Source organism: Oryx dammah, unplaced genomic scaffold (assembly GCF_014754425.2).
Source record: "Oryx dammah isolate SB20612 unplaced genomic scaffold, SCBI_Odam_1.1 HiC_scaffold_29, whole genome shotgun sequence".
In the NCBI taxonomy this organism is placed as follows: Eukaryota; Metazoa; Chordata; class Mammalia; order Artiodactyla; family Bovidae; genus Oryx; species Oryx dammah.
Window position 1 is genome coordinate 103,845,243 of NW_024070213.1, and position 72,089 is coordinate 103,917,331.

The following is a 72,089-nucleotide window of genomic DNA, read 5'->3' on the forward strand; positions in this document are numbered from 1 at the left end:
TTCAAGGAATAGCAAGATGATATAAGAAAGCTTTCCTCAGTGATCAATGTAAAGACATAGAGGAAAACAATAGAATGGGAAGGACGAGAGATCTCTTCAAAAAAAAATTAGAGATACCAAAGGAATATTTCATGTAAAGATGGGCACAATTAAGTACAGAAGTGGTATGGACTTAACAGAAGCAAAATATATTAAGAAGAGGTGGCAAGAATACACAAAAGAAATATACAAAAAAGTTCTTCATGACCCAAATAACCATGATGGTGTGAACCCTCACCTAGAGACAGACATCCTGGAACTTAAAGTCAAGTGGGCCTAAGAAAACATCACTATGAACAAAGCTAGTGGAAATGATGGAATTCCAGTTGAGTTATTTCAAATCCTAATCAGTTAATCCTGATGCTGTGAAAGTACTACACTCAATACACCTGCAAATTTGGAAAACTCAAGAGTGGCCACAGGCCTGGAAAATATCAATTTTCATTTCAATTCCAAAGAAAGGCAATGCCAAAGAACATTCACACTACCACACAATTGCACTCATGTCACATGCTAGCAAAGTAAAGCTGAAAATTCTCTAAGCGAAGTTTCAACAGTACATGAACTGAGAACTTCCAGATGTTCAAACTAGATTTAGAAAAGGCAGAGGAACCAGAGATCAAATTGCCAACATCCATTAGATCATCAAAAAAGCAAGAAAGTTCCAGAAAGATATCTGCTTCTGCTTTATAGACTATGAAAAAGCCTTTGACTATGTGGATCACAAAATAAAACTACAGAAAATTCTGAAAGAGATGGGAATTCAGACCACCTGACCTGTCTCCTGAGAAATCTGTATGCAGGTCAAGAAGCCACAGTTGGAACTGGACATGAAACAACAGGCTTTTTCCAAATCAGGAAAGGAATACTTCAAGGCTGTATACTGTCACCCTGCTTATTTAACTTATATGTAGAGTATATTATATAAAATGCTGGACTGGATGAAACACAAGATGGAATCAAGATTGCTGGAGAAATATCAATAACCTCAGATATGCAGATGATACCACCTTTATGGCACAAAGTGAAGAAGAACTAAAGAGTCTCTTGGTGAAAATGAAAGAGGAGAGTGAAAAAGTTGGCTTAAAATTCAACATTGAGAAAACGAAGATCATGGCATCTGGTCCCATCACTTCATGGGAAATGGATGGAGAAACAGTGGAAACAGTGACACACATTATTTTGGGGCCACCAGAATCACTGCAGATGGTGAGTGCAGCCATGAAATTAAAAGAAGCTTGCTCCTTGGAAGAAAAGCTATGACCAACCTAGACAGCACATTAAAAGGCAGAGACATTACTTTGCCAACAAAGGTTCGTCTAGTCAAAGCTATGGTTTCTCCAGTAGTGATATATGTATGTAACAGTTAGACTATAAGGAAAGCTGAGTGCCAAAGAATTGATGCATTTGAACTGTGGTGTTGGAGAAGACTCTTGAGAGTCCCTTGGACAGCAAGGAGATCCAACCAGTCAATCCTAGAGGAAATCAGTCTTGAATATTCATTGGAAGAACTGATGCTGAAGCTGAAACTCCAATACTTTGGTCACCTGATGCAAAGAACTGACTGCTTGGAAAAGACCCTGATCCTGGGAAAGACTGAAGGTGGGCGAAGGGGATGACAGAGGATGAGATGGTTGGATGTCATCATTGACTCGATGGACATGAGTCTGAGTAAGCTCCGTGAGTTGGTGATGGACTGGGAAGCCTGGTGTGCTGCAGTGCATGGGTTCGCAAAGAGTCAGACACTACTGAGCAACTGAACTGAAATGAACTGAATGAAATAACACCAGATCACCCAGTAAGATAAAATATTCATAATATTTACTTTCTGACTTGTCTTTGTAGAAAATTTCAAGGGAAAAATCTAACTAAATAAATCATTTATTAGAACAATCAAGAAAATTGATACTTTTTAAAACCTTAAAGTTCAAACAGGAGTTGAATGAATTTTTACATTTTCAACAGTTATTATGATGACACGAAGACATGGGCACAGTGTATGCTTCAAGATGTTCTTGTTCTCTAAGTCTGATTATGTAAGGTTGCTCTCAAATACAAAAAGAGGTCAGCAGAGGACATGGCTGACTAATAAATGTGGATGAGATTAAAGCAAGCGGTACAAACCAAATACTATTTTTGCAGCCTAATGATTTTTGAAAACTATTTGCTGGGTAATTATGATTAATCCAAAAGAAAATTTGGCATCCAGTGCTTTTAATTCAATTTATGAGTGATTAGGGCATGAGAAGGTAAGATAATAATTCTCTTAATGGGGTGGCTTTTAAGCACAAAATTACCTTTTGAATGCTTATAGAAAAACATTTCAAGATTTAAAGAACCTTGCTGTGATTATTAAAACCTATGACAAGCATTCTCAACGCTCTAATAATCAAACAAAATAAAAGTTCTTTGTCCTACTTAGCCTTACCCTTTCAATTTAGGTCAGCCAACCCATCCACACTGTTGCAACTTTGACCTCATCTTCATTGCAAGCTCTATAATATCAAACTTACTTTCTTCTTTTGAGCACAACTTCCTATCCTTTCCCTTTACCAATTCTTTAATATTACAGAATCTGATTATCAACCTCAGTATGACCTCTCCTCCCTCTACTTATTATTATTATCCTCAACTCTTTAATTCACTTAACTCTATTTCTTAAACCTCTCTACCATAGACATACATTTCCATCAAATTCTCACCATACTTTGCTTGAGGGCCTGCTAGAAGATGCAAAGAGAACATTCAGAGCCTTAATGGATAGAACCAAGCTAACTGGAAAAGGAGGTTATTATGATTATAAAACAAGGAATTCAGTTCAGTTCAGTTCAGTTGCCCAGTCATGTCCGACTCTTTGCAAACCCATGAACTGCAGCACGCCAGGCCTCCCTGTCCATTACCAACTCCCGGAGTTCACTCAAACTCACTTCCATTGAGTCAGTGATGCCATCCAACCATCTCATCCTCTGTCATCCCCTTCTTCTCCTGCTCCCAATCCCTGCCAGCATCAGAGTCTTTTCCAATGAGTGAACTCTTCGCATGAGGTGGCCAAATTACTGGAGCTTCAGCTTTAGCATCATTCCTTCTGAAGAACATCCAGAACTGATCTCCTTTAGAAGGGACTGGTTAGATCTCCTTGCAGTCCAAGGGACTCTCAAGAGTCTTCTCCAACACCACAGTTCAAAAGCATCAATTCTTCAGTGCTCAGCTTTCTTCAGTGTCCAACTCTCACATCCATACATGACCACTGGAATAACAATAGCCTCGACTAGACGGACCTTAGTCGAGAAAGTAATGTCTCTGCTTTTCAATATGCTATCTAGGTTGGTCATAACTTTCCTTCCAAGGAGTAAGCGTCTTTTAATTTCATGGCTGCAGTCACCATCTGCAGTGATTTTAGAGCCCCCCAAAATAAAGTCTGACACTGTTTCCACTATTTCCCCATCTATTTCCCATGAAGTGATGGGACCAGATGCCATGATCTTCGTTTTCTCAATGTTGAGCTCTAAGCCAACTTTTTCACTCTTCTCTTTCACTTTCATCAAGAGGCAGAGGATCCAGAGATAAAACTGCCAACATCCACTGGATCATCAAAAAAGCAAGAGAGTTCCAGAAAAACAACTATTTCTGCTTTATTGACTATGCCAAAACAAGGAGAAATGGACACAAATAAGAATAGCAAGGCAATGTGAAATACTGGGATAGAACTGCTCCAGGACAAAATGGGCAAAGAAAGAGCAGAAAAAGCAGTTCAATAAGATAGAGATCTGGGTGAATATAAGGTCCCTGCAGCATATGTGCAAAGATCAGTTCAGTTCAGTCGCTCAGTCGTGTCTGACTCTGCGATGCCATGAACTGCAGCATTCCAGGCTTCCCTGTCCATCCCAACTCCCAAAGCTTGCTCAAACTCATGTCCATCAAGTCCGTGATGCCATCCAACCATGTCATCCTCTGTCGACCCTTCTCCTACTGCTTTCAATCTCTCCCAGCATCAGAGTCTTTTCCAAGCAGTAGGTTCTTCACATCAGGTAGCCAAAGTATTGGAGCTTTAGCTTCAGCATCAGTCTTTCCAATGAATATTCTGGACTGATTTCCTTTAGGATTGGCTGCTTGGATCTCATTGTAGTTCACGAGACTCTCAAGAGTCTTCTCCAACAACACAGTTCAAAAGCATCAATTCTTTGGCACTCAGCTTTCTTCACAGTCCAACTCTCACATCTATACATGACTACTGGAAAAACCATAGCTTTGACTAGACAAACCTTTGTTGGCAAAGTAATGTCTCTGCCTTTTAATATGCTGTCTAGGTTGGTCATAGCTTTTCTTCCAAGGAGCAAGCTTCTTTTAATTTCATGGCTGCACTCACCATCTGCAGTGATTCTGGAGCCCCCCCAAAAATGTGTGTCACTATTTAGATTATTTCCCCATCTACTTGCCATGAAGTGATGGGACCAGACACCATGATCTTAGTTTTTTGAATGTTGAGTTTTAAGCCAACATTTCCATTCTCCTCTTTCACTTTCATCAAGAGGCTCTTTAGTTCTTCACTTTCTGCCATAAGGGTGGTGTCATCTGCATATCTGAGGTTATTGATATTTCTCCCAGCAATCTTGATTCCAGTTTGTGCTTCATCCAGCCCAGCATTTCTCATGATGTACTCTGCATAGAAGTTGAATAAGCAGGGTGACAATATACAGCCTTGACGTACTCCTTTCCCAATTTGGAACCAGTCTGTTGTTCCATGTCTCGTTCTAATTGTTGCTTCTTGACCTGCATACAGATTTCTCAGGAGACAGGTCAAGTATTCTAGCATTCCCATCCCTTTAAGAATTTTCCACAATTTGTTTTGACCCACGCAGTCAAAGGCTTTGGTGTAGTCAATAAAGCAAAAGTAGATGTTTTTCTGAACTCTTGCTTTTTTGATGATCCAATGGAAGTTGGCAATTTGATCTCTGGTTCCTCTGCCTTTTCTAAATCTAGCTTGAACGTCGGAAGTTTATGGTTCATGTACTGTTGAATCCTGGCTTGGAGAATTTTGAGCATTATTTTGCTAGCATATGAGATGTGCAAATCTGGCTGCATTCAAATAACCAAGGATGGAAAAGATTCTATTATACATATTGGGCCTCTTTCTATGCCTTTGAGTTTACCTGTTGAAAATTTTTGGCATAACTGGTACATATCTGGTGGGCTGTGGTCTCCTGTGATCATTATTCTGATTCTTATATCTTATCTAACAAGTATTAGAGTTATTTTTAACTCAAATAGCTATAAATAGTTATCAGATAGCATTAATGGTGTGCATGCATGCATGCTAAGTTTCTTCAGTCGTGTCCTACTCTTTGCAACCCTATGGACTGTAGCCTTCCAGGCTTTTCTGGCCATGGACTCCTCCAGGCAAGAATACTGGTGTGGATTGCTATGCCCTTCTCCAGGGGATCTTCCCAATCTAGGGATAAAAGCCATGTCTCTTACATCTCCCATACTGACAGGCAGGTTCTTTACCACTAGCACCACCTGAGAAGCCCACTAATGGTGTCAGATTGGATCTTATTATATGGCATATGTTTCAGGGAGCAACAACCCTGCAGCCATCTCTCCTCCTTAAAGATACACACAGTACAATGTTGAGAATATATGTATCACAATAACAATTAAGACAAGGTATGTCTGATATGGACTCAGACATGAACAGGGCCTCTCATTTCCCCTAAGTAGAAATAATATGCACAAGCAGTCAGGGCTAGCTTCATAGTGTGTGACTTGGGTAATCACAGAAGAGTCCCATGCCCTGAAGAGACCCAGCTTGCTTTAAAGTCATGTTGTTGCCTCTTCAAATTCCTAATAATTGTGTCTTGGAACTTGCGTTTTGCTAGTGAAGACTGATTGGACAATGGAGCACGAATGTTACTTGAAAATGTATCCACAATGTACATGTCCATCACTGTTCCTGGTCACGCCATTTGTAATACTCCATGACACACAGTTCTGGGGGACATACAATATGTGGAGTTCCATGAGACTCAAAGTTAGCGCAAGATACCTGTGTTATAGCCACAGTTGAATAAGGAGGGTAGGGCAGCCCTGAAAGTTCACACTTAACTATCAGAACCATAATTTGCTTCAAATGCAGACCGAAGGCAATGGCATTCTAAAATATGATCTAAGAACTCCTACGGTATCCTTTCATACTTGTGTTACTTCCTTGTATTAGCTAAACATTTGCAGTGAAAATGATGACATGAGGGAAAAAAACACAGAAAGGTAGAGCAACCTGTAGTTCCTTTTACTTCTTTACTCAGAGAGTTGAAGGTAGTACATTGATAAAATGTGTGCATATGAAAACCTAAAATAAGAACAAATTTTGTGCAGCATTTCCATATGTATGAAATATGAATTGTATACATTTGGCAGTTTGAAGAAGTTCAGTTCAGTTCAGTTCAGTCGCTCAGTCATGTCCAACTCTTTGCGACCCCATGAATCGCAGCACGCCAGTCCTCCCTGTCCATCACCAACTCCCGGAGTTCACTCAAACTCACATCCATCAAGTTGGTGATGCCATCCAGCCATCTCATCCTCCATCATCCCCTTTTCCTCCTGCCCCCAATCCCTTCCAACATCAGAGTCTTTTCCAATGAGTCAACTCTTCGCATGAGGTGGCCAAAGTACTGGAGTTTCAGCTTTAGTGTCATTCCTTCTGAAGAACACCCAGAACTGATCTCCTTTAGAATGGACTGGCTGGATCTCCTTGCAGTCCAAGGGACTCTCAAGAGTCTTTAACACCACAGTTCAAAAGCATCAATTCTTCAGTGCTCAGCTTTCTTCACAGTCCAACTCTCACATCCATACATGACCACTGGAAAAACCATAGCCTTGACTAGACGGACCTTTGTTGGCAAACTAATGTCTCTGCTTTTCAATATGCTATCTAGGTTGGTCATAACTTTCCCTCCTAGGAGTAAGTGTCTTTGAATTTCATGGCTGCAGTCACCAGTTAAATGTTGCTATATTTGCATTAAAACTGGTGTTGTTAAAAAAAAAAAAACAAAACTGGTGTTGTGTAATATAAAAATGAACAGTAAAATTCAAGCTCATAATTTAAAAAATTTTTTAACATAATGACATTAAATAACAAATACAAAATAAAATGGCAAGTCTAGAGACTGTGGAAGAAAAAGCTTCATGTTCTGTTCCTTTTAGAGATATTTTTCCTCCTTTTTGAATAGGTGGTCCTGCATTTTTACTTTGCACTGGATTCCACAAATTATATAGCCAACCCTACAACCAGTTTAGAAAAAAGAGAGGATTGAGCATGTTTAATTATATGTGAAAGAGAAAAAAGGAAAAGAATATGGCTATACTTATCCTTGGATTTAACCTTGCTTGATTATATATTTGGATATAGGAAGGTAGGATGCACACAATATGCTTATGTGGTCACAGAATTTTAATATACATGCTCAGAAAGTTTCCAATTTAGAGAGATGAAAGCCATGGGATGACACAAACGTTTTCCTCTGTTCCCTATCCAATTTCCCCTCCTCCCACTTTTGAGAGTAAAGTAAGTATTTCCCTGGTGGCTCAGATGATAAAGAAACTGCCTGCAATGCAGGAGACCTGGTTTCGATCCCTGGGTCAGAAAGATCTTCTGGAGAAGGAAATGCCAACCCATTCCAGTATTCTTACCTGGAGAATTCCATGGACAGAAGAGCCTGATGGGCTCCATAGGGTTGCAAAGTGTTGGGCACAACTGAACGACTAGCACTTCCACTTTCATTATAATTTGTAGAAATTTTAAGAGATTATTAATTATATTATTTAAAATAACATAATATAGGAAACCTAACCTTTTGTGAAATATCTGCTAGCTAACATTATACTCTAATCTATAGGAGAAACAGAGGGTTAGAGGGATTATGCAAAACAGCAGGTAATTCTCTTTATTTCATTCTGCTTCAATATTGGCTATTGGCTTTTTCAGGTTTTCCTAGGTATGAATACTTATTATAAATGATTGCTGTGCCACTTAATGGTTTTCTATGATGCACACTCTAGTCATAAAGAAACTTTCCAGAGTTTAATCAATTACATTGTCCTTCATTCATCCCATCACCATTGCTCAACATTTAAGCTAAACTTTATTCATTTGTTTTGACATCTCTTTCCTTTATTCAGCACAGATGAAAATAAGTGCTTTTAGAATTGAGAACAAACCTTAATTCCTATCAGCTAAGAAAAAAATGACACCACCCTTATGGCAGAAAGTGAAGAAGAACTAAAGAACCTCTTGATGAAAGTGAAAGAGGAGAGTGAAAAAGTTGGCTTAAAGCTCAACATTCAGAAAACAAAGATCATGGCATCTGGTCCCATCAATTCATAGGAAATAGATGGGGATACAGTGGAAACAGTGGCTGACTTTATTTTTGGAGGTTCCAAAATCACTGCAGATTGTGCTTGCAGCCATGAAATTAAAAGATGCTTATTCCTTGGAAGGAAAGTTATGAGCAACCTAAACAGCATATTAAAAAGCAGAGACATTACTTTGTCAATAAAAGTCCATCTAGTCAAGGCTATCTTTTTTCCAGTAGTCATGTATGGATGCTAGAGTTGGACTATAAAGAAACCTGAATACAAAAGTATTGATGCTTTTGAAGTGTGGTGTTGGAGAAGACTCTTAAGAGTCCCTTGGACTGCAAGGAGATCCAACCAGTCCATCCTAAAGGAGATCAGTCCTGCGTGTTTACTGGAAGGACTGATGTTGAAGCTGAAGCTCCAATATTTTAGCCACCTGATGCGAAGAGCTGACTCATTTGAAAAGACCCTGATGTTGGGAAAGTTGAACACAGGAGGAAAAGGGGACGACAGAGGATGAGATGGTTGGATGCCATCATCGACTCAATGGACATGAGTTTGGGTAAACTCCAGGAGCTGGTGATGGACAGGGAGGACTGGCATGGTGTGGTTCACGGGGTTGCAAAGAGTCGGACACGACTAAGTGACTGAACTGAAAGAAAAAATACAAAACACTGCCATGTCAACTACATTTAAAAATTGGCAAAAACTATTTTTTTCTTTTCATGTTTAGTTCCTTAATGCAAGTAGGCTGTATTTTTCTATTAAAATAAGGTAATTATTAGTGGAAATGATTAACATTTGCATGCAAACAAACTGTCCTTTCAAACCTCTCTTATTTTTTACTCACACATAGGTACTCAATAACTGTGCACCTATGGAATTCTTAAAATATTGTAGCATTTCCACACACTTCTCCTTGCTTTTGATTACATAGAAGCATTGGCTCATAGGTGCTCTGTTGAAGTGTGTTTGCTTCTGAAGTTGCAAATTATCTTTATAATCATGTCAAGGTATTTCAATTTCAAAAAAAAAAGTTCTTTGTTTATAGTTACATGTAATATTGTTACTTTTCTTTCCTTGGAGATCACCAGCATCACTAGTCAGTTTTGGACTCAGAATTAACTTTTTGAAGGTGACAAAGCAAATATTTTTAAAGAAACAATTTGGTGAGTTTTTCTTTGCCTTTTATTTCCTAAAAGATATTAGATAAATTTCTCATCTTTCTATGGTTCTATAAAACATTATTTGTAATATGTTTTTCATATTTATTTTAAATATTATTATAAAAAGTAATGTATCCTCTCTCAAAAGTCTTGAGTTTTTGGCAGGAGCCAGTAGGGTAGGATAAACAGAAATTATTCCTTGTTCATGAGGTATTCTTAGTACTTTGCAAGTTAATTTATATACTAAGCATTTAATAAATGTTTGTTGAATACACAAGATGGTTGAATTTTAACCTAGATTTCCCCAGGGAGATCACATTCAGCATTTTAATCCAATTGTCACTGGTCTGCTAAATTCACTCACCTAATGCTGGAATTTCAGCTTCTCCTTGTGGTGTGTGGTTTTACACGATGGTGACTAATGTGGGCTCATAAACAATGCTGCTGTTGCCTTCCTGTAAAAATTATTTGAGATGAAAGCTACCTGCTAGTGGGACTTTATGGATACCACTCACAGTGACAGTTTTCTTGTTTAGGGCAGTAATTTCCCAAAGCTAAACCTTGAAGCTGCCAAAGAAGCACCAGTTTCCCTTCAGTCAATGCTGGTCAGGTGCTCTACTGTTTTCCATGTAACAGTGAGGACTCTGTTGTCTCCAGTTGAATGACAGACACTCTCATCATTAACTCGATCAATAAATCTGTGGTGCATGTTTTCTATATGCTAAATACTACTCAAGGCACTGGAGATCAAACAACATAGGAGATGGTAAAGGTAAAATAATGAACAAGATAGCAAATGTACCTCTTATCATGGCATTTCAATATAAGTGAGACAAGAGATGATAAATACTTGACAAGTCTTATCATTTTAGTGTTGGAGCATAGTCTGTGTGCCATATCTCAAATGCCTCATTTCATACCGTCTGCGTCACAAGTTGCCTTCATAGTTAATGGCTCTGAAATCAGGATGTCTATTACATTGATATTAGATTTAATGTGGTGCATCCTTTTAAGTTGTTTTCTGTGACAATGTGTTATTAACAATGCTTGTGATGAAGAATGGCTTCTTAGAGTGAAAGAAATACCGCAATCCTTTCTGACACCACTTTTAAGTTCTGCCTGCTACACCTCCTATGGAGCATTGAAAACTAGTTCATTCAGCTGAGCTGAGAACTATACAGCACACTGATCACCGATCATTTTTCCCCTAAGGTTCTATATTCAAACATTCTCCATAAAGACCCACCCCATCCATCACAATCAGCTCATGAGATATATTCTTAATGGGCCTGCATGACCTCTTCACTAGATATATTCAGACATGCCTCAGACTTAACCACAGGCTCTACTTAATTTCCAGCTGTAAAATGTTACAGCTTGAGCCTATCTCATCCAATCATCTCCTTTTACAGCTAAGAAAAGCAAAGTCTCAGACGTTAGGGATGATGTTCAAAGTCTACTCCAGTTTCAGGATTGGAGCCTATGAACTCCCAACTTGGAATCCATTTATCTTTCCAAAAGACTATGCTACCACTGCTTTAAATACTTTAAAAATTCTTTCACCTTGCCTCTAGACATTATTCTTCCTAAGTAACATGTGAAACCTTCAAAATAAAAATAAAAGTATGCAAGACCTTGAAACAAGCTTAGAAAAAAATATCACCAGATGCCTCCTCTGTGGCGGGCCTATAGGATATACGAGAATGTGTAAGAAGCTGCTTACACCCTTGAGAATCATGGGCTCTTGCTCAATTGAATAGCAAGTATCATAATTTATGATCATCTTCAAACAATGCTTGCTCAAGAAGAATATCTGAGTGTCAGACCAATAATTTCTGTTTAATAACTTAAAATGGTTGTCAGTTGCTGGTCCTACCTAGGCTGGATCCTATTAAACACAAAGGACACTATAAATTCTGGGTGATCTATTAGTGTAGGCTCCATGTTTGATGGTAAAGAAGAGTTATATAAAATGCACTGCAGGGGACTTTATCCCACTCTTTCTCTAAAATTCATTTCCATTTAGGAAGTGGTAAAGCTAACAAATTCTCCCTTTATGGAAAGGCCAAGAGTCATATCTATTTATTCTTCCCTAATAGGCTACGTGCACCAAGGCATCAGTGGGGAATGATGGTGGGAGATTTTGCTCAAATAACAGATGATTTACTTTTCTGAGAGTAATACGAGAAAAAATTATGTGAAAGACTTCAGACTGTGATTTGTATTTTAAAGGCATTGAACATGAATAATAGTGTACTTTTATAAAAGGTAGGTGGATGACACATGCTTAGTACTGAAAGGGTTTTAGAAGAACCCTTTAGAAGAACCCTTCACTCTTAACCATGCTTTAATCTTGATTGTAGAATCCCGGGTTTCATTAAATATCACCCTAGTATTACATACATCATCAAGCAAATATTTGATACGAAGCCTTGGAAAAGAAATCTATGTTTCCAGGCCTTATTTGCTGAACTTGAAATACTACTTAACATTCCTCCCAAAGACATGGTAAGGGAATACATGTGAAGGGCTCAGTAGCTAATTAAACAATGGAACATTATATATTTCTTTCCTAAAGATCAATATGCATATTAGCAAATATCCTACTTTACTGTGTTAGTGTTAGTCGCTCAGTCATGTCCAGCTCTTTTACAATCCTATGGACTGTGGCCCACCGAGGAATTCTCCAGGGAAGAATACTAGAGTGGTTGCCATTTCCTTCCATTTTACTAGAGCTGCCCTAACAGTACCACAGGCTGGGTGTTTTAAAAAGATAGAAATTCACTGTCTCACAGCTCTGAAGGCCAGAAGTCTAAACTTATCAGGAAGCCATGATCCCCCTCAAGGGGTAGGGTAGGATCTGTTGCAGGCCTTTCTCCTAAGCTTCTGGGAGGGAGTTCCTTGGCTTGTGGAAGCATCACTCCAGTCCTCACATGGTGTTATCATTGTGTGCACATCTGTGTCCAAAGTCCCCTTTCATAAGGACACAGTCATATTGGATTAGGTGTCCTTCACACTCTAGGATGACCTTCCTCAATGAAACCAACATATGCAATAACCCTACTTCCAAATAAATCCATTTTCTGAGGTCCTAGGGGTTAGGATATCAACAAATAAATTTTTAGGGAACACAATTCAATCAGGCAGCACAATAAAATCTTTTGGAATACCATTAAAGAATAGCATTTTATTCTGATCATATTGAAGAATTCTTTTTTTAATCTTAAAAAAAAAAAAAAGAATAAACCACTTAATTACTATCTTCCTGTCAGCATCTTCCCTGGTGGCTCAAATGGTTAAGAAACTGCCTGTAATGCAGGAGACCCAGGTTCAGTCCTTGGGTCAGGAAAATCCCCTGGGAAGGAAATGACCACCTGCTCCATTATTCCTGCCTGGAGAATCCCATTGACAGAGGAGCCTCCTGGGCGGCTACATTCCATAAGGTGGCAAAGAGTCAGACACAACTGAATGACTAACTTTCACTTTCACTTTGTTAGCATCTTATAAAGCAGTATGAGGAAGAGGCAAAAGAGAAAATTAAGGTATGACATGTAAAAAATACCTGAATTTAAAGTAGTGCTGATGTGAATGGAAAATGTAACTTGAGAAGGAAGCTGTGTAAATAGTTGCTGCAGAAGTGGAAAGACAGAAAAGTACAATGGGTATGAAGGGAAGGAGAGAGTCAACATAAAGAGGATATTCAGCTGGAATCCAGCCTATATATATCTAGTGGCTTTTGCTACTAAACAGATCACCCCAGATCTCAATGGCTTAAAACAGTAAACGTATATTTCTCACATGTAGAATTCAGCTACTGTCTATACTGAATTTGGCAGATCCCTGCTTATTCACTCACACATCTGTGAGTTGGCTTTGTTCTACATGTCCCTCAATCTCCTCCTGAGATTAATAGGTTAGCCCAGGTATCTTCTTTAGTTCAATGACAAGGGTAAAGAAAGCAAGCGGAAATATCCAAGGCCTTTTGAGGACTGAACTTAGAAATGCATAGCTCTGCTTCTGCCTCATTCTCTTGGCAAAAGCAAATCATATAATTGAGCCAGAATTAGGGCAAGAGAACATTCATCTTCACATTGACCATCCCACCCACAAGCTAGAGGCCAAAGGAAGCTAATGAGCTCTGTCCTGCCACCCACAGATGCATCAACAGCATGACCTTTACATTTTCAATTTACCTCTTCAACCTGGAATGCCTCCTTTCGGTAGCAATTATATGCTTTCTTGATGCTAAAGCCAACATCTATAGAATCTAAAAGCTGCCCAAAGGAATATCTGGGGTATAAGTTCATTTTTAACAGTGGTATAAATAAAGTGGATGTGAATGGGTACTGAGCTGCAATACATATAAGTATATATACATACCACGCAAACACTCAACACACACATTTATTTGGCACACTGACAGACTAAACTCTTGACCTCTTCAATGTAACCTCCTTCTTTATTTCCTGAGTCTACGTTTTTATTTTTTGGTACAGCCAACGTCGTTCACTTCTTCTTATTGGATCATATTTTATGATAAATGAGAAACAGTTCAATGAACTGAGATATAAAACATGAGACTATCACTGAAGATGTGTACAACCTTTCTGAATATATGGCCACATTGTGTTTGCATAAAATTAGTTATGACATGGAAATGGAAATTCAGTGCATAACAAATTAGAATAACTATGCATTCATCTAATATTTATTGAATGGCTATTGTATATCAAGAATTGTTTTAGCTCTGGAGGGAATTTTTATACCACTAAAACCATCTATTTCATAGTACTTTCTATCATATCACATTAAATCAGCTCTGAAACAAAATTCAATACATAATATATTTGATACTTGTTGCTTCATCTAATATTTACTGAATGCCTATTATGTTTCATTCACTATTCTAGGTTCCAGAAATATTTCAGTAAATATCTTAGCTTACTTTTCAGTGGTTTAGTTCAGTTCACTTCAGTCGCTCAGTCATGTCTGACTCTTTGCGACCCCATGAATCGCAGCACGCCAGGCCTCCCTGTTCATTACTAACTCCCGGAGTTTACTCAAACTCATGTCCATCGAGTCAGTGATGCCATCCAGCCATCTCAACCTCTGTCGTCCCCTTCTCCTGGCCCCAATCCCTCCCAGCATCAGATTCTTTTCCAATGAGTCAACTTTTCATATGAGGTGGCCAAAGTATTGGAGTTTCAGCTTCAGCATCAGTCCTTCCAATAAACACCCAAGACTGATCTCCTTTAGGATGGACTGGTTGGATCTCCTTGTAGTCCAAGGGACTCTCAAGAGTCTTCTCCAACACCACAGTTCAAAAGCATAAATTCTTTGGCACTCAGCTTTCTTCACAGTCCAACTCTCACATCCATACATGACTACAGGAAAAACCGTAGCCTTGACTAGATGGACCTTTGTTGGCAAAGTAATGTCTCTGCTTTTCAATATGCTTTCTAGGTTTGTCATAAATTTCCTTCCAAGGAGTAAGCGTCTTTTAATTTCATGGCTGCAAGCACAATCTGCAGTGATTTTGGAGCCCCTCAAAAAAAATTCTGACACTGATTCCACTGTTTCCCCCTCTATTTCCCATGAAGTGATGGGACCAGATGCCATGATCTTAGTTTTCTGAATGTTGAGCTTTAAGCCAACTTTTTCACTCTCCTCTTTCACTTTCATCAAGAGGCTCTTTAGCTCCTCTTCACTTTCTGCCATAAGGGTGGTGTCATCCACATATCTGAGGTTACTGATATTTCTCCCGGCAATCTTGGTTCCAGCTTGTGCTTCTTCCAGCCCAGCGTTTCTCATGATGTACTCAGCATATAAGTTAAACAAGCAGGGTGACAATATACAGCCTTGATGTACTTCTTTTCCTATTTGGAACCAGTCTATTGTTCTATGTCCAGTTCTAACTGTTGCTTCCTGACCTGCATATAGGTTTCTCAAGAGGCAGGTCAGGTGGTCTGGTATTCCCATCTCTTTCAGAATTTTCCACAGTTTATTGGGATCCACACAGTCAGAGGCTTTGACATAATCAGTAAAGCAGAAATAGATGTTTTTCTGGAGCTCTCTTGCTTTCTCCATGATCCAGTAGATGTTGGCAATTTGTTCTCTTGTTCCTCTGCCTTTTCAGTGGTAGTTACAGCAAAAAAACAAATATAAAAATAATTCAAAGTTCCTCTAAGTGCTATGCAGAAAAGCTAAAGCAGAGTTAAAGTGTAGGTGCTATTTTGTATGAATATATCCAAAATGACTTCTTTGACCAGGGACACCTAAACAAAGGAAATATTAAACAGAAAGAGAGAAAGCCAGAAGAACACCCAAAAAAAGACTCTACTATTAGAGATAACTGCAGATACAAAAGTCTTGTAGTAGCATTTAAGTGAAGTCGCTCAGTCATGTCTGACTCTTTGGGACCCCATGGACTGTAGCCCACCAGGCTCCTCTGTCCATGGGATTTTCCATGGAAAAAATACTGAAGTGGGTTGCCATTATGTTTGAGACATTCAAGACTAAAAAGAAGGATGCTAGGGCTTTCAAAGAGGTAGCCAGCATCCAGAAGAGGTAGGGCATCCATTAGCAGTCTTGCCATGATTTGGAATTTCATTCTAAGTGTTAGGAAAAGTCAACGGAGGGTTTCGAATAGGGGTTGTAGAAGGATAGTGAGTCATTATTTTTATTAATGCCTGCTTTTACTCTGTCCACCCAATTTCTACAATCTGGAACCAATCAATCTACCTCCCTGACTTAACATTATTTCATAAATCCTAATTCTCTAGGAAAAGATCCTGTCATCATTTCCCATTACTTCTGTCATTGCTTATCAAAATCTACTCATCTTTCAAGGCCTCCAAGGATAACTGCCACCTCCTTTACAAAGGAACATTTCTGATTGGAATAATTTCTCTATCCTTTATCTTTTTATCTTTTTGATCTCTCCATGAGATTTTTACTTCCCTAGAAGCCCTATTATTCAACACAACTTTCAGGTAATAGGTCAAATAATTGAAAAGTATTATAAAAATGTGGAATTGTTAACAAAGACATTCACATCATATTTTATAGTAAATTAAAGTATGTAACTGCACACTCATGAATATTTTAGTGTAAGGTTAAGACCTTTTCTTTTTGTGTGGATCTACAGATTATAGTTTTAGATAATGCTCTCTCCTAAAGAATGCTCATAATCCTTTGTCTACTGATCTTAATTTTAGTTAATACTGAGCAGCAACTTAAAGAAACCTATATATATTAATCTCAAGGTAAAAATCCTTGAATGTTTATTCATTTTCTGTCTTTTAGTCTTTTCCTTGCTGCTCTAGGTGCAGTTCACAAACCAACACCCTCATAATCACACCCTGGAATTCATTATGAATACAGAATCTCAGGATCTGTACCAGAATTAATTTAATATGAATCCATACTGCAACAAAATCAAGTGATTCTTATAAAAGTTGCATAAATAATGGTCTAAGCACTGCTCCAATTCAACTGCTATTTATTTAAAAAATAACTTGTCATCATTAAACCTCTTCAAAATATTGAGCTTGCTTTTCCTAGACACAACTGTCTCTCTTGATCTTTTTTTCTGCATTCATATTTCATTGGTATATGAATCTGCAAAAAAGACTTAACATAGCAGGTCTGATACTGTTCTTAGAAAGTCCTGCTTTCAAAGTTGGCCCTTGGCTGGTGCCAGGGAACCTGTCTAGGAAACAATTTTCTGTATTGGTATAAAGTTGTCTTGAAACAGTCCAAGTGCCTCTCTGTGCCAATGATGTAGTTTATGGTGAACATTTGTGCTCCTTCTTAGAGTCTGGAATTTTGGTATATGTTAAGCAGAGGAGGCCTATAAGACTGACTTTCAAAAACCCTGAACTCCTATGCTCATATAGGCTTCCCTAGAAGCTAACACTTCACATGGGTTGCCACAACTAGTTGCAAGAGGAATTAAGTGCATTTTGTGTGATTTCCCCCGGGAGAGGGCTCTTGGCAATCTGCACCAGATATACTAAGCCTGCACTGCACACCTTTTCTATTTGCTGATTCTGCTTCATGCCCTTCCCTGTAATAAATCTTAGGTGTCATTACAACTATATAGGAAATCCTTCTAGCAAATCACCCAAGTTGGGAGCAATCTTGGTGACTCAAAACACAAAGTAATTCTAAATTAAATTACCACATTACTAAAACAAATAGAGTTGATTTTGGAACACACATAGCTGATTTTTAGTAAGTATACAACCCAATTAGTGAGAGCAAAAGTGCATGAATACTCAAGAGTCACCAAGGGCAAATAGAACATCTCAGATATTACTCAGCATATTTTCAGAGAGATTAGGTGATATTAGTCAATTCTCCAAGGATATAAATCTCTCCTTAAGGCAAGATCCAAGCTGAACAGTTTTATTTCCTCCACAGAATATAACACTGTGCCCTCCACATAATAAGCTATCAGGAAGTATTTATTTTAAAAATTATTTAACCATTTAAATATTTGACTAAGTTATATTTTAAGCAAGGTAAAAGAATCACTAAGCCTTTTTTTAAAAAAATAAAGGGAATGTAAATGATGTATAGTAAATCCAATTTGCCTATAAATATTTTTAACAAAAGAAACACATACTATATTTCCAGTTTTTCATTATCAACGTACAAAAGTACTGTACTTTTATGTTGGTAAATTTGGCTATTTCAGGTTTTATGGGCTCTATTCTAGATCACTACAGCCCTCTAGAAAATCACAGGGGTGTTCCTTCTCCAAAACAAATCTGACATTCCCCAAAGCCATCATTCTTCTTAACTTGTCAACAAATTCAGTTCAATTTGTTGTATATAAAACTTGAGCTCTGAAAACTAAATACCCTAATAAGCTATGATCCTTCCATGCTTGTCTGAAGGGCTTTGCCGTTTAGACAAGTAAATGACTCATTTTAGAAACCATTATGAAAATCAAGAACAATTGTTAAAATGTTGATTTATCATAATGTAGGTAAATTGCTTCATTTTGTGGCTAACATTTCTCACAGTCTTTTGTCACCCAGAGAGTTAACTTTAAAAACATTAACTTAGAATGGTCTCTGATGTACATGTGCTAAAAATCATCTCATTATCATTTTTTTCTGAATTAGAACCCTTTGAATCCCTAGACATCTGGTACCAACCAAGTCTATGTGATTGTAATTTTATCTGAATCCTCAAAATTACTGGTCAACTTCAACTTGTATTGGGCTGACATAAGTAACCCTGTGGAATGGAATACTATTAAGTACAATTTTCCACCTATTCTGATGCAGAATCTTTTGTACTCATCATATATAAAGGGTTACAAAATAAAGACATTTAGAACATTTATGGATGAGGGAAACTAATTATAAATTATAGATTCCATTTTAAGTTGACTAAAGCTATATCTTTCTATACGATTTTTCTCCTTGCAATTAATCATAGATTTCACAAAAATTTTAGCATGCTGAAACAATTTGAAATATTTATAAGGGCAAAGAAAAGGGTTTTCTGTAATCCTAAGAAAAAAATAAGGTGGTTTTTACATGAGCCACTTTTCATTTATAGGCTCAGTTTGGAATAATTAAACAATTCTGGAAGTTTTAAATTTAAATATTTAAAATCTGAGCACCATGAGCACCATTCAGCAATACACACACACATACATCTATGTATACATGTCTATACATATTTTAGAGACCAGTCCAGTAGTTCATGCACATAGGAACTAAATAAACATCTATTGAATAAAAAAATAAATAAATGAAAGCATTAACAAATAAAAGAGTGAATAGGTGAATTAATGAGATTATTAGAGGGGTAGATCCTGACCTCTCTGAAACGACAAAATCTGCTATGAGAATAAGAAGAGGCCTCCTTTTGGCTTCTAACATATTGTTAAAATATTAATAACAACACAGATCGAGATTAGGGGAACAAAATATCATGTATACAGTAATTCTTTGCAATGCATGGTTTACCCCCTCAGTTCTTAATGTCTAAATTGAGTAAGCAGCTGACATATTATCAGAGATGTTTCTAGTCATGGCTGTATTTACCAACCTCCATTAACAGTATTAAAACTGTTTGTTCAACATGTATGTGTTTGTCATAATTCCCAATTTCTTTTAAATGTGTTTTTCTAAATCCTTGTAAAGGTCTTATCAATCACTAAACTCACTTTTAAAATCAGAAAATTGGAGATGAGGTAATTATATCACTTCCAAAAAGATTTAAACCAAGTAAGTAAAAATTTATGTAATAAAATAATTTCATGCAATAAAACCATAAAGTGTAATGCTGTAGTGTTGGCAATTCTTTTGTGTGTAATGCTTTAAGTTTATTTTTAATTGGAGGACAATTGCTTTACAATGTTATGTTGGTTTCTGCCATTCATTAACATGAATCAGCCATAGGCATACATATGACCCCTGCCCCTTGACCCTCCCTTCCACTCCCTGCCCCATCCCACATCTCTAGGTTGTCACAGAGCCCTGGACTGAGCTCTCTGCATCATGCAGCAAATTCCTCCTGGCTATCTATTTTACATATGGTAATAAAAATGTTTCGGTGTTACTCTCACAATTCATCCGACCCTCTCCTTCCCCCACTGAGTCCACAAGTCTGTTGTCTGTCTATATCTGCATCTCTATTGCTGCCCTGCAAATAGGTTCATCAGTATCATTTTTCTAGATTCCACATATATGCCTAAATGTAAGACAAGAAATATTCAAACTCTTAGAGGAAAACAGAATACTCTCTGACATAAATCACGGCAAGATTCTCTATGATCCACCTCTTAGAGTAACAGCTGCTGCTGCTGCTGCTAAGTCACTTTAGTCGGACCCTGTGCGACCCCGTAGACGGCAGCCCACCAGGCTCTGCCATCCTTGGGATTCTCCAGGCAAGAACACTGGAATAGGTTGCCATTGCCTTCTCCAACGCATGAAAGTGAAAAGTGAAAGTGAATTCATCCAGTCGTGTCCGACTCTTAGCGACCCCATGGACTGCAGCCCGCCAGTCCCTTTCCGTCCATGGGATTTTTCAGGCAAGAGTACTGGAGTGGGAAACATAGATAAACAAATGGGGCTTAATTAAAGGCATTGGCACAGCAAAGGAAACTATAAACAAGAGGAAAAGACAACCCCTCAGAATGATTAAAAAAAAAAAAAAAACTGCAAATGAAACAAATTACAACGGTGAACTATTCTTATAGTCATCAATACTATAGTGAAATAGCAGATTCCAAATCTTAAATTTGGAATTTTAAAAAGTTTGGATTTTAATTCTATTGAGAAATTCAAAAGAGAGACAAATGCACCAGCCATCAATGTTAAACCAAGTGGAAGTTCTTTTGTCAAAGATGAAGCAAAATGCCAATAGACTGTCTTTGGAAAATACAATTAAACCACAGGCCTGAAAGTATATAGAAAATGAGATGTGTTTTGCTCTGATTTCTGAAGCCTGAGATCTGCACATAGAATATCAGCTTTGATTTATTTCCATTCCTTGACTTCTTCAAATATCTGTTCCCTAATCCTGATTTTTTTTCCAAAATTAGTATTTTAATGTCCTTATATACTTTATATGGGAGCTGTTTCCATCATAATAATTTTGTAGTGGAAGAGAAAGATGTGATTCAGTCTATATCTTGGGATGTTCCTTTATCACTTGTCTTCCCTTTCAGTATAAACTATGTTTTAAAATGTTCATTTTGGCACCTGAATGGAAACCCTGGAGTATTTATTATATATATATGAATTGAATATATGAAAAAAAAATTGCAAATAATTCTCATAAAAAGCAGGATTATTTCTCAAACTATGCTAGAAAACTGACTGGTACTTTAAAACATATATATTTAAAATACATTTAAAATTTGTATATGTTATATGTCAAAATAAAATTGTATGCATTATATAAGTGATATGATTGTAATATCAGTAATATTTGGATTCTTAGCAAGGAAGGAGGCCTACAATTTTGCAGGACTCATGTCCCGAAACTATCAGGGTTGTCTCCTACATTCTCATCGCTGCATTTCTTTGCATGTTGGCTTAATTTTCCCTTGCTACCAAGGCATGTTTTCTGCTAGTCAAGGACATGGCATCCACACATACTGGGCTAAAATGTGCACATCTTAGTGACAGAACTAAAAAAGCTCTTCCTCCATCAAAAGTTATAAATTTCCCCGAGAAGGGGTATGATAGACTGGGCTTGGGTCCATGGCCACTTCTTGAACCACTGCCACGTCTAGGTAGCAAGTTCCATAGAAAATACATCAGTTCCCATTTGGACCACAAGGTAAAATTAAAGCGGAGTTATCAATACCTTGCCCAATAAAGGAGGAGATGCTAGAAATCAAAACAATGTAATTACAACATACATGTTCAGCATTATTTAGATTAACTATTAGCACCAAAAATGTAAAACAAATTGCCCATGAACAAAATGAAAATGTAGTGTTATATATAAATGCTCACAGAACAAATGAATATAATCAAGCCATTTTACTTCTCTATGTCTCCTTTTTTACACTGCCAGTTATGATTCCTTTTTTTTTCTAAAAGGATTGTTCTGAAATTAAAATACAAAATAACTTTAAAATAACAAGGGCTTAATGAAAGTCGTTCAGTCATGTCTGACTCTTTGCAACCCCAGATACTGTATAGTCCATGGAATTCTCCAGGCCAGAATACTGGAGTGGGTAGCCATTCTCTTCTCCTAAGGATCTTCCCAACCCAGGGATCAAACCCAGGTCTCCTGCATTGCAGGCGGAATCTTTACTAGCTGAGCCATCAGGGAAGCCCAACAAGGGCTTAACATCACATGGAATTCATAACTCATAAGTTGTTCCTAACTGTTCAAAATTGAAACAGTCACAATCTCTATTCCCTTTGAAAGAATTCTGCTAATCTTCCATAACTATTATTGTCAAAACAATATGCTTTGGGGTTATTATTTTCATTAATAATAATACCATCTATCATTTTGATATTCTGAGTCATACTGACATTTGCATCTGTACAATATCAGCATAAATGAATACATGTGCGATAGGCAATGCAAAGTGTTAATATAAGGGAAAAAATCAACAAAAATTACTGTCTTTTACTAATGATATACATTTCTTCTACAAGGTTTACATTTAGAATGGTGCTTTTATTTTTTTTTTAATTTTTATTTTTACTTTATTTTGTTTCACAATACTGTATTGGTTTTGCCATACATTGACATGAATCTGCCACGGGTGTACATGAGTTACCAATCCTGAACCCCCCTCCCACCTCCCACCCCATATCATCTCTCTGGATCTTCCCCATGCACCAGCCCCAAGCATCCTGTATCCTGTATTGAACATAGACTGGCAATTCATTTCTTACATGATAGTATACATGTTTCAAAGCCATTTTCCCAAATCATCCCACTCTTTCCCTCTCCCACAGAGTCCAAAAGTCCGTTCTATACATCTGTGTCTCTTTTGCTATCTCGCATAGAGGGTTATCATTACCATCTTTCTAAATTCCATATATATGTGTTAGTATACTGTATTGGTGTTTTTCTTTCTGGCTTACTTCACTCTGTATAGTAGGCTCCAGTTTCATCCACCTCATTAGAACTGATTCAAATGTATTCTTTTTAATGGCTGAGTAATCTACGTTCATAGTTTCTCTTTAGAGGCTATCACCTCAGAAAACCAATTGTATTTGAAATAATTACTCTGCAGCAATATTGTGATCTTCTACATTAGCTGGGCTGAGTGAATGTAAAGAACCTTGCCTTTCAGTTAAAGAAACAAGCAAACCTTTCCACAATTCAATATTTTGGAAAGGAAGGACTCTGTACAACTCAATTACTTGAGTAGGAAGTTGTGATGTGTTTGACATTTATAAAACCTGTCTATATTTTCTGATTTTCTCTGCATTTCCTCAGCTTGCTTTTCACTGAAGAGTGTTTCATAGGATAACTTTCCTAAACTTAAATTAAGAAGATAATTTTTGTAAGTACATAATGACCAACCATGTACCAAGAACTTAACTGTCACCTCAAAGCCACACCAGCCCAAGAACTGATACAAGAATTATTACCAGTTAAAAGTTATATTCATTGTTTGCTACCTCCATATACCAAAGTGCAGTTCCCTAGTGCCCTCAAGATTACTCTCCATGAAGAATGTCCATTAGTGTTACACACTGAGCCAAGTTCTAAAGCAATGCTTAGTAACAGGTATCATCACTCCAGCACTTACAATGCACTAGGCACTCTACTAAATCACCTCATACAGTGTTCATTATTTGAAAATTAAAATCTGAAGCTAAAGTCATTGAGTAAATTGAGTAAATTCACGATCACTCCGTAAGCAGCAGTGCTGATTTCTCCATCTACATCTGATTCCAAAACACAGGTTCTAAACCATGCTTCTAAATAAAAATTTATAGAGGTTTCATGGAAAATTTCTCTCAGCTTTTACTTAAAGCCCTTTCTTAACCCTTAGGATCTGGCAACGAATATATGAGCTGCTGAACTGTGAGAAATCTAAATGAAATCACTGTGTTCTCTATCCAAAACCATTCTCTCTCAACAACTCTGATATTGTGTAACAGAGCTAAGCCTGTTGTATCTGATTTTCTCTTAGGAACAAGTTTCTTCCCAAAATGGAATTACTTTGCTCAATAGAGTGGGAGATGCTGGCAATTAAAACAATGCAATTACAACATAAATGTTTAGCATTATTTACATTAACTATTAGCAATAAAAATGTAAAAACTAATTGCCTATAACAAAATTAAAATAAAGTGTTAGGGAACTTTCCTGGGGGGGGGGGGGGGGGGGGGGGGGGGGGTGGAGGGTGGGCAGTGGCTAAGACTCTCCTGTTACAGGGAGGAATGAGAGACTGATCCCTGGTCAAGGAACTAGATCCCACCTAGGAGTGTTTCAGTGGATAACTCTTTCCTAAAGTTTAATTAACAAGATAATTTTTGTAAATACATAATGACCAACCATGTACCAATAACTTAACTGTCGCTTCAAGCCACATGCCACAACAAAGGTTGAAGATCCTGCATGGATCTACTGCAGAAAAATGAATATAAAGCATTTAAATATAAATGCTGAGATGTATGAGCTGCCTAAACATCTTATGTAAATAAATATCAGTTCTAAAACTGCCTGGAAGTATCTTAGCCCAGCAATAGAGAAAGTTGGTATCTATGTATCTTGTGTCATTTGATCTAGAGTAAAAATTCTCTACCTTTATAGCCTCAGGACCTCTGATTTGCTTAAAAATTACTGAAGACCTCAAAGAACTTTAATTTTTCAGTTATGTCAGTGTATATTTAACATATTAGGCAATTTTAAAGTGTAATATCTTAAACAGGATCACAAATTCTTTTCTGTTCCTTCAAACAATAGAGTTCATTTCCCAACTTTGAAATTTTGCATGCCTTTTGACAGACTGGTTCCAAATAGGAAAAGGAGTACATCAAGGCTGTATATTGTCACCCTGCTTATTTAACTTCTATGCAGAGTACATCATGAGAATCGCTGGGCTGGAAGAAGCACAGGCTGGAATCAAGATTGCCAGGAGAAATATCAATAACCTCAGATATGCAGATGACACCACCCTTATGGCAGAAAGTGAAGAGGAACTAAAAAGCGTCTTGATGAAAGTGAAAGTGGAGAGTGAAAAAGTTAGCTTAAAGCTCAACATTCAGAAAACGAAGATCATGGCATCTGGTCCCATCAATTCATGGCAAATAGATGGGGAAACAGTGGAAACAGTGTCAGACTTTATTTTTTGGGGCTCCAAAATCACTGCAGATTGTGCTTGCAGCCATGAAATTAAAAGATGCTTACTTCTTGGAAGAAAAGTTATGACCAACCTAAATAGCATATTCAAAAGCAGAGACATGACTTTGCCGACTAAGGTCCGTCTAGTCAAGGCTATGGTTTTTCCTGTGGTCATGTATGGATGTGAGAGTTGTACTATGAAGAAGGCTGAGCGCCGAAGAATTGATGCTTTTGAACTGTGGTGTTGGAGAAGACGCTTGAGACTTCCTTGGACTGCAAGGAGATCCAACCAGTCCATTCTGAAGGAGATCAGCCCTTTGAGTTCTTTGGAACGACTGATGCTGAAGCTGAAACTCCAGTACTTTGGCCACCTCATGCGAAGAGTTGACTCACTGGAGAAGACTCTGATGCTGGGAGGGATTGGGGGCAGGAGGAGAAGGGGACAACCCAGGATGAGATGGCTGGATGGCATCATGGACTCGATGGACGTGAGTCTGAGTGAACTCCCGGAGTTGGTGATGGACAGGGAGGCATGGGCGTGCTGAGATTCATGGGGTCGCAGAGTCGGAGACGACTGAGAAACTGAACTGAACTGAACTGAACTGGCTTGCTTTGGCCAAAATAATGGAGCATAAGCAACATTGTATGACTTCCAAGACTAAGTCTTAGGACACTTTGTAGCTTTTGCTTTTGGTTTTTTGGAATTCCCAAATCACTATTCTCTGAGATACTGAATTGGAGACTTCATGGAGGGGAATTGAGGCTCCCCAGTTTACAGGTAGACCTATGACTTAGAACATCCTGTGCCTTGTAGCCCAATCCAAACCTCAGCAGAATGCAGCTTCTTTATTGAGCTTAGAGAAAACCAAGAAAAGAAACTCTTATTCATAACAAATAATATGGAGACATAATAAATCACTGTTGCTTTAAGCCATTGAATTTGGGGTGAATTTTAACACAGAAATAGACAACTGTTATGGAAATCTTATGCAGCTTTAGAGTCGTTTTGGTACCTAAAAATTACAGAATTTGAATTAAAAAGAAAATTAGATTCTAGCTAATGAAAGAAACATAATACTATTTTAAATGTAATTTACCCAAAATGCTTTTTTCAGCTTAGTTCCATTTTTCCCTAAACCTCTGTTTGTGGGATTTTTTGAAAATAAGAACCAGCTTGATTTGAAAAGATAGGCTACACAATGGAAAGGAATATTTGCAAATGTGACCAACAAGCAGGTAATTATCAAAATATACAAATAGCTCATACAGCACAATATAAAAAAAAAGCCTATCAAGAAATGGGCAGAAGATCTTAGTATACATTTTCCAAAAAAGACAGATGGCCAACATCTGAAAAACCATTCAACATCACTAATTATTAGAGAAATGAACATAAAAACTGCAATGGGATATCACTTCACTCCAGTCAGAATGACCATCATCAAAATGTCTACAGATAAAAATAAATGCTGGAGAGGCTGTAGGGGGAAAAGGAATACTCCAACACTGTTGGTGGGAATGTAAATTGGTACAGCTTCTATGGAGAACAGTATAGAGATTGCTCAAAACACTAAAAATAGAACTATCCTATGATCCTGCAATGCCACTCCTCGGCCTATATCTAGAGAAAACTATAAACTGAAAAGATTCATGCATGCCAATGTTCACTGCAGCACTATTTACAATAGTCAAGACATGGAAGCAACCTACATGTCCATCAACAAAGGAATATGTAAAGAAGATGTGGCACATATATACAATGGAATATTACTCAGCCATTAAAATGAATTAATGTTATTTGCAATAATATGGAAGGATCTAGAGATTATCATATTAAGTAAAGTGAGCCAAAGAGAAATAAACGATATTGCTTATACATGGAATCTGTAAGGTGGGGGGGATGAATTAACAAAACAGAAATATATCCCACTGACATAGAAAACAAATTTAAGGTTACCAAATGGAAAGATGCAGGGGAGGTGGATAAATTAAATGGTTGAGATTAACATATGTATACTACTGTATATAAAATAGATAACCAAAAGGACATACTGTGTACCATGGGGAACTATATTCAATATTTTGTAATTACCTATAAAGGAAAAGAATATGAAAAAGAATCTAAGTCACTGAGCTGAACACCTGGAACAAAACATCACAAATATAGTATCAGTCAGTTCAGTAGAGTCACTCAATCATGTCCAACTCTTTGTGACCCCATGAAGTGTCCATCACCAACTCCCTGTCCATTATCAACTTCCAGAGCTTGCTCAAACTCATGTCCATCGAATCGGTGATACTATCCAACCATCTCTATATATAGAATATATATAATAAGAATATACTATACAATTTTTAAAATTAATTAATCAGTCAAACAAACTCGATTTATTTACACAGTAAACTTTGGAGGGTTTAAAAAAATCTCCCAAGACTTTACCTATTCCTTCAAATTCTGTGTGTGTGCATGCAAACACATGTGCTCAATATTCAAAATTTTGGCAACTATTACTGATGATTCTGACAGTTGAAATTTTACTGGCCCTTTTGTGTATATGCCAAGAGTTAGTATAATGATGCCCATGATTCTTAATGATTACATTAATACATTTTTCAGTGTATTCTAGTTTCAAGTGAAATGTACAGATTCTTTGACACTGAGACTTTGTAAGAATAGGTCTAAATTAAATAGAGGGTTGAGACAATTATCTGCCCAGTCAATTACCAATCTCTATTATTAGGAAAATGCAGGAGTTTGAGGTTTAAAATTTTCAGATTGGTTGTTTATATTGAGTCATCCAGCTTTCCATTATCCTTTTTATGGGAATATGATTCAACTCTGATACAGAATACTGTAAGTACATCTATATCCATATAACAATATGGAGTGAAGCAGTTATTAACTATGCCAAAGCCTTTGACTGTGTGGATCACAATGAATTGTGGAAAATTCTGAAAGAGATGGGAATACCAGACCACCTGACCTGCCTCTTGAGAAACCTGTATGCAGGTCAGGAAGCAACAGTTAGAACTGGACATGGAACAACAGACTGATTCCAAATAAGAAAAGGAGTACGTCAAGGCTGTATATTGTCACCCTGCTTATTTAACTTCTATGCAGAGTACATCATGAGAAACACTGGGCTGGAAGAAGCACAAGCTGGAATCAAGATTGCTGGGAGAAATATCAATAACCTCAGATATGCAGATGACACCACCCTTATGGCAGAAAGTGAAGAACTAAAGAGCCTCTTGATGAAAGTGAAAGAGGAGAGTGAAACCAGAATTGAAAGAGACACATATACCCCAGTGTTCATTGCAGCACCGTTTATAATAGCCAGGACATGGAAGCAACCTAGATGTCCATCAGCAGATGAAAGGATAGGAAAGCTGTGGTACATATAAACAATGGAGTATTACTCAGCCATTAAAAAGAATACATTTGAATCAGTTCTAATGAGGTGGATGAAACTGGAGCCGATTATACAGAGTGAAGTAAGCCAGAAAGAAAAACACCAATACAGTATACTAACACATATATATGGAATTTAGAAAGATGGTAACGATAACCCTGTATGCAAGACAGCAAAAGAGACACAGATGTACAGAACAGTCTTTTGGACTCTGGGAGAGGGCGAGGGTGGGATGATTTGGGAGAATGGCATTGAAACATGTATAATATCATATAAGAAACAAATCGCCAGTCTAGGTTCAATGCAGGACACAGGACACTTGGGGCTGGTGCACTGGGATGACTCAGAGAGATGGTATGGGGAAGGAGGTGGGAAGGGGCTTCAGGATTGGGAACACATGTACAGTCGTGGCAGATTCATGTTGATGTATGGCAAAACCAATACAGTATTGTAAAGTAAAATAAAGTAAAATTAAAAAAAAAAAAAGTTGGCTTAAAGCTCAACATTCAGAAAATGGAGATCATGGCATCTGGTCCCATCACTTCATAGCAAATAGATGGGGAAATAGTAGAAACAGTGGCTGACTTTATTTTTCTGGGCTCCAAAATCACTGCAGATGGTGACTGCAGCCATGAAATTAAAAGATACTTGCTCCTTGGAAGGAAAGTTATGACCAACCTAGATAGCATATTAAAAAGCAGAGACATTACTTTGTCAACAAATGTCTGTCTAGTCAAGGCTATGGTATTTCCAGTGGTCAGGTATGGATGTGAGAGTTGGACAATAAAGAAGGCTGAGCACTGAAGAATTGATGCTTTTGAACTGTGGTATTTGAGAAGACTCTAGAGAGTCCCTTGGACTGCAAAGAGATCCAACCAGTCCATCTTAAAGGAGATCAGTCCTGGCTGTTCATTGGAGGGAATGATGTTGAGGCTGAAACTCTAATACTTTGGCCACCCCATGAGAAGAGCTGACTCATTTGAAAAGACCCTGATGCTAGGAGGGATGGGGCAGGAGGAGAAGGGGAAAACAGAGGATGAGATGGTTGGATGGCATCACTGGCTCAATGGACATGAGTTTGGGTAGTAAGCTCCAGGAGTTGGTGATGGATAGGGAGGTCTGGTGTGCTGCGGTTCATGGGGTCACAAAGAGTCTGACACAACTGAAAAACTGAACTGAACTGAACTGAGTTACCTATTTAACTTGTTCTGATATCAGCAACTGTGTATTTCTCTTTAAAATATAGAAGAAAATTACCTCCATTTAGTACTTTGCTTTAAAAACATGCCACATTAGGCTGGTATTATAAAAATTCAATTTAAAAACAAACATTTGATGGGGTTAAGATTTCTTATGAATGATGATGAAGGAACTAGAAGCCACTAGAGAATAGTAGATAATATATTGGAACAGGACCAATCTCTAACCTGAGAATTACCTTCTGAAAGAGGAATAAAGGCTATAGCATTGACTATTTGTTGTTATATTCTTAAAGCACAATATTGGCTTTGCCATTAATTTTTTTGACATTAACTCATTAACAAACTTATTAACTATTGTTAGAGTCACAGGAAATAGATTTTTTTTCCCCCTGAAAAGAAATTATATACAGGGTGAAAAGAGAAAAAACCTAAGAAATTTTCAGTTAACATGATTGACATCGAATATCAAAGAATAAAAATTAGGAGCCAAATGTAGCTTTTCTCATGAATGGTTTAAAAAAGAATTTGATCAGTCACTCATATGTCACCACGGCCCCATAATTTTCAAAATCCTTGATCGCTTATTGGTCTTCATTATAACTGAAGCACACTGTAGCACCCAAGCCCCTGTCTTTCTAATGAAGTTTCAGAGACAAGCAATTTATTGTTATCTACTGATTTATTGAGAGTTTCTCTGGTGGCTCAGAAGGTAAAGAATCTGCCTGCCATGCGGGAGACCTGGGTGCAGTCCCTGGGCTGGGAAGATCCCCTGGAGAAGGCAACGGCTACCCACTCCAGTATTCAGGCCTGGAGAATTCCATGGACTGTATAGTCCATGGAGTTGCAAAGAGTCGGACACGACTGAACAACTTTCACACTTGCACATTGATTTATTGAAAGAAAGGAAAAAACCTTTACTTTCTATCATTTTTCACACCTACATCTTCTATGAACAGATGAATCCCCTTTCAAAGATTGTAAGAGAAAGGTCACAGTGACAGCAAAATCTGTAACATTCATTCGCTTGGATCAGACCCTTTCTGGTTGTTATCAATGGTGACTATACATCTTGATTTAACTGAAAGAAGCATAATTTATATCTGCTGTAGTAGAATAAATATTAATCACCTCCCCTTTCATTATCAAAAAAGTATTCAAGTTTGGATAATAGCATAGAAGATTAACCAATGAATAGCTTTTCCCCTGGGACCCTCTCTCTCATGAATATATATCTCCTTTCAGAAGCTCTCTTCAGTATGAAGGAGAGCAGGTCAATAGTTCTGTGATTTTCCTCCATGTCTTCCTTCTTCTTTTTCTCTCAACCAATTATTCTGTTCATCTCTCCCTTGTTTATTTATCTTTCAAGGAAAGGTCAGCTATATCCTTGCCTTTATAGCCTCTTGCCTTATAATGGAAACAGTATTATTTAGCAAGCAGGTGAGGAAGAGCTCTTGAGCTAGAGTCAACCTAAATTGAACTTTTTAAGACTTTAGTTTTCTCACTTTTAAAAGGAAAATAGTAAACTACAGGTCTCATTAGTGTGAGTGTGAAGTCACTCAGTCGTGTCCAACTCTTTGCGACCCCATGAACTGTAGCCCACCAGGCTCCTCTGTCCATGGAATTTTTCAGGCAAGAGTACTGGAGTGGGGTGCCATTTCCTTCTCCAGGGGATCTTCCAGGAAGTGGTAATAAATTTGTTTTAAAACTAATTTATGAAAATGCATATACTCTGATTTATGATACAAACTAAAGTTAACTTTAGAGGGGAAAAAATGTATTTCTCCAGTACTAATTTTCTAGAAGTTAACCATTCTTTAAGTTCTTTTTCAAAATTATAATAAGTAAACTGTTATTTTTAAAATAAAATTTTCAGAGTTCTGAGAATTACAGAGTATAAGCATCAGAAGGGACCCTAAATGTTAGATGTGGGGGGAACAAAGGGAAGAAAAGGGAAGGGAAAGATGAAGGAAGGACAAAAGAAAGCAAGAGGAAAAGAAAACAAAGAACTATCATATCTAAAAAAATAATAGGAATAAATCTCAAGCTGAAATCCTAATAATTGAATGATAAAAGCTTACAGGATAAAGCCACATTATTTTTTTTCCATATAAGAACTAAAAATAAACTTGAAAAAAACACACGGGGTAAATTCTCAAAGATTTATGGAAGGATGACTGATATATAATGGCCTCGAGGATCAGTCAGTACAGTTCCTTCATTACACCTGAAGTTTTGCTTCATATTTTACACTGAGAGCATAATAAACTCTCTAAACATGTTTGTAGTCAAATGATATAAAACTGTCTTAGCTAGAGGGAAGGTTAACAAAAAAATGAACCAACAGGAAAAGGCAGCAAAGTGGACTTCAACATTTTGATATGGCATTATTTAAAACTGATTAATTCAAATCACCAACATTTCATATATTCCAGCCAACAAATAGTTGATGCTCTAAATCAACTATATATAAGACAATTTATAAAAAACAGTCACTGCCACACAAAGTGTATACAGCTAAGCTGAGAAGAAAGAACATTTATAGAGAAGGATGTTTTTAAAAATAAGATGGGATTTATCCTTCTGAAACAATTTGGAGTTTTATCAGGGGCTAGATTTATCCTCCTATCTAAAACCACATGGAAAAAAAGAAAAAATATAGGAAACTGTTTTTAAAACATTGGACATAAATTGACAAAAGGTAATATGATTTCTGAGAGGTGAGCAACAGACAAGGTGAGCCTCAAGACTGACCCCACATCCTCTTCTCAGAGTTATTCCAGACCCTGACACAGAGACAGTGATCCAGATGCAGCCCAACAGTCTTCCTCAACAGAGGAAATGGAGCTGAAAGCCACGGGGACCACGATGGCTGGAATTCACAGGGCAAAGTGCTGGTTAGGAGAGAGTTGCACAGAATAAATGCCCCAGAGATCTGCAGAGGCCCTCGCTTTGAGTATTCCACAGAGTACTGAGCAGCACATGTGTGTGAAGAAATTACTCAAAGTCAGGAAAGAACCACTCAAAAGGATTAAAGGAAACAGTATTCAGAGCACACACAGGAACAGGAATAATGTGTGTCCCTTTGCCAGAATGAAAACCTGTAACTCATAGGACACTGGAGAGTATACGCGGAAAGATTTTGCCTCAGTAATGGGGAATAAATAATTAGCCATACACTAAAGACTGCTCTGGTTCTACCTAATAAATCTTAGAGGCGAGACCTCAAAGTGTCAGTTTTCCAAGTAACTCAGCCATATCCCAGAGGAAAGCTCAAGAATACTTTTAGGAATACAAACAGTACCAATATCCAACAAGGCAGAATTCATAATATCTATACCTAAGCAATATACTGAAAAGCACTAGAAATATTATGTTGGTAAATTCATATGATTTTTGTTGTTGTTGTTCATTTTTAAAATTTACTTAAAAGAAAAAAACTGGACTTCTGCTTCCAAGAAGATTTAGTAGAAGTACTTTTGTTTATTCCCTTGTTAAGTACAATACTGAATGCTATATTAAAAAATATATATATACATATATACAAATAAAAGTCTTCAAAAAGTAGAGAAAAAATCAGACTGGGTAGGGAAAAAGCGATCCAGGGAATGAGATGGTAGTGCATTCCCTGGGTTTTCTTTTTGCCTTAACATCACAAACACAGAGTCGCAGAAGCCAGCAACCCACAGAAGGAATATTTATATAGTCATCTAAGAAAGATGCACGACTTGAGAGTTGCAAGTTAATTTTATTTGGGACAAAATGAGGACTGCAGCCCAGGAGGCAGCACCTCAGATAGTGCTGAGAGACTGCTCCAGAGAAGCAGTGGGAGGAAGGTCAATATATAATGTTTTGGTGAAGTGGGAGTTCAGTACCATTATGTACTTATTTTACAAAAGTTTTTGTTAGTCACCAGGATCTGATGTTACCATGAAGGGATGCAAGGATTAAGATCATAAAATCTGTTCTGAAAAACATCCAATTATCCAAGACCTGTCCCACCAGATTCCCTGGAGCACTCCAGCCTAAATTCCCTCAGGGGGTGTTGAAGGCCAACAGCTACAGCAGCACGGGTTGACCTTCACAGAGGCAGATGGCAAATGCCCTTGCTGCAGTCCTGTCTGACTCTTTGTGACCCCATGGACTGTACAGTCCATGGTATTCTCCAGGCCAGAATATTAGAGTCGGTAGCCTTTCCCTTCTCCAAGGCATCTTCCCAACCCAGGGATGGAACCCAGGTCTCCCTCATTGCAGGCAGATTCTTTACCAGCTGAGCCACCAGGCGGTCCTCTTAGCAAGTGCCAATTTGTAGTTGACAATAGAAAGTTATTATTTTTGAAAAAAGTAAGATTTATTTTTCTGGCCAGTATGGCCCCAAAACACATAAAAAATAATCAGAATATAAGTAACAGTGATTTTTAATGACATTGGAAATCAAGTATCAGAGATATTTAAGGGTAATAACACACATACCTGCACATTCTAATGATAAGACAGAGAAAAGGGGGCAGCCTAGTAAGATAGAAAAGTTTTAGACAATTACTGTTCTACTCAGCCAAACATCAAACATGACAGAAAAAAGCAAACAACAACAACAACAAAAACTGGTCAGGTATCACTGACTCCAGGAAAAGCTGAATGCAGTATCAGAATATAGACTTCTAACCTAGCCAGATGTAATGAGTCATCCCAGCCCCTCCCTACTGCCAGGGTGGTGTCAGATAAAACCAGGATTTTTATCCTTTCTAGGTGGTAAAAGCCTCCACCCAAAATGGTATCAATGAAAACTACCAGAGAAGCCATAACAAGAGACTCCTGTCTCTTTCCATTTATGCAACCAATGGGGCTCCAGTGGGAGCTAGAACTCCAACCTCCATGCAGCAATCATTAGGATATATTTCCTTTGGTGTCAAGAGGCTGTGTGGGGAGCTTCAGTTTAAGTCTCATCCTGCATAATGAGGTGATGCCCTCTTGCTGCTGAAGTGAGGTCAGCAGAGAAAGTCAGTTAAAATGGAAGGTTTAAACAAGATCTAGATACTCATACAAAGCACTCAGATTCCAGCTGAAAATTATCTGTCATACCAAAACCCAGAAAAATTTCTACTTGATTGAAAAAAAGAAACACACACAAATCAATAGATGCCAAGATTAATATGACAGATTATTTAGAGTTACATAACAAAGATTTAAAAGAGCCATCATAAAAATACTTCAATAAGAAAACATAAACATGCCTAAGAGCAAATGAAAACACACACACACACAAACACACAGAAATTCTCATCAAAAAATCAGATATCATCAAGAAGAAGAAATAAATAGAGATATTAAAAACACATTAATAGAAAGTTTAGAACTGAAAAATACAAAAACAAAACCCCAGAAGAGGAGATTATAAACAAAATAGAGAGGATAGAGTAAAGAATCAGTGATACTAAAGACAGAATAGAAATTTTCTAATGAACTACAGAGAAAATAATACATATACAGAACATCAAGGACCTGTTGAATTAGGACAAGAGATTTTACATTTGTGATATCAGGGTAACAGAAAGAGTAAAAGGTGGGCAGGACTGGAAAAATATTCAAAGAAATAATGACAAAACTTTGCATGTTTGGAGAAAAAAAAAATCCTAGAGGTTCAAAAATCTGAAAAAATTCCAAGCAGGATAAACCAAAAGAAATTCACATATAATCAAACTTCTAAAAAATAAAGAAAAAATTTTGAAGCAGTAAGTGGGAAATGAGAAGTAAAGGAAATACTTCTAAACTCATTTTATGAGGCCAGGTTTACTCTGCTACCCAAGTCAGACAAAACCAAAGATTCCATAAGAAAATTACAAGGTAATATTTCTGATAATAGATGCAAAAATTCTCAACAATAACAAACTGAATCGAACAACACATCAAGCAGGTTATACACCATGGTCAAGTGGGATTTATGCAAAGTTAGTCTAACATAATCAAAAATTGATCAATGTAATACAATACATTAACAGAATGAAAAATAGAAACCACATGATCATCTCAATAGATGTGGGGGAAAGACTCTGATAAAGTTCAACATTCATCTATGATATAATCTCCAAAAAAATAGGGAAAATCAAATTTAATAAAAGTTTATTTCAACAAAATAAAGACCATTTTATGAAAAGCTCACAGCTAAAATCATAATCAATGGGAAAAAACTGAAAGATTTGCTATAAGGCAATGATGCCTATTCTTGCCACTTCTATTCAAGAGAGTGCTGAAAGTCCCAGCAAGAGCAATCAGATAAGAAAAAGAAATAGAAAGCATCCAAATCAGAAAGAAAGCCAATTGCAGAATGACAAGATTCTACATCTAGAAATCCTTAAAGACCACAAAAAAAAGATCTGTCAGAAGAAACAAATTCAGTAAAGTTGCAGAATACACAATCAATACACAAAAATTAATTGCATTCTTTTATACCAACAATGACTATCCAAAAAGAACTCAAGAAAACTCTCATTTTAGGATAGTATTAAAGAGAATAAAATACTTAGGAGTAAATTCAACCAAAGAGGTAAAAGATCTACACTGAAAAGTGTAAAACACTGATGAAAAAAGAACTTAGTCATCAGAGAAATGCAAGTCAAAACCACACTAACAAGATACAAACTCATGTCTATCAGAATGGCTATAAAAAAAAAAAATTCAAGTGCTGCCAAAGAAAAAGAGAACCCTCATACACTGTTGTTGGGAATGTAAATTAATAAAGACATTATGAAAAACAGTATACAAGTGCTTTAATATGATAAAAATAGAAGGATCATATGGTCAAGCAACCTCTCTTCTGAGTATACACCCAAAGGAAATGAATCAGCAATATGAAAAGGCTATCTGCATTTCCATGTTCAGTGCAGCATTATTTATAATGACTAAGATATGGAAACAATGTGAGTATGAACTATGAATAACTGTTCATAGTTGAATGGATAAACAAAACATGGTATATATCAGTTCAGTTCAGTTCAGCCACTCAGTGGTGTCTGACTTTTTGCGACCCCATGAATTGCAGCACGCCAGGCCTCCCTGTCCATCACCAACTTCCGGAGTTCACTCAGACTCACATCCATTGAGTCAGTGTTGCCATTCAGCCATCTCATCCTCTGTCGTCCCCTTCTCCTCCTGCCCCCAATCCCTCCCAGCATCAAAACTCAGACTTAAAAAAGAAAATCCTGCTATTGGCAACAACATGAATGAACCTGGAAGACATTATCCTAAGTGAAATAAGTCAGACACAGGAAAAAAAAAGCATGATCACACTTATGTGTGAAATCAAAAAAAAAGTCAAAAACATAGAAGCAAAGGGGAGAATGCTGGTTACAACAGACAAGGAGGTGCGGGAAACAAAAAGCTGTTGATCAAAGGGTACAAAATTGCAGTTATGCAGGATGAATAATTCTAGATATCTATCATAGCATACAATATGATAACTATAATCATACTGTGCTGAATAATGGAAATCTGCTGAGAGTAGATTTTAAGTACTCTCATTACACACACACACACACACACACAAACACACACAAATGATAGTTATGTGATGAGAAGATACATTAATTAGCTTGACTGTAAGGCAATGGCACCCCACTCCAGTACTCTTGCCTGGAAAATCCCATGGACGGAAGAGCCTGGTAGGCTGCAGTCCATGGGGTCGCTAGGAGTTGGACACGACTGAGTGACTTCACTTTCAGTTTTCACTTGTATGCATTGGAGAAGGAAATGGCAACCCACTCCAGTGTTCTTGCCTGGAGAATCCCAGGGACGGGGGAGCCTGGTGGGCTGCCGTCTATGGGGTCACACAGAGTCGGACACGACTGAAGCGATTTAGCAGCAGCAGCAGTGATAATTTTACTGTGTATGTGTTCATATATATCAAATTATCATATACAAACCTTAAATATATTCAGTTTTATCAAAAATAAAAAATAAAAACACAACTCTTGACTAAGTTATCATTGGAAGATTTTTTTAAGTATGTTTGGGCAACTTGATTTCTGAAAGTTCTCTTACAAAACCTATAAAAGCTGGTATAACTGATTAAAGTTCCTAACAGCAGATGTTGCAACTGTGAAATACTGGACTAAGAAGGTCATTATGAAGAAAACTCTAACACACCTTATTCATGATTCTGACATATATTACATTTCAAACTGATCATATTCTGGGTTTTCTGAGTTAACTAAAAATATTATGAAATATATATTATATAATTATTATATTATATATATTATAATTATATATATTATATTATATTATATTATATATTATATATATTATGAAATATAATATTATATTAATATAAGTGGTTTTAAAACTTTCAAATAAAAGACAGAAATTGTCAAACTGAATAAAAGAAGATGTTCCAACCATAAGAAATCCTTTTTTTGATATAAAGACATTATAGGTAACGGGTTTAAGAATGGATAAAGATATAACATGACAATAATAATCCAAGTAAAGGAGAGTTTCAGTGGAGTCTCAGTGTTGATATCAGCCAAGTGGTGGTGGTTTAGTCACTAAGTCATGTCCAACTCTGTGACCCCATGGAATGTGGGCTCCTCTGTCCATGCGATTTTCCAGGCAAGAAGACTAGAGAGGGTTGCCATTTCCTTCTCCAATCAGTCAAGTAGATCAGAGCTAAGAATATCATCAGGGAAGAAGAAAGTCACTTCATAATGATAAAGGAGTCAGTTAATCAAAAGAACATAACAATGTTCTTTATGCACTCAATAACATAATATTTATGCACCCAATACCAGAGCGTTGAAATGCATGAAGTAAAAACTGGAAGAGCAAGGAGACAAAAATAAATCAGAATTACAGAGGGAGACTTCAAAAATCCTCTCTCAATAAGTGATGGAACAGGTACACAAAATATTTGTAAGAACATATAATACTTGGTTTTAAAAAATATATTTGAAATTAAGAGATCAGCAACTTAAAATAATCATATATTTATACTGCTCATTAATAGATAAACAGATTTGGTATTAAAAGCTGCTTGCTTTTTGAGGAAAAGTTATGACCAAAATAGACAGCTTATTAAAAAGCAGAGACATTACTTTGGCAACAAAGGTCTGTCTAGTCAAAGCTATGGTTTTTCCAGTAGTCATGTACGGATGTGAGAGTTGAACCATAAACAAAGCTGAGCACCAAAGAACTGATGCTTTTGAACTATGGTGTAGGAGAAGACTCTTGAGAATCCCTTGGACTGCAAGGAGATCCAAGCGGTCCATCCTAAAGGAAATCAGTCCTGAATATTCATTGGAAAGACATGCTTCGGCCACCTGATGCGAAGAACTGACTCCTTGGAAAAGACACTGATGCTGGGAAAGACTGAAAGTGGGAAGAGAAGGGGATGACAGAGGATGAGATGGCTGGATAGCATCACCGACTCATGGGACATGAGTCTGAGTGAACTCTGGGAGTTGGTGATGGACAGGGAGGCCTGGTGTGCGGCAGTCCATGTGGTCAAAAAGAGTCAGACACGACTGAGCGACTGAACCGGAGTGTTGCTCAGTCATAAAAAGGAGGCAAATTTGACAATTTACAATAATGTGCATGGATCTAGAGAGTATTATGCTTAGTGAAACAAGTCAGACAGAGAAAGACAAACACTCTCTTTTGCTTTTGCTTGTTTCTCACGTTCTGAAAACACTGAACGTCTGGCAATGCTAGGCACATTTCCCCCAAGGAAATATCTTGGTCACTTTTTCAACTAAGGCAGTTACATTGGCTAGTTCCACAGTAGCTTGACTTTGTTCACTGAGTATCAATTGCCATCTACCATCATAAATAGTCACACTATTATATTTCTTTCAGTAAAGAGGAAAACAATATTATTTCTTGTGAGTTTCATTCACTTAGATTCCCTGCTTTGGCCCTAGGGCATTTTACTTTGAAAGCCTGCTATATTGACTGTCATTAAGATCTTAACTGATTAAAACTTTGGTTTTTCTTGGTCTTCTTAGGGTAATATACCCAATGGCAAGCATATTAATCAGACATCTGTACCCATGGGTTCCACATCTGTAGACACAATCAAACACAGGACAAAAATGTTCAGAATAAAAATTTGAGAAAGTTCCAAATATCAAAACTTGAATTTTCCAAGCATTTGTAAACAGTTATGTAGCATTTACATTGTATTAGGTATTGCAAGTAACACAGAGATGATTTAAAGTATACCAGAGGATGAGCATAGCTTATAGGCAAATACATCTTCGTATATAAGGGATTTGAGCATTCACGGATTCTGGTATTTGAGGAAGATCCTAGGACTAATCCTCACTGGATTCTGGGGGACAACTTTATATTTAAACTAGCATTCCCAAGTGGGAAAGATGCAAACTAAACTGGTACTCTTGAAGGTATACTGATGTTGCTCCATAGGAGACCTATATTCTGCTTTGGGACTCAGAAGAAGCATCTCTTTCTTGAAAAATAGAACAAAAATAATACAAGCTTTCCCTTTGCCCCTCTGTGATATACAATGGAATTAACAGAGAGAAATTGTGGCTAGCAAGTAAAGAACAGAAAGTCAGTATTTGAAAAGATGTATTAGAGGGAAGAAAGTCATTCTCAGGAAACAAAAGATAGTCAATGCAAATTAGACTTTAAACAATGGCAAACAAATAATAAATGCTTACTGTGAAACATAATTTGGCTCCTGAGGTGACAATGATAAATCTGAGAGATATTTTTAAATATCAGTGCTTTGAAAAATAATTTAGACCAGAAAGCAGTAAGAGAACCCTTGATCAGAGTGGCATTTGAATCCTTTTTTAAAAACAAGTCTAACATTTATATGAGCTAGGAACGATGCTGATCCTCAGAGAAATTCTCTTAGGTACAATTTCTTCATTATTCATGTGAAGAAACTAAGACACAAAAGGGTAAAGAGTACCTATGCCAATTTGTTGTTGTTCAGGATCTAAGTCATGTCCGAATTTTTGCAACCCCATGGAGGCAGCATGCCAGGCCTCTCTGCCCTTCACTGTCTCCTGGAGTTTGATCATGTCCATTAAGTCGGTGACGCCATCCAACCATCTCATCCTCTATCGTTCCTTTCTCCTCCCGCCTTCAATCTTTCCCAGCATCAGGGTCTTTCTAATGAGCTGGCTCTTTATATCAGGTGGCCAAAGTACTTGAGCTTCTGCATTAGTCCTTTCAACAAATATTTAGGGTTGATTTTCTCTATTGACTGGTTTGATTTCCTTGCACCCCAAGGGACTCCCAAGACTCTTCCTCAGTTCAGTTCAGTCACTCAGTCATGTCCGACTCTTTGCAACCCATGAATTGCAGCACGCCAGGCCTCCCTGTCCATCACCAACTCCCGGAGTTCACTCAGACTCACCTCCATCGAGTTAGTGGCACCATCCAGCCATCTCATCCTCTGTCGTCCCCTTCTCCTCCTACCCCCAATCCCTCCCAGCATCAGAGTCTTTTCCAATGAGTCAGTTCTTCACATGAGGTAGCCGAAGTACTGGAGTTTCAGCTTCAGCATCATTCCCTCCAAAGAAATCCTAGGGCTGATCTTCAGAATGGACGGGTTGGATCTCCTTGCAGTCCAAGGGACTCTCAAGAGTCTTCTCCAACACAACAGTTCAAAAGCATCAATTCTTCAGCGCTCAGCTTTCTTCACAGTCCAACACTCACATCCATACATGATCACTGGAAAAAACATAGCCTTCACTAGACAGAACTTTGCTGGCAAAGTAATGTCTCTGCTTTTAAATATGCTATCTAGATTGATCATAACTTTTTGTCCAAGGAGTAAGGGTCTTTTAATCTCATGGCTGCAATCACCATCTGCAGTGATTTTGGAGCCCAAAAAAATAAAGTCTGAGACTGTTTCCACTCTTTCCCCATCCATTTGTCATGAAGTGATGGGACCAGATGCCATGATCTTCGTTCTCTGAATGTTGAGCTTTAAGCTAACTTTTTCACTCTCCTCTTTCACTTTCATCAAGAGGTTTTTTAGTTCCCCTTCATTTTCTGCCATAAGGGTGGTGTCATCTGCATATCTGAGGTTATTGATATTTCTCCCAGCAATCTTGATTCCAGCTTGTGCTTCTTCCAGCCCAACATTTCTCATGATGTACTCTGCATAGAAGTTAAATAAGCAGGGTGACAATATACAGCTTTGATGTACTCCTTTTCCTATTTGGAACCAATCTGTTATTCCATGTCCAATTCTAACTGTTGCTTCCTGACCTGCATCCAGGTTTCTCAAGAGGCAGGTCAGGTGGTCTGGTATACCCATCTCTTTCAGAATTTTCCACAGTTCATTGTGATCCACACAGTCAAAGGCTTTAGCATAGTCAACAAAGCAGAAATAGATGTTTTTCTGGAACTCTCTTGCTTTTTTGATGATCTAGCAGATGTTGGCAGTTTGATCTCTGGTTCCTCTGCCTTTTCGAAAACCAGCTTGAACATCTGGGAGTTCATGGTTCACATATTGCTGAAGGCTGGCTTGGAGAATTTTGAGCATTACTTTACTAGCATGTAGCATATTGCAAAGCAGAGACATTACTTTGCCAACAAAGGTCCATCTAGTCAAGGCTATGGTTTTTCCAGTGGTCATCTATGGATGTGAGATTTGGACTGTGAAGAAAGCTGAGCACCGAAAAATTGATGCTTTTGAACTTGGTGTTGGAGAAGACTCTTGAGAGTCCCTTGGACTACAAGGAGATCCAACCAGTCCATTCTGAAGGAGATCAGCCCTAGGATTTCTTTGGAGGGAATGATTCTGAAGCTGAAACTCCAGTACTTTGGACACATCATGTGAAGTGTTGACTCATTGGAAAAGACTCTGATGCTGGGAGGGATTGGGGGCAGGAGGAGAAGGGGACGACAGAGGATGAGACAGCTGGATGGCATCACTGACTCAATGGACGTGAGTCTGAGTGAACTCCGGGAGTTGGTGATGGACAGGAAGGCCTGGCGTGCTGCGATTCATGGGGTCGCAAAGAGTCGGACACGAGTTAGCGACTAAACTGAACTGAAATGAATGTAATTTTGCTGTAGTTTGAGCATTCTTTGGCGTTACCTTTCTTTGGGATTGGAATAAAAACTGACCTTTTCCAGTCCTGTGGCCACTGCTGAGCTTTCCAAATTTGCTGGAATATTGAGTGCAGCACTATCACAGCATCATCTTTCAGGATGTGAAACAGCTCAACTGGAATTCCATCACCTCCACTAGCTTTGTTCGTAGTGATGCTTTCTAAGGCCCACTTGACTTCACATTCCAGGATGTCTAGCTCTAGTTGAGTGATCACACCATCGTGATTATCTCAGTACAACTTAAAAGCACCATTTCTTTGGCACTCAGCTTTCTTCATGGTCCAATTCGCACATCCATACATGACTACTGGAAAAACCATAGCTTTGACCATACAGACATTTGTCGGCAAAATGATGTTTCTACTTTTTCATATGCTGTCTGTTTGTCATAACTTGTCTTTCGAGGAGCTAGCATCTTTTAATTTTTGCCTGCAGTCACCATCAGCAGTGAATTTTGGAGCCTCAGAAAATAAAATCTGCCACTGTTTCCACTTTTCCCCATCTATTTGCCATGAAGTAATGGGACCAGATGCCATGATCTTCATTTTTCGAATGTTGAATTTTAAGACAGCTTTTTTATTCTCCTCTTTCACTCTTGTTAACAGGCTCTTTAATTTCCTCTTCATTTTCTGCCGTTAGAGTGGCAATGTGTTCCAATATGCAGATTCAAATCCCTATGATCCTAGAGCTCTGGGTCCTGTCCACTTCATAATACATTTCTATTCCCTTCATGTCAAGGAACCAAACAGTGAAATAAGAATTCTAAAGTACACTGTTTATCTCTGCTGGGTGTGTCTATTTATACACAAATTGATACATAACCATCAAATCTTTATATTCTTTCTATGGAAAGATTGATATTCTCTGGGCAGATCCATTACAATGAACAGATTCCCAGATCAGTCTAAAAACAGCCTTGGACAAATGGATGCAAAGTTGTCAAATCAAGCCTGGAATCCAGGAACATTCAGATAATTCCATTTATTTATGGCCCTGAATCTGGAGACAAACATTGTTTTTACTCTCAGATTCCCTCATTTGTTTCATTCTTCTCCTACAAAGCCCACTGGACTCAGATGAAACATCACACCAAGGATTATATGTGGAGTTTAACAGCTCCACTGTGATACGTGGAGCGCATGCACCACAGCTATTGATCCTGTGCTCTAAAACCCAGAAGCTGCAACTACCGAGTCCACGCACCACAACAACTGAACCCTTCACACCCTAGAGCCCGTGGCTCCTCAACAAGAGAAGCCACAGCAGTAAGAAGCCCCTGCACCAAAACTAGAGAGGAGCCCCTTCTCATCACAACTAGAGAAAAGTCCACACAGCTATGAAGACCCAGTGCGGACAAAAATAAATAAAATTAAAGTATTTTTTAAAACCTCACAATTTTCCCATACTTTAACTGCCTATCAACATCTTCCATCCATTCCTAAGTTTCCAAAAGTTCTGCAGGTCTTGAATACAGTATTTTCTTTCTCAGATGCCACTGGACCTTCTTTTCATAATTCTGAGGTAAGTCACTGAGTCACTGAGTGTTCAAATTAAAATCCCCAATGCTCCCTTAGTAGCCACTAATCCCCAAAATGTTTGAAATATCTGTGATTGGTAAGTCAATTTCAATTAGGGACGGTAATATACTTTTAAGCATTGGTGCTCAACAAATGTTTAAATACTATCAACTACATTTCATGAAAGTATGGAATAATTCATACCTAAATCTACAGACATCATAAATCTATATGCTATTAGGAAACTAGCACCTATAACAGCTTTACTCTGTTTTAGTATCTTACTATGTCATTTAAGTAAATAACACTTTAAAAATTCATATATCAAAATTAAAACTAATAAAATTTAGATTAATAAATTAGAAAAGAAATATTTTTTTGGTACCGGTAGTGGAGGTTTTTGCTTGCTTAGTTATACTCACTAGCCATTGGGTATCTGCTAAAAATCACTTCAGTGCAACACTGGCTTCCAGATCCCTAGTAAAGAGTTCAAAGCATCTTAAATTCAGGGTATGATGTGTTCATTCACCTTAATGCAACTATGTTTTTTTCTGATTCTTTTTCCTGCATCACCATTAATGGAGGTTTTACTGCTAAACTGAAATTTTTCCCTAACAAAAACATTAGAAAATCTTTGTGACAGAACAAAAATGAAAACAGAATTTATCAGAAATTGTTATATGCAGCTGAAAGCTGCTCAGTGCAACTAAATACAATGTGGAATCGTTAATAAGGTATGGAAATAAATAATGGACACTAGCCTAAAATTTTTACAAAATTTGAGCAAAGTCTCTACTTTAGTTAATAATACTGTATCACATGTAAATTTCCCGTTTTTTTTTAAACAACAGAGTATTTCTTTATATTCTCAAAATTTGATTAGATGTTTCAAACCTCATTCAATTTTTTTCTTAAATCATTAAGATAATAAATTTTCTAGATGTTAAGCAGCAATACTACATGCCAAAATACATGGAATTATATCAATGTTTTTAGTGAATATACATTAGAAATCTAGCATTCTATTTATACTAAGTCAAATGAGTAAAATCAAAATACCATAAATTTTTAGTTAGGCAACAATTCATAAGTTTTGTAAAAGAAATATATAGATATTCTATATCTATTATTTTCTATTATATATATATATATTATATCCTCTAAATGTACACAAAAGTTTTTCTACTACACTTGATAAAGGTTTGAGAGAAAACAAGAAGAAAGAGAGAAATTGGAAAACATAAACTGAATGAAATGGGAGCACTGAATATGAAATAGAAAAAGTGAAACAAACTAGATAAAAGCAAAAGATCATCATATAGTCATATAATACAGTTGTTTTTAAACACAGCTGCTCATCAGAAACACATTTGGAACTTTGGAGAGAAAAAGCAATACCTGGGCACTTTCATTTTTCAAAAACTTCCAAGATAATTCTGATATGTGCATCTGTATTTTAAAAAGTGATTACAGGTTTTTATATTAAATTGTAGTTTTAGTGATATAAAGTTCTATTATTTTCTGTAGACCAATCATGATACAATGGTATTAAGCAAATAATAGTTACATAATCACAATAATAAGAGATGTTTATCAGTTTTCACAATCAATAGCCGGACAAAAATAAAAGATAATTACAATCGCAAGCCATGATGGAAACATGATTAACCTAAGGAAACAACATAATTACATACACTTTGGGGGGTTAAATACAGTGATATGGTAAGTGTATAAACTGCAAATTTTCAATGTGTTTCCTCACTCTCTCAATTTCAAACAATGCAATATCCCTAGAGTTTTCTCCAAATTTATTAAATTTATTCAACTCTATCCTATATTTCCTCATGGAAAGAGAAGTCATTTCTTCTGGCTTGGAGTCTCTTCCATAGATTTCCCTTCCACTCTGAACCTACTGAGGAGGCTTCCAAATTCAGTTTGTAAGCTTTTGCCTGAGGAATACTCCAGGTACCACTCACGATGAGAGTGAATTAAGGGATACTGACTCATCTATTCGTTTTCCTTCTCTTGCATTAGTACACAGACTGTGGAAAGAAATGGCATCCACTTACTGGATGTCTTCCTGCTGCTGACAGAGTTGAATAAGCACTTAAAAAATAATCTTGGAATTCACTGCAATCAGAAGTGTTTGTGCGTCTGAACTCTTTCCAAGTCTGGGCATGTAAGTGTGGCAGTATCTACCTACTAAATGCTGCTATTATCCAGTAAGGAAATTCCAATTAAATGATACCATTACCTAGATATGGATGGGTTCCAGAATCTCAGCATAGAGAGAAGGAGAAAGAAAAACAAAATCAAATGTAAATTTAGAGATGTCACTTATGTTTTTGAAAAATAACTAATACTGCTCCCTGAGGCCACAGGGCTTTTTCCCTTCACTGTCCTGCTTTACTGCTTGTGTTCATTATAACGTATCAAGGTGGCATATTTCAAGTATCTCCCCTGGGCTATCTGAAAACATGTACCACTACTATTAGAAACCACATATGCTTTGATATATTCTTATTGGCAGTAGGTTTAGATCTTGGCTAGTGTCATTTCCACATGCTGTTCTAGTGATTTTTTTTTTTTAAACATTCTCTCAACCTGCCTTCAGCTTCTGCCTCCTTTCCTTCTTTGATCAGCTTTAATAATTAAGAAAAAAGTTATGGGGGGGCAATCATATTCTACACAGAACAATTTATATTTGGAAAAACTTGGGCTTGGAATTGATCCAGAAAACATTTGAACTCAAATCCATATTCCACAGATTTTTTAGGTAGTAAAGATATATTTCTCCTATCATTCTGGGAAGTTATTTAGCAATTAGCTACAACAGCCCTCCAGCTCTCTACTCACCAAAATGTCCACTTGAAGGCATTTACACATTCTGCCACTGTCACTGACTTGCTTGGTTTTCTGTTGTTGTTATTTGTTTTGGTTTGGACTAGCACTCAATTACAGAGTTTTGTAACTCTTTACTTTTGTATCTAGCAACAACTCAGGAAAACATGCTTGGTCATAGCTCAAAAGGTCACTGACCTGATGCTAGGATACAATTTCCTGAAAACAATCCCAGCTTTTGGTTATGACATTTTCCAGTAAAAGAGGAAATACGTATCCTGATGCCAAGAGGCATTTATCAGTTTAACAATTATTAATATTTTCTGATTCCTTCAAATCACCTTCAGTCTCTCTCCTTTTTTAAAGGATGCATAAGGAAAAAAAAAAAAAACACCACTTTTTACTGGACCCCCAACTAACTTCCTACAACCTTTCTTTATTTTAATAAGCTAGCACACAAGGTAAGATAATTGCATAGAAACTACTCCCTTTGGTAGAGTCTTCCTAAGAAACCATGTCTAATATGATTTTAATGATGTTTTCAACAACCCATAGATCCTGCTCACAGCTGGTCATTGTTCCTATCACCAGAAATGTGAATATCAGGTTGATCTTTATTCCTATGCATTATTCCTATATGAACCTGATGTTAAAAAAGGAGAGATATATTTAATTCCAGCTTAGAGGTACTGTTATACCTTGAAGTAATGCAGGTTTCTGAATTACTCGGGACTTTCTACATCATGGTGGGCAAATGTGTAAATCACCTAAGAAGAAGATGGGAAGACAGATCAAAAGAGACAGGGCTGACAGGTTTTATCTGGTCCACAGCCTTGCTGTGTGTCATAGAAGGGCTCCACCAAATCAAAGGGGATGGTGCTGACTTGGTTCAAAGACTTCCCAGCCAACTCTGTAGTTACAGTAAGGCTTTCACGTCACATCACTGTTGCAGGTGGATTTGCTTTCTCCCCATGTTTTCTAAGTAGAATATAAGGTAGAATTTAGTATCAAATCATCATTCCTCTGGAATAGTGAATTATCACAAGCCCTGAGATCTCTGAAAGACCACCCATGTTCATTACCCTCTACCACCTACGCTGTGGTACTCCATTTTGATAATGGAGTTCCCGTCATTTTTTGGAGAAGGCACTAGCGACCCACTCCAGTACTTGCCTGGAAAATCCCATGGATGGAGGAGCCTGGTAGGCTGCAGTCCATGGGATCGCGAAGAGTCGGACACGACTGAGCAACTTCACTTTCACTTTTCATTTTCATGCATTGGAGAAGGAAATGGCAACCCACTCCAGTGTTCTTGCCTGGAGAATCCCAGGGACAGGAGCCTGGTGGGCTGCTGCCTATGGGGTCGCACAGAGTCAGACACGACTGACGTGACTTAGCAGTAGCAATCATATTTACCCAAGAGAATTGCTACCACACCATAATGATTGTTGATTCTCATTCTCACTGAGACCTACATGCTGTTGTCGGGTCCCTACTCACTTGCAATGCAGGAGATGCTGGTTTGATCCCTGGGTCAGAAAGATCCCTTGGAGGAGGAAATGCAACCCACTCCAGTATTCTGGCCAGGAAAATCCCATGGACAGAGCAGCCTGGCAGGCTACAGTCCATGGGATCGCAAGGAGTCGGACACGATTGAGCATAGCACACAGCACACTCTAATGTCAACAAGTCTGCCTCTGAACCCTGACCCAGGGCAGTAACAGTGTCCCCTGAAGAAAACCTCAGATGATCTCTGTTAGTCTACCTGGATTATAGATATCACAAGTAATATGCAGCTGTGATGGCTACCTTTATGTGTCAACTTGGCTAAGGTGTGTCCAGATAATTGGTAAAATATTATTTCTGGGTGTGTCTGTGGGGATCCTTTAAGAATAGATTAGCATTTGAATTGGTCAACTGAATAAAGAAGATCACTCTTACAAATTTTGGTGGGCATCATTCTATTCATGAAGGGCCTGAACAGGAGAAAAAAGAAAAATAACAGTTGAAGGATGAATTTGCTTCCTGCTTGAACTGGGACATCATCATTTTCTGTCTTTAGACTTGGCACTCCAGGTTTTCAGGCTTTTAAGCTTGGACTATAAGTATAACCACAGACTTTCCCATGCCTCCAGCTAGCAGTGGCAGATCTTGATTTTCTTAGCCTTCATAACCACATCATGACTTGTAATATAAACCAATTTCTATAAATATTCCCACTATGGCCTGTTGAAATCTACCAATGTATTATTACTGAATGCAGAGTTGTGCACTGGTGGCCAGCCTGAGCAGACAAAACCAGCGCCAGCACACCTATCTAGATTACCTATGATTCTTTTCTTCATCTTGGAACTTCTGTCAATTATTTTACTTGAACTATAAGTGTGAACAACTTGTAGACTGTGGAATCCACCCAACCCACCTCCAATAGAATGTCTGTGTGTAAAAGTAAACTTCCCTGTTCAAGTAGGCCATCCACATTGCCACACCTATTCTCATTGTATGCTCAATCTAAAACTCACACCTACAGGTTTAGTGCCTGACTCTGATCCTAGATATCCCACAAATACATCACTGAAGAATTCTGGAAAAACTACAGGACAAAATCAAGAATGCTAGAATACATTCAGTGTATTTGTATTTTAGCTCAATTAACATGAAATTAAATTGATTACCAATTACTCATTAATTGTTTCATACTAATAGCAAGAGAATATGACTTCACGTTATTAAATCATCAGAAGTACTTATAGGAAAGGTTATAGGGTTTCAAAATTTTTGGCTACCATTTGTCATTAAAAAGCCTACCAGGTGGTCTTATTTCTGAGCCATGCGATGAGTAGCCTAATTGAGAGCTCAGCTGTTTTTGTGTAATTTGTCACTGGCTCTCTCTGAATATACTATGTACTGAGTTTCTTTTCTCTGATATTATCTAAATTAAAGTAAATCAAAAAATATGCACATGTGAGAGGGCTAACAGAGTGAGTAGAATTTTAAATCTATTAATTAAACAAATCAAAGCCATCTGGTAAAACAAAAATGTAATAGAGAAATACGGTTAAGATCTAGACTTCTTGAGCCAGAGATGTGTTTCAGTCCCCACATTTGCCAATATCACTTGTATGATATTGAAAAGGTACTAAACATCTGTTGGCAAAGGCTGCCAGCTGATCATCATATGATTTTACTTCTCCTAGGTTCACTGCTAGACTATATATCTCAACATTTCTTGCAGTTAATTGTGGCCATCTGACCAGTTTTACCAATGGAACGTGAACAGAAAAGCAAGAGATGGTACTTGGGGGCTAAGGATTTTATGAAGCTAGTATTCCATCCTCCATTCTCCTTTTTCAATACAGACTGAAATACAGATTCATATGACAATAAAGACTCTGAAGCACGGTGAAACAAGCTGGAACAAGCCTGGTTCCTTGAATTACCACAAGGAGAAGAGTTACCTGCAGACCAAGGCCATCACTTTGACTTTTCCTTGAGTGCATTGTCTTTGAACTTCAAAGCATCTGTTATATCAGTTCAGCCTACCTGAATGAACACAACATCTCTTTAAACAAAAATATAATACCACTACCTGACTTAATTAACATTGTTTTCATTGAGAGTGGCAAAACTTCACTGAAGCTACCCTAAGTTAAATGGAGAAATTTCCCACAGTAAACTGAGAGTTCAGGAAAACAGCTGGTTTTTAAGAGAAGAAAGAGACAATCAGGAAAGCCATCTAAAAACCAAGAAGCAGTATTGAAATATCTTATCTCTCCATCAGTTCAGTCTCTCAGTCGTGTCCGACTCTTTGTGACCCCATGAATCACAGTACGCCAGGCCTCCCTGTCCATCACCAACTCCCAGAGTTCACTCAGACTCACGTCCATCGAGTCCGTGATGCCATTCAGCCATCTCATCCCCGGTCATCCCCTTCTCCTCTAGCCCCCAATCCTTCCCAGCATCAGAGTCTTTTCCAGTGAGTCAACTCTTCGCATGAGGTGGCCAAAGTACTGGAGTTTCAGCTTCAGCATCAGTCCTTCCAAAGAAATCACAGGGCTGATCCCCTTCAGAATGGACTGGTTGGATCTCCTTCCAGTCCAAGGGACTCTCAAGAGTCTTCTCCAACACCACAGTTCAAAAGCATCAATTCTTTTGCGCTCAGCTTTCTTCACAGTCCAACTCTCACATCCATACATGACCACTGGAAAAACAATGAAACTGAAGTCGCTCAGTCGTGTCCAACTCTTTGGGACCCCGTGGACTGTAGCCCATCATGCTCCTTTGTCCATGGGATTTTCCAGGCAAGAGTACTGGAGTGGGTTGCCATTTCCTTCTCCAGAGGATCTTCCCGACCCAGGGATCGAACCCAGGTCTCCCGCATTGTAAGCAAGACGCTTTACCATCTGAGCCACCAGAACACATAGAAAAACCATAGCCTTGACTAGATGGACCTTTGTTGGCAAAGTAATGTCTCTGCTTTTGAATATGCTATCTAGGTTGGTCACAAATATTCTTCCAAGGAGTAAGTGTCTTTTAATTTCATGGCTGCAATCACCACCTGCAGTGATTTTGGAGCTCAAAAAGATAAAGTCTGACACTGTTTCCACTCTTTCCCCATCTATTTCCCATGAAGTGATGGGACCAGATGCCATGATCTTAGTTTTCTGAATGTTGAGCTTTAAGCCAACTTTTTCACTCTCCTCTTTCACTTTCATCAAGAGACTTTTTAGTTCCTCTTCACTTTCTGCCATAAGGGTGGTGTCATCTGCATATCTCTCTATACGTTCATTATTTTATCTTTCCATGTAAATGCCAATTCACAGTTGGATTTTACACACCCATGTTCCAGAAAGTAATATCTCTCAATTGCAATTTCAAGCTCAAGGAGATAGAATCCATGTGACTCATCTTAGGCCAAGTGTTCACCATTTGTCCACTTTAGAACAAATCCATGGGATCACAAAATGCTAACATCATTGCCAAAGGCCCACTCCTATGTGTGAAGTAAAGAGGGGCGGTTCTCAAAGTAAAGAGGTTTGGGGCAAATAGATTCAAAATGGGCCAAGTATACTACCTCATGAATGACCATAAAAAATAAAATGAACACTTCTGAAATCCTTCGCAAAATTCTTATGCACAGTAAGAATTCCAGGCAACTTGTTATTCTTATGATAATTATTGTTAGCCATTGTACCCGTTCTGTTGACATAGCAAATTATCACAAACACAGCAACTTAAACAATATCCACTAAACAACATCCATCTATTATCTCACTGTTTCCATGGGTCAGAAGTCTGAGCATGGCACAGCTCAGTGGGATCCTCTGGTCCAGGTCTCACAAGAATCAAATCAAGATGTTGGCAGGATTGTGTTCCTTTCTAGAGGCAGATTTTTGGAGGGACTTCAAAGCCCTCCTAATTTGTTGGCAGAAATGTTCCTTGTATTTATAGGGAAAAGGTCTCTATTTTCTTGAAGATTTCCAGTTATGGGCTGTCTTTTATCTCCCAGGGCCTCTCTCTGGTCCTTGCAATTGGCCTCCTGAGCTCAGGACAAGCAATGACACACTGAATCCTCACTTGGAATCTCTGCCTTCTCCTTGTGCACTATCTTTCTTGCTTTCTCTTCCAACACATCTCTCTGACTCAAGCCAGAGAAGACTGACTTCTTTTAAAACATGTGTGATTAAATTCAGTTCAGTTCAGTTGCTCAGTCATGTCCGACTCTTTGCGATCCCATGAATTGCAGCACGCCATGCCTCCCTGTCCATCACCAACTCCCAGAGTTCACTCAGACTCACGTCCATCGAGTCCGTGATCCCATCAGCCATCTCATCTTCTGTCATCCCCTTCTCCTTCTGCCCCCAACCCCTCTCAGCATCAGAGTCTTTTCCAATGAGTCAACTCTTTGCATGAGGTGGCCAAAGAATTGGAATTTCAGCTTTAGTTTCATTCCTTCCAAAGAAATCCCAGGGCTGATCTCCTTCAGAATGAAATGGTTGGATCTCCTTGCAGTCCAAGGGGCTCTCAAGAGTCTTCTCCAACACCACAGTTCAAAAGCATCAATTCTTTGGTGCTCAGCTTTTTTCACAGACCAACTGTCACATCCATACATGACCACAGGAAAAACCATAGCCTTGACTAGATGGACCTTTGTTGGCAAAGTAATGTCTTTGCTTTTAAATATGCTATCTAGGTTGGTCATAACTTTCCTTCCAAGGAGTAAGTGTCATTTAATTTCATGGCTGCAGTCACCATCTGCAGTGATTTTGGAGCCTAAAAAGATAAAGTCTGACACAGTTTCCACTGTTTCCCCATCTATTTGCCATGAAATGATGGGACCGGATGCCATGATCTTCGTTTTCTGAATGTTGAGATTTAAGCCAACTTTTTCACTCTCCTCTTTCACTTTTATCAAGAGGCTTTTTAGTTCCTCTTCACTTTCTGCCATAAGGGTGGTGTCATCTGCATATCTGAGGTTATTGATATTTCTCCCGGCAATCTTGATTCCAGCTTGTGCTTCTTCCAGCCCAGAGTTTCTCATGATGTACTCTGCATATAAGTTAAATAAGCAGGGTGACAATAGACAGCCTTGACGTACTCCTTTTCCTATTTGGAACCAGTCTGTTGTTCCATGTCCAGTTCTAACCTTTGCTTCATGACCTGCATATAGGTTTCTCAAGAGGCAGGTCAGGTGGTCTGGTATTCCCATCTCTTTCAGAATTTTCCACAGTTTATTGTGATCCATACAGTCAAAGGCTTTGGCATAGTCAATAAAGCAGAAATAGATGTTCTTCTGGAACTCTCTTGCTTTTTGCATGATCCAGCAGATGTTGGCAATTTGATTTCTGGTCCCTCTGCCTTTTCTAAAACCAGCTTGAACATCTGGAAGTTCACGGTTCACATACTGCTGAAGCCTGGTTTGGAGAATTTTGAGCAATACTTTACTAGCATGTGAGATGAGTGCAATTGTGCGGTAGTTTTAGCATTCTTTGGCATTGCCTTTCTTTGGGATTGGAATGAAAACTGACCTTTTCCAGTCCTGTGGCCACTGCTGAGTTTTCGAAATTTGCTGGCATATTGAGTGTAGCACTTTCACAGCATCATCTTTCAGGATTTGAAACAGCTCAACTGGAATTCCATCACCTCCACTAGCTTTGTTCATAGTGATGCTTCTAAGACCCACTTGACTTCACATTCCAAGATGTCTGGCTCTAGGTGAGTGGTCACATCATTGTGATTATCTGGGTCTTGAAGATCCTTTTTGTACAGTTCTTCTGTGTATTCCTGCCATCTCTTCTTAATATCTTCTACTTCTGTTAGGTCCATACCATTTCTGTCCTTTATCAAGCCGATCTTTGCATGAAATATTCCCTTGTTATCTCTAATTTTCTTGAAGTGATTAAATTAAACCTGCCCAAATTATCCAGGATAATCTTCCTACTGTAAGTTTCAAAACCTTGTTTAGTTGCTTGGTCATGTCTGACTCTTTTGTGACCTCATAGACTGTAGCCCGCTAGGCTCCTCTGTCCATGGGATTTCCCAGGCCAAAATACTGGAGGGGGTTGTCATTTCCTTCTCCAGAGTATCTTCCAGAGCCAGGGATTAAACCTGTGCCTCTGTCTTCTGCATTGGCAGGAGGATTCTTTACACGAGCAAATTAATTTCTTTATATATATTTAAAATTCATAATTACTGTAACCTTGTTTATTTAACTTATATGCAGAGTACATATTGCAAAATACCAGGCTAAATGAAGCACAAGCTGGAATCAAGATTGCTGGGAGAAATATCAATAACCTCAGATATGAAGATAACACCACCCTTATGGCAGAAAGCAAAGAGGAACTAAAGAGCCCCTTGATGAAAGTGAAAGATAAGAGTGAAAAGGCTGGTTTAAAATTCAACATTCGAAAAATGAGGATCATGGCATCCAGTCCCATCATCTCATGGCATATAGATGGGGAAAAAATGGAAACAGTGAGAGCTTCAAAATCACTGTGGACAGTGACTGCAGTCATGAAATTAAAAAATGCTTGCTCTTTGGAAGAAAAGCTCTGACAAACCTTGAAAATGTATTAAAACGCAGAGACAATACTTTGCCAACAAAGGTCTGTATAGTCAAAGCTATGGTTTTTCTAGTACTCATATATTGCTGTGAGAGTTGGACCATAAAGAAAGGCTGCTAAGTCACTTCAGTCATGTCCGACTCTGTGCGACCCCATAGACGGTAGGTAGCCCACCAGGCTCCCCCGTCCCTGGGATTCTCCAGGCCAAGAACACTGGAGTGGGTTGCCATTTCCTTCTCCAATGCATGAAAGTGAAAAGTGAAAATGAAGTCGCTCAGTTGTGTCCGACTCTTCGCAACCCCATGGACTGCACCCTACCAGGCTCCTCTGCCCATGGGATTTCCCAGGCAGGAGTACTGGAGTGGGGTGCCATTGCCTTCCCCAAAAGAAAGGCTGAGCACCAAAGAATTGATGCTTTCAAACTGTGGTTTTGGAGAAGACTCTTGAGAGTCCCCTCAACTGCAAGAAGATCAAACCAGTCAGTCTTAAAGGAAATCAACCCTGAATATACACTGAAAGCACTGATGCTGAAGCTGAAGTTCCAATACTTTGGCCACCTGATGTGAAGAGCTGACTCACTATAAAAGACCCTGATACTGGCAAAGATAGAAGGCAGGAGGATAAGGGGATAACAGAGGATGAGATGGTGGGATAGCATCATCAACTCAATGGACATGAGTTTGAGCAAGCTCCAGAAGATGGAGAAGGACAAGGAGGCCTGGTGTGCTTCAGTCCATGGTGTTGAAAAAAGTCAGACATGACTGAACTACTGAACAACAATTCTCTTTGTTAAGTAACATATATACTATGATTTATATATTTATTTCACTTTTTTTTTAATGTGCTCACAACTTCAAGTGCTGAAGATACAGTCCTAACCAGCACAGTTTAAAGTCCTGTGCCATGAAGGAGCCTATACGCTAGTACCAAGAGACAAGCAATAAGCAAGTTAACATTTAAAATATCAAGGTAATTTTCAGATGATATAAAACAGAGTTAAGTGATAGAGAGGGCCCAGAGAGCTAGACAGGGAGAAGCCAGCTATATTTTAGATTGGCTGGTTAGGGCAGATCTCCCTAAAGAGGTAGGATTTGAACCTTCCAGGTAGAAGATACACTAGAGGAATAGATTCATGGGGATAGGAACCAATTTGAAGTGCTGTGGCAACAAGGTTGTAAAAAAGTAATCAATGAGAGAAAAGTACTAGATGAATTCAGCAGGGGTGCAGGGGGGCAGAGATCAGATCACTTGCCTAATACTTTTAAATTCTAATAGTCAATATAGGTACATAAAAATTGCAATCAAGGGCTTCCCTGCGGGCTCAATGGTAAAGAATCCACTCTCAGTCCAAGAGATGTGCCTTCGATCCCTGATCCCGGAAGATCCCACATTCCACAGAGCAGCTAAGCCAGTGTGCCCACACGTACAGCTGCTGAAGCCTGGGCACCCCAGAGGCTGTGCTCCACAACAGGAGAGGCCATGGCAATGAGAAGCCACTGCAACTAGAGACTAGGTTCCACTCATCGCAGCTAGAGAAAAGCCTGTGCAGCAGAGACCCAGAACAGCCAAAATAAATAAATATTTATTTTTTAAAAATTATAATATCATTTTAAAGCCATTAAAACATACAAATATGCAGTTCAAACTAAACTTCGCCAAACTGGCCTGTTTGAAAACAGTATTTCAAATCAAATATAAAGTTATAGTTAAAAGAAAAAGTTACAATGGATAATTTCACCCTGATATTCCTCAATCCATGTAGTCCTATGAAATCATTCTTATCCCTCAAGTGTAAATAACACACATATTTCTTCATGAAAAAGATGCCCATATAACATCTGTAGTGGGAGAACTAAGAATCCTTCTTCCTCATGCCCTTTTGCAAGAATCTTTAGAGTTCATGTTTCTTCAAGTCTGTTTGCCCTAATTTACTGTTTCTGCTAAATTTTAATTTCACTTGTATCTGTCTTCTGCTTTTTACTTCCTCTCAAATTAGGAAAATAATTTGTTTTCCTTAATCTCCTTTTCATTCTTCCCCCACAACAGACATAATTGTGTTAGACTGATTATAAGCAGGAGAGAAATACAAGTACAAGTAATACTGCAGCTACTTCAAACTTAATAATGATCATCTTTGTTCCAGATGACATTGGCTATTCCCATCTGGGGGATGGGGTGTTCATAATGTTCTCTTAGTCTTCAACAATGTTGCCCTCTGGTTTCTTTATTACTCTATCACCTTAGCCCCTGACTCAGGATTGTCAAAGGAAACTTGAATTCAATTATCCCTATGGCTGCCAGGTCACAAAAATACCTCAAATTTTTTCCTTAAATGATATTTTTATCTTTCACAGGAATTGTGCTGTTGTATTGTTTTTATTCATTGTCTTAAAAACGATGAAAGCCTTTTTGAAAAATATGATTTACTTTTTCCCTTAGGCATTAACTTTCTTCATCATGGCGCACACACACACACACACACACACACACACACTTTCAGAGGAAACCTGCTCTATAAATTCAAGACAGATAATGAAAATTATTCATAATTTCTTATGATATATACTAGAATTCATATGTAAAATGTTCTGTTGCTGAGAGATGGATGGAATGAGAGATATTTAAAACCTTAGCTGGAAAAAAGACCTAGTTAAAATGTGTAAAATCTTATTTTATTCAGCAACCCAACTTAAAAACGGCATTGTTAAAAAGGCTGTATTCAAATTTTCAGTGAACAGAGATCTAAATTTAATTATTCTGTTGGCTTGAGAACTTTGAGAACTTTCTATCATTCTTACAGAGTCCTAAAATATGGTCTTTAAGCAGACCTGGACTTTTTGTACATTCAAACCATATGCCTGTTGTTCAGACTCCCACTTTTTAACTCTATGTAGTCTAATGCCTTAAGTACCTTTGGAAAAAAGAAAAGCAACGCACAATTCTAACTCATAAATCAAATGATAAACACCTCAAGTTGTTAAATGATGATTCTGACAATCAACATCTTAATATAAATGCTGTGACCATTTTTCAGATAAATATGTATTCAAATAATTTATGAAATTTCATCATTTTGACAAGGGACAGTGTAAGGTCAAGAAGGCCCAGCTCTGTCTGGGTATTAATTTCAATTCTGTCATTTACTAGTAAGTCATTTCATTTTTTGTGCTTCAGTCTTTTCTTCAGTTAAATGGGTAATAATTTATACAGTTATATAAGAATTCAATGAGTTAATACAAGTAAAATTCTTAAATCAATGTCTGGCATGAGACAGTATTTTTAAAAGATTAGCTGTTAAGATAAAAATATATGAAGATATAAAATTATTAAACTTCACAGAAGTGGGAAAATGAAAGTATTTCTCCTACTGAGAAAATATTAAATTAGTGGGTTATCCAAAACTTTCCCCAAAAGTGCCAGCTGTACTAAACTTCTCAACTGATAGATCAAAGTATAAAGAAAAAAAATGTATGACATATTGGGAAAAGTTTACCATGTCAAAATTATTTTATAATACTGTCAGCTTTCATTGATTCCCTTCATGGATCACTGCCTTGTCGTGGTGAAGGGGTTTACCTAATTTAGTGAAGCTATGAGCTATGCCAGGTAGGGCCACCCAAGATGGACAGGTCATAGTGGACACTTCTGACAAAACTTGATCCACCAGAGGAGGGAATGGCAAACCCCCCAGTATACTAGCCATGAGAATCCCGTGAACTGTATAAAAAGGGGAAAAGATGTGACACTGAAAGATAAGCCCCCCAGGTCAGAAGGTGTCCAATATGCTACTGGAGAAGAGCAGAGAACAACTACTCATAGCTACAGAAAGAATGAAGCAGCTGGGCTGAAGTGGAAATGATTCTCAGTTGTGGATGTGTCTGGTGTTGGAAGTAAAATCTGATGCTCTAAAGAACATATTGCCTAGGAACCTGGAATGTTGGGTCCATGAATCAAGGTAAATTGGACATGGTCAAGCAGGAGATGACAAGAGTAAACATTAACATCTTAGGAATCAATGAACTAACATGGACAGGCATAGGTTAATTAAATTCAGATGAACATTATATCTACTACTGTGGGCAAGAATTGCATAGAAGAAATGGAGGAGCCATCACAATCAACAAGAATTCAAAATATAGTAGTTGGGTGCAACCCCAAAAATGACAAAATTATCTCAGTTCATTTCTGAGGCAGAGCATTCAACATCACAGTAATCCAAGTCTATGCCCCAACCACAAATGCTGAAGAAGCTGAAGCTGATCAGTTCTATGAAGACTTACAAGACTTCCTAGAACTAACACCAAAAAAAAAAAAGTCCTATTCATCATAGGGGATTGGAATGTAATAGTAGGAAGTCAAGAAATACCTGGAGTAACAGGCAACTTTGGCTTTGGAGTACAAAATGAAGCAAGGCAAAGGCTAACAGAATTCTGCCAAGAGAAACTACTGGTCATAGCAAACACCCTTTTTCAACAACACAAGAGACAACTTTATACATGGACATCACCAAAAGGTCAATATCGAAATCAGATTGATTACATTCTTTGTAGCCAAAGACGGAGAAACTGTATAGTCAGCAAAAACAAGACCTGGAGCTGACTGTGGCTCAGATCATCAGCTCCTCATAGCAAAATTCTGGCTTAAACTAAAGCAACAGGAGAAAACCACTAGGCCAGTCAGGTACGACTTAAATTAAACCCCCTGTGAATATACAGTGGAGATGATGAAGAGAGTAAAGGGATTAGATCTGATAGACAGAGTGCCTGAAGAACAATGGACAGAGGGTCATAATATTGTACAGGAGGCAGCAAGCAAAACTATCTCAACGAAAAAGAAATGCAAGAAGCAAAGTGGTTGTCTGAGGAGGCTTTACAAATAGCTGAGAAAATAAGAGACACGAAAAGTAAGGGAGAAACAGAAAGGTACACCTGACTAAATGCAGAGTTCCAGAGAATATTAAGGAGAGAAAAGAAGGCCTTCTTCAATGAACAAGGCAAAGAAATAGAGGAAAACAACAAAAAGGATAAGACTAGCAATCTCTTTAAGAAAATTGGAACTATCAAAGGAAGATTTCATCCAAAGATGGGCACAATAAAGGACAGAAGTGGTAAAGACCTAATACAAGCAGAAGATATCAAGAAGAGATGGAAAGAATACACAGAAGAACTGTACCTAAAAAAAGATCTTAATGATCTGGATAACCACGATGGTGTAGCCTCTTACTCAGAGCCAGACGTTTTGGAGTGTGAAGTCAAGTGGGCCTCAGCAAGCACTAAGTGGCAGCACTATTGCTGCCAGTAAAGACAGTGAAGGTGATAGGATTCCAGTAGAGCTATTTAAAATCCTGAAAGATGATGCTAATAAAGTGCCGCACGCAATATGTCAGCAGATATGGAAAACCCAGCAGTGGCCACAGGACTAGAAAAGATCAATCCTCATCCCAATTCCCAAGAAGGGCAGTGCTAAAGAATGCTCAGACCACAGGAAAATTGCACTCATCTCCCGTGTTAATAAGGTTATGCTCAAAATCCTCCAGGCTAGGCTTCAGCATTATGTGAACCAAGAAATTCCAGATGTTCAAACTGGGTTTAAAAAAGGCAGAGGGTTGGGAGCTTGTATATACCCGTGGTGGATTCATGTCAATGTATGGCAAAACCAATACAGTATTGTAAAGTAAAATAAAGTAAAAATAAAATTAAAAAATAAATAAATTTAAAAAAATTAAAAAGGCAAAGGAACTCAAGATCAAATTGCAAACATTTGCTGGATCATAGAGAAAGCAAGGGAATTCCAGAAAAACATCTACCTCTGTTTCATTGACTACATTAAAGCTTTGACTGTGTGGATCATAACAAGCTGTGGAAAACTCTTAAAGAGATGGGAATACCAGATCATCTTACCTGTCTCCTGAGAAACCTATATGCAAGTCAAGAAGCAACAGTTAGAACCCTTGTTAGGGAAATTAGAAAAATAATCTTGTTTAGGCTTCAGAGATAAAGCATAGCAGGCCTCTGAATTTGCTTCTAACCTGCCTGGACACTGACCTAAACATCAATGGCTACCTGCTGTGAGTGCAAGACTTGCAGCACAATAGATAAGATAGGGGAGGAATCTTGAGACGATTGAGCCCCTGGAGTGGGGCTGACCAACCAAGTCCTGGGCTAAACAAAATTCCAAGTTTTATGCATTAATATGAAGTCAGAGCTACTATTTGCTTACAGATTGGTGATGATATCAGCCTGTATCCTGGGATTATAAGAAGGAACTCTGAATTGCAATCTTTGAAGCATTACCCATGGAGCAGACACACTGCCTGGGACCTTTCCCCAATTGGGACTTCAGATATGCTGTGTCACGGGACTTCCTAGTGCTGTTTGAATCTGGATGTTCAAACCACTTCAGCATTCTTGCCTTGAGAACCCCATGAAAAGGCAAAATGATAGAATACTGAAAGAGGAACTCCCCAGGTCAGTAGGTGCCCAATATGCTACTGGAGATCAGTGAAGAAATAACTCCAGAAAGAATGAAGGGATTGAGTCAAAGCAAAAAGAATACCCAGTTGTGGATTTGACTGGTGATAGAAGCAAGGTCCAATGCTATAAAGCAATATTGCATAGGAATCTGGAATGTCAGGTCCATGAATCAAGGCAAATTGGAAGCAATCAAACAGGAGATGGCAAGAGTGAACGCCGACATTCTAGGAATCAGCAAACTAAAATGAACTGGAATGGGTGAATTTAACTCAGATGACCATTATATCTACTATTGTGGGCAGGAATCCATTAGAAGAAATGGAGTAGCCATCATGGTCAACAAAAGAGTCCGATGCAGTACTTGGATGCAATCTCAAAAACAACAGAATTATCTCTGTTTGTTCCCAAGGCAAAACATTCAGTATCACAGTAATCCAAGTCTATGCCCCAGCCAGTAACACTGAAGAAGCTGAAATTGAATGGTTCTATGAAGACCTACAAGACCTTTTAGAACTAACACCCAAAAAAGATGTCCTTTTCATTATAAAGGACTGGAATGCAAGTATAGGAAGTCAAGAAGCACTTGGAGTAACAGGCAAATTTGGCCTTGGAATACGGAATGAAGTGGGGCAAAGGCTAATAGAGTTTGGCCAAGAGAACACACTGGTCATAGCAAACACCCTCTTCCAACAACACGAGAGAAGACACTACACATGGACATCACCAGATGGTCAAAACCAAAATCAGATTGATTATATTCTTTGCAGCCAAAGATGGAGAAGCACTATACAGTCAACAAAAACAAGACTGGGAGCTGACTATGGCTCAGATCATGAACCCCTTAGTGCCAAATGCAGACTTAAATTGAAGAAAGTAGAGAAAACCACTAGACCATTCAGATATGACCTAAATCAAATCCCTTCCGATTATACAGTGGCAGTGAGAAATAGATTTAAGGGACTAGATCTGATAGACAGGGTGCCTGGTGAACTCTGGACAAAGGTTCATGACCTTGTACAGGAGACAGGGATCAAGACCATCTCCAGGGAAAATAAAGGCAAAAAAGCAAAATGGCTGTCTGAGGAGGCCTCATAAATAGCTGTGAAAAGAAGAGATGCGAAAATCAAAGGAGAAAAGGAAAGATATTCCCATTTGAATGCAGAGTTCCAAAGAATAGCAAGGAGAGATAAGAAAGCCTTCTCACTGATCAATGCAAAGAAATAGAGGAAAACAACAGAATGGGAAAGACTAGAGATCTCTTCAAGAAAATTAGAGATACCAAGGGAACATTTCATGCAAAGATGGGCTCAATAAAGGACAGAAATGGTATGGACCTAACAGAAGCAGAAGATATTAAGAAGGGGTGGCAAGAATACACAGGAGAACTGTACAAAAAAGAGCTTCATGACCAGATAATCATGATGGTGTGATCACTCACCTAGAGCCAGACCTCCTGGAATGTGAAGTCAAGTGGGCCTTAGGTAACATCACTACGAACAAGGCTAGTGGAAGTGATGGAATTCCAGTTGAGCTATTTCAAATCCTTAATGATGATGCTGTGAAAGTGCTGCACTCAATATGCCAGCAAATTTGGAAAACTCAGCAGTGGCCACAGGACTGGAAAGGTCAGTTTTCATTCCAATCCCAAAGAAAGGCAACACCAAAGAACGCTCAAACTACCACACAATTTGCACTCATCTCACATGCTAGTAAAAAGTAATGCTCAAAATTCTCCAAGCCAGGCTTCAGCAATACATGAACCATGAACTTCCAGATGTTCAAGCTGGTTTTAGAAAAGGCAGAGGAACCAGAGATCAAATCGCCAACATCCACTGGATCATGGAAAAAACAAGAGAGTTCCAGAAAAACATCTATTTGTGCTTTATTGACTATGCCAAAGCCTTTGACTGTATGGATCACAATAAACTGTGGAAAATTCTGAAAGAGATGGGAATAGCAGACCACCTGACCTGCCTCTTGAGAAACCTATATGCAGGCCAAGAAGCAACAGTTAAGAGCTGGACATGGAACAGACTGGTTCCAAATAGGAAAAGGAGTACGTCAAGGCTATATATTGTCACCATGCTTATTTAACTTATATGCAGAGTACATCATGAGAAACTCTGGGCTGAAAGAAGCACAAGCTGGAATCAAGATTGCTGGGAGAAATATCAATAACTTCATATATGCAGATGACACCATCCTTATGGCAGAAAGTGAAGAGGAGCTAAAAAGCCTCTTGATGAAAGTGAAAGAGGAGAGTGAAAAGGTTGGCCTAAAGCTCAACATTCAGAAAATTAAGATCATGGAATATGGTCCCATCTCTTCATGGCAGATAGATGGGGAAACAGTGGAAACAGTGTCAGACTTTACTTTGGGGGGGCTCCAAAATCACTGCAGATGGTGACTGCAGCCATGAAATTAAAAGACACTCCTTGGAAGAAAAGTTATGACCAACCTAGATAGCATACTAAAAAGCAGAGACATTACTTTGCCAACAAAGTTCTGTCTAGTCAAGGCTATGGTTTTTCCTGTGGTCATGTATGAATGTGAGAGTTGGACTGTGAAGAAGGTTGAGCACTGAAGAATTGATGCTTTTGAACTGTGGTGCTGAAGAAGAGACTCTTGTGAGTCCCTTGGTCTGCAAGGAGATCCAACCAGTCCATCCTAAAGGAGATCAGTCCTGGGTGTTCATTGGAAGGACTGATGCTGAGGCTGAAACTCCAATAGTTTGGCCACTTATGTGAACAGCTGACTCATTGGAAAGACTCTGATGCTGGGAAGAATTGGAGGCAGGTGATGAAGGGGACAACAGAGGATGAGATGGCTGGATGGCATCACCGACTCGATGCACATGAGTTTAGGTGAACTCCGGGTGTTGGTGATGGACAGGGAGGCCTGGCGTGCTGCGATTCATGGGGTCACAGAGAGTCAGACATGACTGAGTGACTAAGCTGAACTGAACTGTTGGTCAAAACCCAATTTGGTGATGTATTCTCTGCTCTTTCTATCTCTCTTCTTTTAATGTTAGTTTATTGAAAATAAGTCAGATAATTCTCTAATAAGTATTGCTATTATTTATTTGTATAGAACGACTGTCTTATTTTGTTAACAAATCCTTTGAGCCTGAGACGAAAGTGAGAACTTTTCACAAAACAACCCTGTATGGAACTGACTTGTTCAGGATTTAGAAAAGAGTATGACAAGGCTGTTTACTTCTACCCTGTTTATTTTCTTGTACAGAGAACACATCAAGTGAAATGCCAGACTGGAATAGATACAGGCTGGAATCAAGACTCCCAGGAGAAATATCAATAACCTCAGAAATGCGGATGATACCACTCTAATGGCAGAAAGCAAAGAGGAACTAAAGAGTCTCTTGATGAGAGTGAAAGAGGAGAATGAAAAAACTGGCTGAAAACCCAATATTATAAAACTAAGATCATGGCATCTGTTCCCATCACTTCATAACAAATAAAAGGGGAAAAGGTGGAAGCAGTGACAGATTTCTTTTTCTTGGGCTCTAAATCCCTGTGAATGGTCTCTGCAGTCATGAAATGAGAAGATGGCTGCTTCTTGGTAGGAAAGCTATGACAAATCTAGACAGTGTGTTAAAAATCAAAGACATCACTTTGCTGACAAAGGTCCATAGATTCAAGGTTATGGCCTTTTAGTAGTCATGTACAGATGTGAGAGTTGGACAATAAAGAAGGCAGAGCATTGAAGAATTGATGCTTTTGAACTGTGACGCTGGAGAAGACTCTTGAGAGTCCCTTGGACAGCAAAGAGATCAAACCAGTCTGTTCTGAAGGAGATCAACCCTGGAGGTTCATTGGAAGGACTGATGCTAAAGCTGAAACTCCAGTACTTTGGCCACCTGATGTGAGCAACTTACTCACTGGAAAAGACCCTTATACTGGGAAAGAGAGGATGAGATAGGTTGGATAGTATCAGAAATTCAATGGACATGAACTTGGGCAAACTCCAGGAGATGGTGAGGGACAGGGAATCCTGGCATGCTGCAGTCCATGGGGCATGAAGAGTTGGGCAGGACTAGGAGGCTGAACAACAACCACAACAGCTCTCAGGAGACGAGTCATACCACCATTCATATCATATCAGTCTCTTAACAGCAAATACAAAAGTATTCATTACTGGCTTTCTTCTTAATTCACTTAATTTTCCCTTTGCTTATTTCAACATCAATATATTCTTTAAAATAAAATGACTTCTTTGCATGCTCAAATCAAAATGCATTAGCAAGCTATTCATGTAATTCACAATTTTTAGGCCATCCAGAGTTTTTTGTTTTTTGTTTTTTTTCTCTTCCAGGGATTCCCAAGTCAGTAATATGTTTCTCTTTGTTCAGGGATAAAACAAATTTTATCTTCACTTGCAAGTAACTTTGCCTTTCACAAATTATAATCTATAATATACTCTATTTTAAAGATAAGCTACAACTCAAGAAATTCTGATGGTTGTTTTGAGCATTTTAGTTTTTAAATGTCCTCTGGCCTTTTTCTCAGATTATCCATGATTGTCAGTGAAGATTTATGTCTCAAAATTTTAAAAGTATGAAAAAGATAAAAATGAGATAAGCAGTCATATCACTAAAGCTACAAGGTTAAGACTAATAGTGACACAAAGCATTCATATGTCTCCTGCCTACTGTCCACCTCCTGGCAGTGTGTGACACAGAAGAGAAATTCAGGGAAAGTAGGAAAGGAAGAAGACTTAAACTCTGACAATTTGGGGTTCGGGTGAGGATACTCCCATGGCTCAAAGAGAAAATGTGAATAGTTCACTTGTTCACATATACATAGATATATAGACATATAGACATAGATATAAATGTTAAAAAAACAAGTGTCACTCAGTTGTGTCTGACTCTTTGTGACCCCATGGACTGTACAGTCCATGGAATTCTCCAGATCAGGATACTAGATTGGGTAGCCTTTCCCTTCTCCAAGGTATCTTCCCAACCCAGGGATCAAACCCAGATCTCCCGCCTTGCAGGTGGATTCTTTACCAGATGAGCCAGAAGGGAAGCCCAAGAATACTGGAGTGGGTAGCCTATCCCTTCTCCAGTGGATCTTCCGAACCCAGGAATCAAACCAGTCTCTCCTGAATTGCAGGTGGATTGTTTACCAACTGAGCTATCAGGGAAGCTGTGCATTAAAAGTTACAGCTCTTTTATTTTTTTTTATTTAATTTTATTTATTTTTTTATTTTTTTACCTTACAATACTGTATTGGTTTTTAAATACTGTGCTGCCTTTTCCTCTCTTTTTGTTTGGCCCTTGTTTTATCACCACTTGAAATTACCATGATTTTTTATGTGTTATACATTTATATTTTCTTTCTCGCTCTCTCTTCTTGTCACACAATCTCCCTTCAAAGACTTTACTGGCATGAATCATTCCATATTTTCCTCTTGTTTGAATAACCATACATAATATGAACACAAAAAATAAACTGAGTGTATGAAGGCACATGGATTTGTGTAGGCATATATGGGATTTTCTGTCATTTAAAGTTTGCTAAAACTCACCAGTTAATCTACTTAGTCATTTTATTGATTGATACTGAATCACCTTTCCTTTATTTCCAGGCTAATGTATTTACTAAAGTGTTCTACTTCTTCTTGGGCAATTTTGGCATTTTTTAATTTGCTGGGCAATCATGCACTTCTTCTCGGTTACAAAATAGATTTACCTGCCATAACCTCTTCAAATTCTGTTCATCTTTTCTGTATTTGGATATTATGTTTTCTTCTCATTCCTAAGGTTTCTCATTTCTTCATATTTGATTAATCAAATGAACAAATAGTTTGTTCTGGTTATACATCTTTTAAAAGAATTGGCCTTTATATAATTTAATATCTGTACTATTATTTATAAGATTTTTTTCATTCATTTTGGTTTCTATCCTATTTAAAAATAACCACTGTTTTAGAAATAATTACTGTTATTTTCTAGATGACCAACTCAGAAACCCTTAAGAAAATAACATTAGCAAGATAGCATGTATAATTGCCATTAACCAAATCATAGATATCAGTTCAGTTCAGTTCAGTCGCTCAGTCATGTCCAACTCTTTGTGACTCCATGAATCACAGCACACCAGGCCTCCCTGTCCATCACCAACTCCTGGAGTTTACCCAGACTCATGTCCATCTAGTCGATGATGCCATCCAGCCATCTCATCTTCTGCCGTCCCCTTCTCCTCCTGCTCCAGCCCCTCCCAACATCAGGGTCTTTTCCAATGAATCAACTCTTCGCATGAGGTGGCCAAAGTATTGGAGTTTCAGCTTCAGCATCATTCCCTCCAAAGATATACATTTGTGCAAATTATTAGGTATTGAATATCTGAGAATAAACATGTGTTTATGTCCTTTACAGTTGTTTTTATTATAAAATTATACTTTAATGGCATTTTGGATTAAAAGAAAGAAATTTAAAACTATTAAATTCAAATATTTCAGAAGGTTTTTATACCCAAAATAATTTACTGTGTTCTACATTCATGATTTTTTTTCAAGATCAAGCATGCTTTATATGATTCTTAACTATTGCTTTTGAATTATAGACAACTAGGAGTCATCTTCTGTCTTTTCTAAATAAGGATACGGCATAAGTGGCATATGTAAAAAGGCTTTAGTTTTCTTTAAGATAAAATTGTTGTTTGTTGTAATTTGTAATATTAAGTTTTTGCAAATATTTGTTGGATACTTAAGATGTTACTTAATCTTTATGATGATTCTAGAGATCAAGTAAATGGAAAGACAGCTTTATATTATCATTATATAAGAGGTGATATAGATTAAAAAATGAATAAATTAATTCAGGAAATAACAATGAACCACTTGGATAGCATAACAAAGACTCATGTCAATGTATGGCAAAACCAATACAGAATTGTAAAGTAAAATAAAAAATAAATAAATTAAAAAAATAAAAAATAAAACTAAAAATTAAAAAAAAAACATTAAAAATTCAGTATGAAGTAAAGGAATTAAATATGCTCAATACTTATTTATCAACAAGCTCTGAGAATCATGATAAACTTTCATATGAGAGACAAAAAAGGGAAATAATCACTAATTGAACATGTAGAGTTTTCAAAATAAAAACCCCTGGATTTTCTAAAAAGAACTATAGATCCTTATTAGGTTAAACTTGAGATATTGTTACTCTTGACTGTACTTGGACTTACCTTTACAATCAAATTATTTCCTGAATAGCTCTTAGACTCTGAACCATACATAGGCTTTTCATAAAGGAACACCCAGATTTCTGTGAACAAGCTCCAGGATGCTACCTCTTGTGAAAAGTCCCCCAAATCAGCAACTTAGGAGAGCATTTGCAGGAGAAATATATTTAAGAAATACCAGGAGACAAAGAAACAAGTTTATCTTTTAGAGAATGCTAATTTAAGACCATTTTTAATTTTTTAAAAACAAGAATAAACACAGGCCAATTCTGCCTGCCCTCTAAGACAATTACTGTATGTCTTAACACTTAATTTCTTTTTAAAAAGCATTTGATCCACCTTTATTATTGTTGTTTAGTTGCAAAGTTGTGTCTGATTCTTTGCAACCTCATGGAACTGCAGCCCACCAGGCTTCCTCTGTCCATGGGATTTCCCAGGCAAGAATGCTGGAGTGGGTTGCCATTTCCTCCTCCAATCTGCCTTCATTCAGTTCAGTTCAGTTCAGTTCAGTTGCTCAGTCGTGTCCGACTCTTTGCAATCCCATGAATCGCAGCATGCCAAGCCTCCCTGTCCATCACCAACTTCTGGAGTTCACTCAAACTCATGTCCATCGAGTCGGTGATGCTATTCACCCATCTTATCCTTTGTCATCCCCTTCTCCGCCTGCCCCCAATCCCTCCCAGCATCAGAGTCTTTTCCAAAGTGTCAACTCTTGGCATGAGGTGGCCAAAATATTGGAGTTTCAGCTTCATCATCAGTCCCTCCAATGAACAGCCAGGACTGATCTCCTTTAGGATGGACTGGTTGTATCTCTTTGCAGTCCAAGGGGCTCTCAAGAGTCTTCTCCAACACCACAGTTCAAAAGCATCAATTCTTCGGCACTCAGCTTTCTTCACAGTCCAACTCTCACATTCATACATGACCACTGGAAAAACCATCACCTTGACTAGACGGACCTTTGTTGGCAAAGTAATGTCTCTGCTTTTCAATATGCTACCTAGGTTGGTCATAACTTTCCTTCCAAGGAGTAAGCATCTTTTAATTTCATGGCTGCAGTCACCATCTGCAGTGATTTTGGAGCCCAAATAAATAAAGTCTGACACTGTTTCCACTGTTTCCCCATCTATCTGCCATGAAGAGATGGGACCAGATTCCATGATCTTAGTTTTCTGAATGTTGAGCTTTAAGCTAACTTTTTCACTCTCCTCTTTTGCTTTCATCAAGAGGCTTTTTAGTTCCTCTTCACTTTCTGCCATAATTACCTACATGTAATTAGAAACATGTAATGTATCTTCTCATAAGATGATTCTGATGCCAGCTATAGTTTCTGTTCTGTTTAAATCAAGGCGGGAAGGGAAAGAATGAAGGAGTGAGGAAGGGAAAGAGGAAGAGGGGGAAAAAATTCCACAAGTTACTCTGAGCTTTGAATTGTGCCTTACTCATCTGTGGCAAATTAAACTAAGTCATCAGGACTTGTGACTCTCCTCGGAAATGGGATTAAGGTTTCAGAAATCAGCTTGGTATGAATCATCTTGGAGTGAGAAAAAGCATTCTGCTAAAATAGGAGGAATTATAAAGAATTTATAGTATCCTTAAGCTCAAAAATCTGAATTAAAAAAAAAAGTATAATTGTCACCTTTGAAACCTTTAGTTTTGCTATATCTTTGGAAGGCAAATTTTGAACAAGAATAATTCTTCCTTTAATTTTACTACAATCCCTACTGAAACAATAGAACCTATCAACAGAATCATTTCTTTTCAGAATTTAAGTCCTTATTTTTTAATGTTTAATAATTTATTAAAATAAAGAAAAATCTGTTTTTTTAAACCCTAGTGTGAGAACATTGGCATGATAATTCCTCATTAATATTTGTGAGACTACTATGAAAAAAATTCATTATTGAAAATGTTTTAAAGCCACATGTGTTATTGTGCTAGTCAATTCATAGTTTTTTCAAAAGAATTTCCTTTAGTTTTCCTACTTTACAGAAATGAAAGCTCTTAATTGAACAGCTGGAAACTTCACAAATGGTTGATTTTGCTTCACAAATGGCTGATTTTGCATCACAAATCACATTGCCTCTCCCATTAAAAGAGAGCAGAACCTGTATAATCCATTACTGTTCTAATATTTTATGAATTATTATATTACAATGTATTGTATTACTTAAATACACTCAGAATTTTGTCCATGTTTTGCAATTTATACATAATACTCAGTTTTGTTTGGAATTATTTTACAGATGTTCATACTAACATTTTAAGGTCCCAGTATCAAATTCCACAAGTCTCCATGATGCTGTTCCCATAGTCCAAATAAAAAGCAACATACAACAAATTTGAGAGCAGGCACTTTGGTTAAATGTTTCATTGCCAATTATGAAGCTCTAACTAAACAACTTTTCTTTTTTAAGCCAAGACTTCATCATAATTAAAGATGTTATAGAAATCCGACTCAGCAAGCTTAGAAGTAATTTAGGAAAGCAAAATAAAAAAAACCATAAATGAGCAATTTGCATGTTTTTCTTCTCTATTTCATTGCCTTAGTGGTGGGAAAATAGATAGTTTATGGATTATGGTGGTCTCATCATTTCTAGTAAGTCAACTGACTGACCAAAGTCTCCAGAAAGTTTCATGGTTCATGAAGTTTTAAATTACAAATTAAAAATTCTCACATCATCCATCTTTCAATTTATAGCAGCTGGAGCAAAAATCTTGTTCTAAACAATTAGCTCAGAAAGTGCTGGCCCCTTTTCGCTTGATTCCATCAGTATCATTCTTGAATGTGAATCCTCAGTCTCTAAGCCAATTCCTTCCTCCAATTGACAATCCACTTATTAAAAGGACTCCAAATATTTGCCTTCTTGGACTCATTATTCACAGACAGATATTTTGATAGCATTAGCTTACACTGACCACAAA